This window comes from Amphibalanus amphitrite, unplaced genomic scaffold, assembly GCF_019059575.1.
Source record: "Amphibalanus amphitrite isolate SeventyFive unplaced genomic scaffold, NRLGWU_Aamphi_draft 001070F_arrow, whole genome shotgun sequence".
Taxonomy (NCBI): Eukaryota; Metazoa; Arthropoda; class Thecostraca; order Balanomorpha; family Balanidae; genus Amphibalanus; species Amphibalanus amphitrite.
This window is the reverse complement of record NW_024882564.1, coordinates 44,464-108,415: the sequence shown is the minus strand read 5'-3', so window position 1 is coordinate 108,415 and position 63,952 is coordinate 44,464. Positions and strand designations below refer to the sequence as shown.

The 63,952-nt window shown below is 49.6% G+C and overlaps 1 protein-coding gene across 1 annotated transcript; it reads left to right on the top strand.

Annotated features, from left to right (window-relative positions):
* The first annotated feature begins 4,677 nt into the window (after positions 1-4,677).
* LOC122369763 (H2.0-like homeobox protein) lies at positions 4,678-62,856 on the top strand. Its single transcript, XM_043344725.1, has 4 exons — positions 4,678-4,964; positions 56,820-57,119; positions 57,709-57,896; positions 61,365-62,856. The coding sequence occupies exons 1-4, from the start codon at positions 4,880-4,882 to the stop codon at positions 61,509-61,511; spliced, it is 720 nt and encodes a 239-aa protein (XP_043200660.1). The 5' UTR covers positions 4,678-4,879; the 3' UTR covers positions 61,512-62,856.
* Positions 62,857-63,952: the final 1,096 nt, after the last annotated feature.

Here is a 63,952-nt window from a genome sequence, read left to right as displayed (position 1 = left end):
TAGCCTACATTGTGTGCGAGTTTCAGCTTGATCGGAGGTGTCCCCAATCTGGGCTGAATCCGGGCTGCGACGTATTGAGTGACGTTTATTTGCACATTTTGACCTGCTGAGGTCAAACGGGGTCCCATATCGAAAAGAGGTTTTTAAGGAAAGTTACTACGGCCTATGGGCTACCCGATGATGTGCTTTGATTTGGAATTCGGTCAATCCATCTACTCGAAAACTGCTGTGTGAGTGTATTTTCGACATAGCCCACAAATGACCTTAGGTCATCGCATGACCTTGAGAGGTAACATGAGTGTTGGGAAAGTAAGATTAGATGCAGGCAAGTCGATTGGTGCCATTTTAGCGCTCTAGCTCTACTGGGTAGGCCACAATCTGCTGTGCAAATTTGGGCCACGTGACCTTTGCTGACCTCTGTAGGTCAAACGGCTGGGAGTGCCACCGAATGACTTGGACTGTGGATTAAGCATGTCATGGCCTACATTGCGTGCGAGTTTCAGCTTGATCGGAGGTGTCCCGAATCTGGGCTGAATCCGGGCTGAGACGTATTGAGTGACATTTATTTGCACATTTTGACCTGCCGAGGTCAAACGGGGTCACATATCGAAAAGCGGTTTTTAAGGAAAGTTACTACGGCCTTTGGGATACCCGATGATGTGCTTTGATTTGGAATTCGGTCAATCCATCTACTCGAAAACTGCTGTGCAAGTGTATTTTCGACATAGCCCACAAATGACCTTAGGTCATCGCATGACCTTGAGAGGTCAAATGAGTGTTAGGAAAGTAAGATTAGAGGCAGGCAAGTCGATTGGTGCCATTTTTAGCGCTCTAGCTCTACTGGGTGGGCCACAATCTGCTGTGCAAATTTGGGCCACGTGACCTTTGCTGACCTCTGTAGGTCAAACGGCTGGGAGTGCCACCTAATGACTCCGACTGTGGATTGGGCATGTCATGGCCTACATTGTGTGCGAGTTTCAGCTTGATCGGAGGTGTCCCGAATCTGGGCTGAATCCGGGCTGCGACGTATTGAGTGTCGTTTATTTGCACATTTTGACCTGCCGAGGTCAAACGGGGTCCCATATCGAAAAGAGGTTTTTAAGGAAAGTTACTACGGCCTATGGGATACCCGATGATGTGCTTTGATTTGGAATTCGGTCAATCCATCTACTCGAAAACTGCTGTGCAAGTGTATTTTCGACATAGCCCACAAATGACCTTAGGTCATCGCATGACCTTGAGAGGTCAAATGAGTGTTGGGAAAGTAAGATTAGAGGCAGGCAAGTCGATTGGTGCCATTTTTAGCGCTCTAGCTCTACTGGGTGGGCCACAATCTGCTGTGCAAATTTGGGCCACGTGACCTTTGCTGACCTCTCTAGGTCAAACGGCTGGGAGTGCCACCGAATGACTTGGACTGTGGATTGGGCATGTCATGGCCTACATTTTGTGCGAGTTTCAGCTTGATCGGAGGTGTCCCGAATCTGGGCTGAATCCGGGCTGAGACGTATTGAGTGACGTTTATTTGCACATTTTGACCTGCCGAGGTCAAACGGGGTCACATATCGAAAAGCGGTTTTTAAGGAAAGTTACTACGGCCTATGGGCTACCCGATGATGTGCTTTGATTTGGAATTCGGTCAATCCCTCTACTCGAAAACTGCTGTGCAAGTGTATTTTCGACATAGCCCACAAATCACCTTAGGTCATCGCATGACCTTGAGAGGTCAAATGAGTGTTGGGTAAGTAAGATTAGATGCAGGCGAGTCGATTGGTGCCATTTTTAGCGCTCTAGCTCTAATGGGTGGGCCACAATCTGCTGTGCAAATTTGGGCCACGTGACCTTTGCTGACCTCTGTAGGTCAAACGGCTGGGAGTGCCACCGAATGACTTGGACTGTAGATTGGGCATGTCATGGCCTACATTGTGTGCGAGTTTCAGCTTGATCGGAGGTGTCCCGAATCTGGGCTGAATCCGGGCTGAGACGTATTGAGTGACGTTTATTTGCACATTTTGACCTGCCGAGGTCAAACGGGGTCACATATCGAAAAGCGGTTTTTAAGGAAAGTTACTACGGCCTATGGGCTACCCGATGATGTGCTTTGATTTGGAATTCGGTAAATCCCTCTACTCGAAAACTGCTGTGCAAGTGTATTTTCGACTTAGCCCACAAATGACCTTAGGTCATTGCATGACCTTGATAGGTCAAATGAGTATTGGGAAAGGAAGATTAGATGCAGGCGAGTCGATTGGTGCCATTTTTAGCGCTCTAGCTCTACTGGGTGGGCCACAATCTGCTGTGCAAATTTGGGCCACGTGACCTTTGCTGACCTCTGTAGGTCAAACGGCTGGGAGTGCCACCAAATGACTTGGATTGTGGATTGGGCATGTCATGGCCTACATTGTGTGCGAGTTTCAGCTTGATCGGAGGTGTCCCGAATCTGGGCTGAATCCGGGCTGAGACGTATTGAGTGACGTTTATTTGCACATTTTGACCTGCCGAGGTCAAACGGGGTCACATATCGAAAAGCGGTTTTTAAGGAAAGTTACTACGGCCTATGGGATACCCGATGATGTGCTTTGATTTGGAATTCGGTCAATCCATCTACTCGAAAACTGCTGTGCAAGTGTATTTTCGACATAGCCCACAAATGACCTTAGGTCATCGCATGACCTTGAGAGGTCAAATGAGTGTTGGGAAAGTAAGATTAGAGACAGGCAAGTCGATTGGTGCCATTTTTAGCGCTCTAGCTCTACTGGGTGGGCCACAATCTGCTGTGCAAATTTGGGCCACGTGACCTTTGCTGACCTCTGTAGGTCAAACGGCTGGGAGTGCCACCGAATAACTTGGACTGTGGATTGGGCATGTCATGGCCTACATTTTGTGCGAGTTTCAGCTTGATCGGAGGTGTCCCGAATCTGGGCTGAATCCGGGCTGAGACGTATTGAGTGACGTTTATTTGCACATTTTGACCTGCCGAGGTCAAACGGGGTCACATATCGAAAAGCGGTTTTTAAGGAAAGTTACTACGGCCTATGGGCTACCCGATGATGTGCTTTGATTTGGAATTCGGTCAATCCCTCTACTCGAAAACTGCTGTGCAAGTATATTTTCGACATAGCCCACAAATCACCTTAGGTCATCGCATGACCTTGAGAGGTCAAATGAGTGTTGGGAAAGTAAGATTAGATGCAGGCGAGTCGATTGGTGCCATTGTTAGCGCTCTAGCTCTACTGGGTGGGCCACAATCTGCTGTGCAAATTTGGGCCACGTGACCTTTGCTGACCTCTGTAGGTCAACCGGCTGGGAGTGCCACCGAATGACTTGGACTGTGGATTGGGCATGTCATGGCCTACATTGTGTGCGAGTTTCAGCTTGATCGGAGGTGTCCCGAATCTGGGCTGAATCCGGGCTGAGACGTATTGAGTGACGTTTATTTGCACATTTTGACCTGCCGAGGTCAAACGGGGTCACATATCGAAAAGCGGTTTTTAAGGAAAGTTACTACGGCCTATGGGCTACCCGATGATGTGCTTTGATTTGGAATTCGGTAAATCCCTCTACTCGAAAACTGCTGTGCAAGTGTATTTTCGACTTAGCCCACAAATGACCTTAGGTCATCGCATGACCTTGAGAGGTCAAATGAGTGTTGGGAAAGTAAGATTAGATGCAGGCGAGTCGATTGGTGCCATTTTTAGCGCTCTAGCTCTACTGGGTGGGCCACAATCTGCTGTGCAAATTTGGGCCACGTGACCTTTGCTGACCTCTGTAGGTCAAACGGCTGGGAGTGCCACCAAATGACTTGGATTGTGGATTGGGCATGTCATGGCCTACATTGTGTGCGAGTTTCAGCTTGATCGGAGGTGTCCCGAATCTGGGCTGAATCCGGGCTGAGACGTATTGAGCGACGTTTATTTGCACATTTTGACCTGCCGAGGTCAAACGGGGTCACATATCGAAAAGCGGTTTTTAAGGAAAGTTACTACGGCCTATGGGATACCCGATGATGTGCTTTGATTTGGAATTCGGTCAATCCATCTACTCGAAAACTGCTGTGCAAGTGTATTTTCGACTTAGCCCACAAATGACCTTAGGTCATCGCATGACCTTGAGAGGTCAAATGAGTGTTGGGAAAGTAAGATTAGATGCAGGCGAGTCGATTGGTGCCATTGTTAGCGCTCTAGCTCTACTGGGTGGGCCACAATCTGCTGTGCAAATTTGGGCCACGTGACCTTTGCTGACCTCTGTAGGTCAAACGGCTGGGAGTGCCACCGAATGACTTGGACTGTGGATTGGGTATATCATGGCCTACATTGTGTGCGAGTTTCAGCTTGATCGGAGGTGTCCCGAATCTGGGCTGAATCCGGGCTGAATCTGGGCTGAATATGGGCTGTCTTGACGGACATGGGTATTCAGTACAGATGTGGAGCGAGATGTGTTCAGCAGCCACCTCCCCGGTTCCCAATGCCCCTGATTCAGCTTGCCAGTGTGTCAATGTAGCGTGGACGGCTTTTGACCGAGCTACTCTGACCCAGTGGGTCTGACTTGTTGATAGACACCGCCGCCAGCGCTGGCTCCGCCCTGACGGGCTGATTGGTCGTCTCCTCTCCGCTGATTGGTGGAGCGGGCTGGGGGCGGGGTCTGGCGGGCACGCGCAGAGCTCTCCAGCCCGCGGCTAGCACAGCTGACGGTGGCGGAAAGAGTGACTTGTGTTACCTCCGAATAGACCGGCACTTTCCGAGGGCGGCGGGATGCGTGCTGCCTGCGGGCACTGGTGGTGCGCCCCCTCGCCAGCCACGGCCGCGGGCGGAGGTGACTGACCCCTGCCGTTGTGTGACCTGACCTGACCCTGTGAGCCGCGAACCCCGCCGGAGGGACAGGGATGGCCACCGCCGGACAGCCCGAGGGCCTCAGTTTCGGCATGGAACGCATACTGCGACTGGACAGTCCGCCGTCAGCTCGGAAAGGTAGGGGGCAGCGGCAGCAGTGGCTCATATTATCGTCAGTGTCATTGTTTGTTTGTTTGTTTGTTTGTTTTTACAGGAAACAAGGTTTAAAATGTAGCTTAGCCCTCGCCGGTCCTATTGGTTTTCTACATACGTTTTTCTACGGCCGAAGGGGTACGACCCCTCCCTCGCCGTTTCGCCTCTGATGGAGCTAGAACGTCGCGGAAAAAAACGAGCACGTGCACCGTTACAAGACGCACTACGCAGCGAATGGTACCCTATTGTAAGGTCTCAGGTCAATCGATGACCTCTGAGGTCAGGTCAAGTGCCCCAAGGTACGGTTCCGTTGTTGGTGAATAACTTCGCAAAAAACGGCCGAAGAGCCGCGATTTTGGCAGCATCGTATTCGTCTCGCTCAGGTACGTCGAATGATATGCCTTTTGTTCGGATGAGGTCATCTTGGGGTGTTGAACTCGCCCCTCGGGTCACGGTCAGGTTCGGCCACGGTCGGGTCACGGCCGGCCTCCCCGTCACTCGAGTTATGAATTATGCGTCAGTCATGAGCGAGATACATCAAAAGTTAAGTCCATAGGAATCTATCATTTTACTGTTCATAACTTAACAACAGAGGTCATACCAACTAAATGCTTTCAGTAGATTTAGAAAAAAATATGAAAGTTTATTAACCCCGCTGGGGTGGGGTGGGGGGGGGGGCAAAATCTGTCCCTCCCGTGTTTCGCCAATAACTTCTTAAAGGGACCCTCCCACCTTCAAAAAAGTTTATGAATTGGCATGAAAGTGATGTCGCTCGGTTCAGAAAGAGCGAAAACGAATATCTACCAAATTTCACCGAAAAATATTCACCGGTTTTCAAGATATTAGACTTTTACTTTTGTTTACTTTTTTGGGATCTCCGCTGTTTCTAGCGACTTTATTTTAGAAGTGCGGCGTTTGCGGCAGATGTTGCGCGCAAATAGCATATAGGTACCACCGCGTGCTACAAAACGTTTTAGTCAAACATTTAAAAATCGTTAGATATTTGCGCTGACGTCACACATTCAGAGGGGTATTCCTAAGCATTAGCCCCTCTGAATCAAAATGCTGCAATTTTGAAATTCAATATTTCCGATTTAAGGCATTTCTCGATGTTGTGAGTGCCGAAACCGGTAATTGTGAGCCAGGGACCCCATTTTGGCTATCTCAACTCAAATCTAATGTTAAGGTGGGAGGGTCCCTTTAACGCGTTACACCAGCGACGTCAAACTCTCAGTGCCATATTATACATCAATTGAACACGTTCCCTGAAAATTTGAGCGGAATCCGTCGGATATTTGTTGAGAAAATAACGTTTAAGTTACGTCACACCATTTTCGCCTAAAAAAACGGCAAACAAACGCCGCTAACATCTTCATTTTTAAAAGAATCAAGACGCAACAAAAAGGTTACACGTGACTCTACTTTGTCTATCAAATGGCTATCTCGTTCTTTGAAAATTTTGGATTTTGGCCCAATTAAAAAAAACTGACTTTGGGGAAAATAAATATAAAATCCAAAATTTTAAGTGTATAAAAAATAGTGGTGTCAATCGGAACTTGAATCTTCGGAATTCCGATTTTGTCCAATGTCCAATTCGGAATTCGGTTGGACAATGACGGCAGGGCAGGCTTTGGACAACTTTGGACAATCGCTTGCTACACCTCAACATTTTTATAAAGAAATCGTGTTTAACATTGATTGGCTATTAGAAAGCTCAGCTTTCGATATGATTACCACTTTTGAGCTGGTAACGATACATTAAAAGCAAATTAAATAACGGTGTTGAGTGTAAACTATTGCGTAGATGTCGAACATCTTTGGACAAATGGGTGGCTTGGACATTTTTGGACGGACGGTCGACGTAAGTATTGGACATTGGACAGACATTGGACATATGTTTTCTGAAATTGACATCACTAGTGACGATACATATAAGCTACATTCAAAGTTTCATTGTAGTCTGGCTAATCGTTCCTAAGCTTCAGAAGATGTCCATAAAGTTAGCGTCGTATTCGTATTCGGATTCAAATTCGAGTAATGATTTCGCTCAAAATTGGCATACAGATAGCCCATGGCACGCTGAGTTCGAAAATGGTGACCTTTTTTTCCTAGGTCAAACCGTTTGACCTTGAGAGGTCAAAATACTGCGTACCCTGTAGAATTTTTGTTTATGGTCCGATTTGAAAAATTCGACCACCAGTGTGTTCTTCTCATCGAGAAGCAGTAGCACATTTAAAAAAATCCGAGGTCAAGGTCATAGGTCAAGGTCAAGGTCACTTTAAAAATCGCCGTACCCTATAAAATCTTCATTTTTGGAGCTATCGGAAAATTTCGGCCACCACTGTGTTCGTCTCATCGAGAAGCAGTAGCATATTTGAAAAAATCCGAGGTCAAGGTCATAGGTCAAGGTCAAGGTCACTTTAAACGTTAATTTTTGTCCCCGTACCCTGTAGAATCTTTGTTTATGGTTCGATTTGAAAATTTCGGCAACCACTGTGTTCGTCTCATCGAGAAGCAGTAGCACATTCGAAAACATCCGAGGTCAAGGTCATAAGTCAAGGTCAAGGTCACTTTAAACGTTAATTTTAGTCCCCGTACCCTGTAGAATCTTTGTTTATGGTCCGATTTGAAAATTTCGGCCACCACTGTGTTCGTCTCATCGAGAAGCAGTAGCACATTTGAAAAAATCCGAGGTTAAAGTCATAGGTCAAGGTCAGGGTCACTTTAAACGTTAATTTTAGTCCCCGTACCCTGTAGAATCTTTGTTTATGGTCCGATTTGAAAATTTCGGCCACCACTGTGTTCGTCTCATCGAGAAGCAGTAGCACATTTGAAAAAATCCGAGGTCAAGGTCATAGGTCAAGGTCAAGGTCACTTTAAAAGTTAATTTTAGTCCCCGTACCCTGTAGAATCTTTGTTTATGGTCTGATTTGAAAATTTCGGCCACCACTGTGTTCGTCTCATCGAGAAGCAGTAGCACATTCGAAAAAAAATCCGAGGTCAAGGTCATAGGTCAAGGTCAAGGTCACTTTAAACGTTAATTTTAGTCCCCGTACCCTGTAGAATCTTTATTTATGGTCCGATTTGAAAATTTCGGCCACCACTGTGTTCGTCTCATCGAGAAGCAGTAGCACATTTGAAAAAATCCGAGGTCAAGGTCATAGGTCAAGGTCAAGGTCACTTTAAACGTTAATTTGAAACCCCGTACCCTGTAGAATCTTTGTTTATGGTCCGATTTGAAAATTTCGGCCACCACTGTGTTCGTCTCATCGAGAAGCAGTAGCACATTTGAAAAAATCCGAGGTCAAGGTCATAGATCAAGGTCAAGGTCATTTTAAACGTTAATTTTAGTCCCCGTACCCTGTAGAATCTTTATTTATGGTCCGATTTGAAAATTTCAGCCACCACTGTGGTGGTGGCGAACACAGTGGTGGCCGAAATTTTCAAATCGGACCATAAACAAAGATTCTTTTTTTCAAATCGGACCATAAACAAAGATTCTACAGGGTACGGGGACTAAAATTAACGTTTAAAGTGACCTTGACCTTGACCTATGACCTTGACCTCGGATTTTTCGAATGTGCTACTGCTTCTCGATGAGACGAACACAGTGGTGGCCGAAATTTTCAAATCGGACCATAAACAAAGATTATACAGGGTACGGGGACTAAAATTAACGTTTAAAGTGACCTTGACCTTGACCTATGACCTTGACCTCGGATTTTTTCGAATGTGCTACTGCTTCTCGATGAGACGAACACAGTGGTGGCCGAAATTTTCAAATCGGACCATAAACAAAGATTCTACAGGGTACAGGGACTAAAATTAACGTTTAAAGTGACTTTGACCTTGACCTATGACCTTGACCTCGGATTTTTTCGAATGAGCTACTGCTTCTCGATGAGACGAACACAGTGGTGGCCGAAATTTTTAACTCGGACCATAAACAAAGATTATACAGGGGACGGGGACTAAAATTAACGTTTAAAGTGACCTTGACCTTGACATATGACCTTGACCTCGGATTTTTTCAAATGTGCTACTGCTTCTCGATGAGACGAACACAGTGGTGGCCGAAATTTTCAAATCGGACCATAAACAAAGATTCTACAGGGTACGGGGACTAAAATTAACGTTTAAAGTGACCTTGACCTTGACCTATGACCTTGACGTCGGATTTTTTCAAATGTGCTACTGCTTCTCGATGAGACGAACACAGTGGTGGCCGAAATTTTCCGATAGCTCCAAAAATGAAGATTTTATAGGGTACGGCGATTTTTAAAGTGACCTTGACCTTGACCTATGACCTTGACCTCGGATTTTTTCGAATGTGCTACTGCTTCTCGATGAGACGAACACAGTGGTGGCCGAAATTTTCAAATCAGACCATAAACAAAGATTCTACAGGGTACGGGGACTAAAATTAACGTTTAAAGTGACCTTGACCTTGACCTATGACCTTGACCTCGGATTTTTTCGAATGTACTACTGCTTCTCGATGAGACGAACACAGTGGTGGCCGAAATTTTCAAATCGGACCATAAACAAAGATTCTACAGGGTACGGGGACTAAAATCAACGTTTAAAGTGACCTTGACCTTGACCTATGACCTTGACCTCGGATTTTTTCGAATGTGCTACTGCTTCTCGATGAGACGAACACAGTGGTGGCCGAAATTTTTTAATCGGACCATAAACAAAGATTCTACAGGGTACGGGGACTAAAATTAACGTTTAAAGTGACCTTGACCTTGACCTATGACCTTGGCCTCGGATTTTTTCAAATGTGCTACTGCTTCTCGATGAGACGAACACAGTGGTGGCCGAAATTTTCAAATCGGACCATAAACAAAGATTCTACAGGGTACGGGGACTAAAATTAACGTTTAAAGTGACCTTGACCTTGACCTATGACGTTGACCTCGGATTTTTTCAAATGTGCTACTGCTTCTCGATGAGACGAACACAGTGGTGGCCGAAATTTTCAAATCGGACCATAAACAAAGATTCTACAGGGTACGGGGACTAAAATTAACGTTTAAAGTGACCTTGACCTTGACCTATGACCTTGACCTCGGATTTTTTCGAATGTGCTACTGCTTCTCGATGAGACGAACACATTGGTGGCCGAAATTTTTTAATCGGACAATAAACAAAGATTCTACAGGGTACGGGGACTAAAATTAACGTTTAAAGTGACCTTGACCTTGACCTATGACCTTGGCCTCGGATTTTTTCGAATGTGCTACTGCTTCTCGATGAGACGAACACAGTGGTGGCCGAAATTTTCAAATCGGACCATAAACAAAGATTCTACAGGGTACGGGGACTAAAATTAACGATTAAAGTGACCTTGACCTTGACCTATGACCTTGACCTCGGATTTTTTTCGAATGTGCTACTGCTTCTCGATGAGACGAACACAGTGGTGGCCGAAATTTTCAAATCGGACCATAAACAAAGATTCTACAGGGTACGGGGACAAAAGTTAACGTTTAAAGTGACCTTGACCTTGACCTATGACCTTGACCTCGGATTTTTTCGAATGTGCTACTGCTTCTCGATGAGACGAACACAGTGGTGGCCGAAATTTTTAACTCGGACCATAAACAAAGATTCCACAGGGTACGGGGACAAAAATTAACGTTTAAAGTGACCTTGACCTTGACCTATGACCTTGACCTCGGATTTTTTCAAATGTGCTACTGCTTCTCGATGAGACGAACACAGTGGTGGCCGAAATTTTCAAATCGGACCATAAACAAAGATTCTACAGGGTACGGGGACTAAAATTAACGTTTAAAGTGACCTTGACCTTGACCTATGACCTTGACGTCGGATTTTTTCAAATGTGCTACTGCTTCTCGATGAGACGAACACAGTGGTGGCCGAAATTTTCCGATAGCTCCAAAAATGAAGATTTTATAGGGTACGGCGATTTTTAAAGTGACCTTGACCTTGACCTATGACCTTGACCTCGGATTTTTTCGAATGTGCTACTGCTTCTCGATGAGACGAACACAGTGGTGGCCGAAATTTTCAAATCAGACCATAAACAAAGATTCTACAGGGTACGGGGACTAAAATTAACGTTTAAAGTGACCTTGACCTTGACCTATGACCTTGACCTCGGATTTTTTCGAATGTACTACTGCTTCTCGATGAGACGAACACAGTGGTGGCCGAAATTTTCAAATCGGACCATAAACAAAGATTCTACAGGGTACGGGGACTAAAATCAACGTTTAAAGTGACCTTGACCTTGACCTATGACCTTGACCTCGGATTTTTTCGAATGTGCTACTGCTTCTCGATGAGACGAACACAGTGGTGGCCGAAATTTTTTAATCGGACCATAAACAAAGATTCTACAGGGTACGGGGACTAAAATTAACGTTTAAAGTGACCTTGACCTTGACCTATGACCTTGGCCTCGGATTTTTTCAAATGTGCTACTGCTTCTCGATGAGACGAACACAGTGGTGGCCGAAATTTTCAAATCGGACCATAAACAAAGATTCTACAGGGTACGGGGACTAAAATTAACGTTTAAAGTGACCTTGACCTTGACCTATGACGTTGACCTCGGATTTTTTCAAATGTGCTACTGCTTCTCGATGAGACGAACACAGTGGTGGCCGAAATTTTCAAATCGGACCATAAACAAAGATTCTACAGGGTACGGGGACTAAAATTAACGTTTAAAGTGACCTTGACCTTGACCTATGACCTTGACCTCGGATTTTTTCGAATGTGCTACTGCTTCTCGATGAGACGAACACATTGGTGGCCGAAATTTTTTAATCGGACAATAAACAAAGATTCTACAGGGTACGGGGACTAAAATTAACGTTTAAAGTGACCTTGACCTTGACCTATGACCTTGGCCTCGGATTTTTTCGAATGTGCTACTGCTTCTCGATGAGACGAACACAGTGGTGGCCGAAATTTTCAAATCGGACCATAAACAAAGATTCTACAGGGTACGGGGACTAAAATTAACGATTAAAGTGACCTTGACCTTGACCTATGACCTTGACCTCGGATTTTTTCGAATGTGCTACTGCTTCTCGATGAGACGAACACAGTGGTGGCCGAAATTTTCAAATCGGACCATAAACAAAGATTCTACAGGGTACGGGGACAAAAGTTAACGTTTAAAGTGACCTTGACCTTGACCTATGACCTTGACCTCGGATTTTTTCGAATGTGCTACTGCTTCTCGATGAGACGAACACAGTGGTGGCCGAAATTTTTAACTCGGACCATAAACAAAGATTCCACAGGGTACGGGGACAAAAATTAACGTTTAAAGTGACCTTGACCTTGACCTATGACCTTGACCTCAGATTTTTTTCAAATGTGCTACTGCTTCTCGATGAGACAAACACAGTGGTGGCCAAAATTTTCAAATCGGACCATAAACAAAGATTCTACAGGGTACGGGGACTACAATTAACGTTTAAAGTGACCTTGACCTTGACCTATGACCTTGACCTCGGATTTTTTCGAATGTGCTACTGCTTCTCGATGAGACGAACACAGTGGTGGCCGAAATTTTCAAATCGGACCATAAACAAAGATTCTACAGGGTACGGGGACAAAAGTTAACGTTGAAAGTGACCTTGACCTTGACCTATGACCTTGACCTCGGATTTTTTCGAATGTGCTACTGCTTCTCGATGAGACGAACACAGTGGTGGCCGAAATTTTTAACTCGGACCATAAACAAAGATTCCACAGGGTACGGGGACAAAAATTAACGTTTAAAGTGACCTTGACCTTGACCTATGACCTTGACCTCAGATTTTTTTCGAATGTGCTACTGCTTCTCGATGAGACGAACACAGTGGTGGCCAAAATTTTCAAATCGGACCATAAACAAAGATTCTACAGGGTACGGGGACTACAATTAACGTTTAAAGTGACCTTGACCTTGACCTATGACCTTGACCTCGGATTTTTTCAAATGTGCTACTGCTTGTCGATGAGACGAACACAGTGGTGGCCGAAATTTTCAAATCGGACCATAAACAAAGATTATACAGGGTACGGGGACTAAAATTAACGTTTAAAGTGACCTTGACCTTGACCTATGACCTTGACCTCCGATTTTTTCAAATGTGCTACTGCTTCTCGATGAGACGAACACAGTGGTGGCCGAAATTTTCAAATCAGACCATAAACAAAGATTCTACAGGGTACGGGGACTAAAATTAACGTTTAAAGTGACCTTGACCTTGACCTATGACCTTGACCTCGGATTTTTTCGAATGTGCTACTGCTTCTCGATGAGACGAACACAGTGGTGGCCGAAATTTTCAAATCAGACCATAAACAAAGATTCTACAGGGTACGGGGACTAAAATTAACGTTTAAAGTGACCTTGAACTTGACCTATGACCTTGACCTCGGATTTTTTCGAATGTGCTACTGCTTCTCGATGAGACGAACACAGTGGTGGCCGAAATTTTCAAATCGGACCATAAACAAAGATTCTACAGGGTACGGGGACTAAAATTAACGTTTAAAGTGACCTTGACCTTGACCTATGACCTTGACCTCGGATTTTTTCAAATGTGCTACTGCTTCTCGATGAGACGAACACAGTGGTGGCCGAAATTTTCTGATAGCTCCAAAAATGAAGATTTTATAGGGTACGGGGACTAAAATTAACGTTTAAAGTGACCTTGAACTTGACCTATGACCTTGACCTCGGATTTTTTTTTTCAAATGTGCTACTGCTTCTCGATGAGACGAACACAGTGGTGGCCGAAATTCTCAAATCGGACCATAAACAAAGAATCTACAGGGTACGGGGACTAAAATTAACGTTTAAAGTGACCTTGACCTTGACCTATGACCTTGACCTCGGATTTTTTCGAATGTGCTACTGCTTCTCGATGAGACGAACACAGTGGTGGCCGAAATTTTCAAATCGGACCATAAACAAAGATTCTACAGGGTACGGGGACTAAAATTAACGTTTAAAGTGACCTTGACCTTGACCTATGACCTTGACCTCGGATTTTTTCAAATGTGCTACTGCTTCTCGATGAGACGAACACAGTGGTGGCCGAAATTTTCCGATAGCTCCAAAAATGAAGATTTTATAGTGTACGGCGATTTTTAAAGTGACCTTGACCTTGACCTATGACCTTGACCTCGGATTTTTTGAATGTGCTACTGCTTCTCGATGAGACAAACACACTGGTAGTCGAATTTTTCAAATCGGACCATAAACAAAGATTCTACAGGGTACGCAGTATTTTGACCTCTCAAGGTCAAACGGTTTGACCTAGGAAAAAAAGGTCACCATTTTCGAACTCAGCGTGCCATAGGCTATCTGTATGCCAATTTTGAGCGAAATCATTACTCGAATTTGAATCCGAATACGAATACGACGCTAACTTTATGGACATCTTCAGAAGCAGAACATACCCATGACTGAAACCCCACATTACTTCTGCTGTGGACTTTACTGTATGCCTGGCCTATTCAAATACATTAGCCTGAGGGGTGTGGTAATAACTGGTGTAAGCAAAGTGACCACGGTCGAAAACGAATTACCAAGTCAACATTTTGGGATGGCCTCGTTCAAAAAATGGCTAAGAGCTTCGGTCTAGACAATTATTTTATCGTTGGCATACAGTAAAATACATACCAAACTCGGCCGGTGATAAATTTTCAAGACCTCAGTCCTTACTGATTTTTGAACTCGGCCTTCGGCCTCGTTCAAAAATTCAGTAAGGACCTCGGTCTTGAAAATTTATTTACACCGGCCTCGTTCAGTATTGTATAGTACCACAGGCCTGCCAGGGTCCAGGGGCACCACAGGCCTAGCAAGGGCACCACGGGCCTGTCAGGGGCACCTCAGGCTCCCGTGCCCCCCTCCCCCCCCAGATCCGCCAGTGATGCCACACCACGCGAAACACCGCCAACTACCAGCTGCCGCGCCATAAACACGTACCAACAACGGTCTTTTTTTTAACCCTCGCCCGCACATGGGGGGGGGGGGTGGTTGCCCCCCCCCAGGTAGTCTTTCTGCTCTGCACACAACATTTTTAGAGCTAGAAGACTGATTTTTCGTATAGCTGCTCTTCTATCCTTTCTTGAGGTCCACTGAAAATTTCAAGTTTCTGTGATTTTCGGTTTCGGAGATATGACCATGTTTTTCAGGTCATGTCATGACCCAAATGGCCAATTCTCAACATCTTGCGCCTGCCATGGGCCTTGTGAGCTTTTGACACCCTGATTTCGGCCTTTTTTGCCAGTCTTACCTCCCACCTATCATGGAACATGTTGTTCGACGATGTACTATTGAGCGCAGAATCCGCGCTCATACCGGGACCGAAGCGGGACAGGTCTGGTGTATCAGAGAGTGTACCGATTAGTGTGCTGCGGAACAGTATCCCATCCAGGCGGCTGCTGTCTGGTGAACTTGGGTCAGCCGCCGCACGGAAGGCAGCCGCCCCGGCCTCCCTCCCCCCGAGTGGGGGGAGGGAGGCCGGGGAAGGGGAGCGATTCATGCAGTCGCAGCCCGCGCGGAGTTAGTGCGGCAGTGTGTACTGTGTATATTGGGATTATTTCTCCAGCAAAGTTTTGGGCTTGCTAGAAGTCCACTGATAACGGTGGCTGTTTGCGGGGAGCGGGCCCGGGCGGTGTCAGCAGATAGCTGTTCCCCTACACAGGCAGGCCACAGACATGGTGAAACGGTGTATTACTGTAATATGGCCGACCAGCCGGGGAAAGACCCCTTTCTGTAGGAATGCGATTAAAGAGGCTTCTGTGTTTTAAGGTGTGCCGTTACGTAGTTTCGGATCGTCCTTAAATTCCTCGCCCTCTTTGCTCTCACCGCAACGTTTTCTAGAAAAACTCCTGATGTTTTGGCATTGCTCCTTGCTCTTAACCTTGCTCTTCCAGACCATGAGCACACTTTTCATTAACTATAAATGGAAGTTTGCCATTGTTTCTCAAAAATGCTCATCTCACCTTAATAAAAAAAATCCGTTCCTATGAAATAAGTACCGGAAGCATAAATCTCACCGGAAGTCTGAGCCAAACTATAATCGAAAATGCCACAACTTCCCTGTGGCCACCGCCATTCTATCTGAACTAGACTTTTTGTTTCTCCAAGCTATATGGTAACATAACGTCAATGTGACATAACAATTCACATTTAGGTATTGGGCATGCGTCACGAATGCGTCCCCCTCGGTATTACCGTTATGAAAGTTGTCCGAATCGGCGCTTAAGAACTTTGCAATTTAAAAATTTAATCCTCGCCCGTGGACGGCATTTCGCCATCCTTTCCAGTGGGGGGGGGGGGGGGGGGGGGTACAACCCCTTCTGCCGTTTCGAAACGCGTCGTCGTAGAGCTTAGCGGAAAAACAGCGTATTGCTCTTGACGAGAGCTTGCAATTGCGCATATTACTTTTGACCATAGGTCAATATTTGACCTAGGTTTGGCAGGTTAAAGATCAAAGTTCGGGAAAATCGGCATTTTTAACTTTGCGCGCCTGTAGCGTCGCCGCTATGGCAGATATCGTCATGGAATTTTCACCATCGTATTTCTGGATGAATTTGGCGCATTTTGGTGTATAGTTTGTCACATTTTACGCGATAACTTCCGGGGCAGAGCGCCCGGAAGCCGGCGGGGTCGCGGTCGCACCCCGGGTGGTCGAAAATGCCGTCTGACAGTTGGGGTCGGAAATGTAATCTAACCTGTCGGCGACTTCTCCTTGACCCTGAGACGCTCAATAAACCAAGTGCCCGAGCTTTATTTGGCCGTCAGATTCGAATTCAGGGCCAAAAATTACCGCCGGAAAGTCAAACTTCAAGAGGTCACCAGAGGTCACTGACCTGAACTAGACCTGACCTGACCTTGACCCTACATAGGTCGATGGAGGGTGTGTCAGTGCCATGTCAGTCACTTTTGACCCAAACAATGCCAAAGTGTAACCGATATCATCGTTAAAAGCACGAAAAACTCCGATTTCGTGCAAAATCGGCCTGACCTTGTTACCTTTGTGACGTCATAGCTCTGTTACCTGACCTGACCCTGTCATTTTTTCGCCAAAAGTTGCGCAAAGGATGGTCCATAAGGTAGCCGGAAAGCTGGCGGCACTACGTGCCGCCTTTTTTCGCTATTCGTGAAAAACCTCAGGAGGGTGCGGCTGCGGCCCTTTCCACGGGCGACAATTAAAATAAATATCACATAGTGCACCAATCTTCCTTTTCATTTTTTGCACAACCGTTTTAGGAATCCTCAATGCAAAAGATGTCGAAGCCGGAACCGTAGTCGGTCGGAGTGAACAGTTTTATTAGTAGTCGGAGTCATTCAAAATTTGTCGAAGCCCTGGGTGCTGATAAAACTCGCGCTGTCAATGAATTAGAGTTGACTAATTCATTGTTAGATGAAATGACTGCAATAGAGGAATGACTGCATGCTAGTAGCACCTACGTCTAAAAACGAAGCTTAACAGTTTTTCAAATAATAAAACAAGACATGCCAGGAGTGTCAGCTATATATTTCTTCAAGTGAAGTCCTGCGGTTTCGGATAAAAGGTTGAGTAATCAAGTCTATTCTCCAGGGGCGTCGCCACGGGTCCCCAACTTGTACGGACATATTCTGTCAGCCGTAATACTCGTCAGATGCGTTAACCCACGCGGACCCAGGGAGGGTGTTTTTCGTCCTCCCCCCCCCCCCCCCCACATACACACCTCGGACGAATAGTTGCGATAGCCCCCGAATGCCTAGTGGTTTTGGGAAAAAATAGAAACACATTTTACATGCATTGCGTTAGGCGGCACGGGCGGACATCGATAGCAGCGCCTCTATCGGTCACTAGGGAAAGCTGGGCTGTAGGCGACGAAATACCGGCTGAGTTGTCACACGTTGAATAGGTTTATAGACATCCGTCTTGTGAAAAAGTTGAACTTTTGCCTTCAATATTTCTACAGGCAATTTTAGAAGTGTCTTCACATAGATTACAACACCGTTAAGATTATTGTATTCACTTCAAGCCTTCCCTATTGTTCTTGATGATGCGGGAACTATTTCTAATTAGTGTTTCTATTTTAAAAAAGAACATATTGTGCAAACGATGAAAAAAACATAGATGGAAGATTTTAAATGCAATTTTCTCTAGCAATTAATGGTAAATTATCTACTTGACTTTGGGGCGGCCTTGGATCGTAACTTTAACCACAAATAGGGGCCTGATAAACTTTAACCTGCTTCAAACATGTGCGAAGACTGCATTTGCGGTCGACGAAACTTGTACGGACATTCCGTACAAGTTTTGGGACCTTCCAAAACTTGTACGGACACTGTCCGCAGTGTCCGTAGTGGTGGCGACGCCCATGCTATTCTCACTGCACATAATCCAGCGATGCTATATACAAGTGCTGCTGAATGCTGATCATAGCACTCCTAGCTCGCACTAATAGTTCAGACGTCTCAAGCCCCCTGAATATCACATCACGAAAAAATCAAGCATCAGCTTCTTGTCACTGAGTCACATTTGTGCTAATATACATCTTGCACACTAATCACATGTAGGTAACATAAGTAAAATTTATAAACAAAACACTGTTTTTTAACATTAGATGACAAACAAACAGAACGGTTAAGTAGGAGGTGTGGCCGCCCGCTGCCTCGGAGCACTGCTCCAGCCGCTGCTTCATCGAGGCCACCAGGCTCCGGAAGTAGCCGGGGCGGCGGCGGAGCTCCTCCCATTTCGCCAAGACGGCGGCCCAGAGCTCGTCCTGGTTGAGCTGCCGGGCCGGCTGGCGCAGCTCCTCCTCCAGCTCATGAACCATTAGAGACCACACATTTTCGATAGGGTTCAGGTCTGGGCTCATTGAGGGCCAGGGGATGGCACGAACCTGCGAACAAAACCATGTTTGTTACTCACTGTAACGTGATATAGGTTGACACATCGGTCATGACTATGAAGCTGTATGGTGCAACGAATAACACCTGTTGGAAAGTGTTTGATCATTACTGAGCAATTTTGTAAGGCATCTTAAGAACTTTTTAAATAATTGTTTAAGTTATCTCAACAAGTTTATAACAGGCGGGGACGAGGCGACCAGGGGCAAAGCGGCCTCCCGCACATAGCCGTAGGCCCCGCCTCCTCTAATTGGGATGCATTGCTGTTGGGGTGAAAATGAATAAACAGATAAATAAATAAGCAGCATCTCAAGATTTTTTAAATAATGCCATCAGGTCACCGGTCACCTAGCTAAACCATACCACAACTTAAGGCCGCCCCACACTGGACCTCGCATGCGGGTTTTGAGTTTGCGGGCATAATTACGAGCGAGCTAAGCGAAGTCTTTTCAATATAAAGGAAAAACCTCAGTATGAGCGGCCCGGCCCGGCCGGCCTGTAACGCTTTTGAGAGGCTTATATCTCAGCAACCGCTGGACCGATTGGCTTGCGGTCTTTTTTGCTGGGTAGCCCCATCCCTTCTACCCCGTAATTGACTACCTACTTTTGATGCATCTCAGTGACCGTCGTGGCACGTGCCACGTGAATAGTCAGGGGTGTTCAAGTTGTTTTGCAAAAGCAGTGATTTTGAGAGGCTCATATCTCAGCAGCCGCTTGGGCGATTGTCTTGCGGTAATTTTTGTAGGGTAGCTGCATCCCTTCTACCAAAGGTCGGATACTCTTGATCTATGTGAGTGACCCCCACTGCACGTGCAAAATACAAAAAGAAGAGGTGCCACATTTGTTCCCATTTCAATAAATCGGTAATTAATAGGGCGATTTCGCTGAAGCTTGGCATACAGGTAGGCACCACCAGGCAATGCATTCCCATGTGTTGCGGTTAGGGTGATACTGCACGTGCGCACGTGCAGGGGGCGCTCCCAGATCTCGAGAACGGCTGGGCCGATTACGCTCAAATTTGGTACACGGTTGGGGACCGGTTAGTAGGGTGCTGTGCAAAAGTCAGTTTGGACCCCGTCTGCACGTGCGCACGTGCAGAATGCCGCTTCCAGATCTCAGGAACGGCTGCGCCGATTGCGTTCAAATTTGGCACACGGCTAGCGACCGGTTAGAAGGGTGCTTTGCACAAGCCCGTTGGAAGTACCCTCTCGCCCTTCCGCACGTGCAGGGCTCACTATCTCGCTCGCTCGTTCTTCGCCCAAAAGGCGTTTTTCTGGTACTAACTCATAGAGCAATTAGACCGTACCCTCATGGTCACTTCATGAATGCTGTGACGCCGGTATACCTTCAGAAAACTACATATAGTCGCAATACCAGCATGAACGAACCAAAATTCGACTCCAACGAAAAACCCGCAAACCTCGTACAGCTTGCAGACCTCGCAGCGAGGAAAATCGAAAGTTGACTCAAAATCAACTTTTGGAATGCGATGCAAGGTAGCTCGGAAGCTAAAAACATGCAGACTCGCTTGTTAGATAGTAGTGTGGGTCGCTCAAGTTGTATTATTTGATTTTGAAGAAACCCGAAAACCCAAAAACTCGCAACCCGCATGCGAGGTCCAGTGTGGGGCAGCCTTTAGAGTTAGCAGCCATGATAGGTTTATGATGCCACTTACTCAGAGGCGAATCCAGCTCAGAGTTTTTTTTTGGGGGGGGGGGGCAAACCATAACAATTTATCGATTCTTTCCATGCATCGTCCATAGGCGTAATGTTAAAATTATGCCGTTGGGGGGGGGGGGGGGGAAATGCCCATTTTGCCCCCCCCCCCCCTGGATCCGCCACTGCACTTACTGAGTCTGCGTGGTCTTCGAACCACTGCTTGACTGCCCTCGCTGTGTGGATAGGGGCGTTGTCTTTCATTAGAGTCCAGGGTCGCTCCTCGTCGGGGCGCATTTCCTCCACGGAGGGCAAAAACGACCTGCCGGAGTAGTAAAGACATACCTATTTAACAACAATGAAAAAATGCACATGTTCACAAGGGTATACAGTCAACTCAACCAGTGACAACTTAACCAACGTGGTTTGTGACAATAGAGCCAATGCATTTAGCACACTGGTTGAGTTGTCACTGGTCACTGGTTGTCACTGGTTGTCAATGGTTGAAATGTCACTGGTTGAGTTGTCACTGATTGAGTAGTTGTTACTGGTTTGACGTGCTTGAAATGTCACTGGTGGAATTGACATGGAACCGTTTGCAAGAGTGCGGGGAAGACGGCGTGCTGGGAAAAAACGATATCTACCTGGATATGACTTGTGCAATCGAACGTTTACTGGCAATTGACCTGTTACACAAAGACCATAAAACGTTTATCTTAGGTTTTGTCTCTTGGATACCCAGAGGGCAGGAAACCGCCAACCATTGTTCAGTTGGTTCGATTTTTTTATGTGCTCTGATTTTGTCTCACAAACGTTACAAGCATTCAACATGAACATAAAATGTTTGAGCTGTGGCTCTTGCGACATTAAGCGAGATCCGAAAAAAATACTCGCTATTATTATCAATCCTATCTTGAAGTAAATAGTTTGACACTTTTCTAATTTGAAAATGTTTGAAAAAGACCTAGGTATGGTCGAAATAAATATTACATTCTGTCAAGTAAAGTATATATTTGTACAGGATTAGTTTTGGTAATTATCGAGGAAAAAAGGTCATGTTTTTACATTTTCTACTATTTATAAACATGTTCCTCGTACAAGCACTAACTTTATTAAATAGTTTGACACGTTTAATCAATTAGACATGCTGTTTAATCGACATATTATCATTATATGCTGGCCCGATTAGTCATTATGGCCCGATATTATCATTATGCTGGCCTGATTAGTCATCTGATACTACACGCTCGTCTTGACCTAGAAATGCAGAGACAACAGCAACAAATAATAGAAGAAAAGTACGAACCTCCACCATGCGCCTGTCTTCCTCCTCCGTCGTCTTCCGTTTTCTTCCACACTTATCATAGCGCGCTTTCAAACCCCTTTCCCCTTCCTGCTCATAACGGTGTTTTCACCGTCTGGCAGTAGTTAGAGCTACACCGAGAATCTCTGCCGCCTGCTTAACAGAGTGACCTTGATCGAAAAGCAAGATGAGCCTGCCCTTGTCAAGATCACTGAGGTGTGCCATCACGCTCACGTTGACGTCTAGCCGCACACACTCCACGCGGGCTGCGGCCGCATACTGCGGCTCTCCTTCCCCGGCTTTCCGCCCCACTCGGAACAGAAACAGCCAGGTCATGTCATTCCGTGACCCTCAAAGGATACTGTGCCGCATCACACTAATCGGTACACTCTCTGACACACCAGGCCTGCCCCGCCGTGGCCCAGCCTCGGTCCCGGTATGAGCGCGGATTCTGCGCTCAATAGTACAGGGGTCAAGGTCAGGGTCAAGGTCAACCTAGGTCATCTAAGATAATTGCGTTTTAGGCAAGCTGAATTTACTTTTTGTGAAGTTTTTTGACTGCATTTTTGGTAAAAGCTTCTCAGATCATGATTTCATGTAATATGGACCCAAAAACAATCGGTGCACACATCAGTATACACACAGACACACACAGACATACAAACACATATAATTGACCTTGACCTAACTTGACCTGAAATGACCTCAGCAGCAAAATTCTGGTCGGGTAGTGTGACAAAGAGGTTCTAGCTGGCTTGGCACCAGAAAACAGCATCGTCATCGGTATTTGATAAGCAGCGCACTTGATATCCAACGGTGACCCAAAACAGCAACATTTTTTAGTTTGACCTGACCTGGACGGTCAATGACTGACCTGAGAAGGTGAAACTGGGTATCATTGGATTCGTCTCTTCCCAAAGAATCTTTTTGGTCTTTACCGCTAAGCTCTATCTCCAACAGGAACGAAATGGCGCGGGGTGGGGTGGCAACCACCCCCCCCCCATGTGCGTTCTAGGATGGGAAAATGGCATGTGCGGGCGAGGGTTAAGGTCGACTCCGCTCGCTTAACTTTTGACTGACCCTCACTGCTACTATATTGCTTTCATATTATGCTGTGGAAAGCTTTACTTCACCAAGTGGCTAAAAACCTCCATCAAGGTATATTTTCTTAGCAATTTTTCTGGCGTTTTTTTTTTTGGGCGGGGGGGGGCAAACAGGCCACTTTAGGCCTTTGGGGGAGGGGGCATGGCCCCCGTGGCCCCCCCCCTGGATCCGCCAGTGATCATAGTTCCTGAGACCTAACTGCATGTTTTCTGAAAAATATATGACATTTGGCAAATTTTGACCTTTGATGACCTCCAGTGACCCCAATATTGCTCTAAGATGAAAAATGACCGAAATACTTTCAAACGTACGCATCGAGAGCTATCGACTGCTTTTTACCGCGTCTTTCTAGCCCTCTTAGTTTTTGAGTCAGAGGTGGGTGGTAACATATGCCCTCCCCCCCCCCCCCTATGGTCTATGACTATGAACTCGAGCTCGAATTGACCAGAAATGTTTTCCCACTGCCATTCTGCTGTTTTCCTAGGAATGGATGTTTAACCCGCGCCCCGTTGGGCTCTGCCGAGCAACGCGCCCCGTTGGGGGGGGGGGGCATTTTGGCCCCCCCCTAAGATCTCAAGAACCACGCAACCTAGCGACAAGCGGCAAACGGTGTTGGATAGCCCTATCAGGGAACTACCTTGTGACCCAATTTTATTGACCTAGGTCAAACCGATGACGTCACAGGTCAGGTCAAAGGTCCAATTTTCACCGTTTGCAGGCATTTCAAGAAATGCGTTGTAAAATCGAGTAAAATGCATTTCATTGAAAATCATCGATGGGGAAATGTTCTTCAAACACATATTTTGCTAGTTGAGGTCACTGATACAAGGTCAGGTCACAGAGGTCAGGTCACTGGGGGGTCACAATATGAAAGTGTCGTGTGATACGTGTTTTATGGTCCATTTTATATGACAAATGCGATTATGTGGGTCAGGCAGCCTTTGGGGCCAGCTTAGGTAACGTTTTGGTCAAGGTCAGGTCAAGGTCAGGTCAAGGTCAGGTCAAATTAGGTCAAATTTCAAAGTTGTTATTTTTGCATAAAATGGGTATCGAATCGACGCAGCTCGTCACGGGGAGTTCAATGGTGGCCTTTGTTTTGCCGTACAAGGTCTAGAATCGCTAAAAATTGAGTTCAAAAAATTTGACGTCATCATTTTTGAACAGTTTTTTCGCTATAACTTGGCCAAAAAACAAGATATCGATATGAAATTTGGTATGTATATAGAAGAGGGCAGGGACTATCACTTATATTCCGGTTTTTTCGAAATTCGGAAAAATTTTGGATTTTTTTTTTAGTTTTTCTAAAAAAATCAATTTTTTGAATTTTTTGGGTCAAAAACCCAAAATTTCGGAAATCCGAGATGGCAGTTTTGTAGCGCCGCTTTTTGTCTACTAGACCATATAAAGAACTTTGAAATTGCTTGATAACTGTAGATTGGGTGAGCGTTTAAAGATTGCATGTTTTTTGCTCATTTTTGCTCGAACATGACCTCAGTTTGACCTCAATAACTCCTGACCTAAGGTGACCTAAGACTTGAAATTTGGTGTGAAGGTGTCAAATTGATGCCCGGGAAGGTACTGAAAATTTGGCGGCGCTGCGCGGCGCCGTTTTCTTGCTATTCAGGAAAAACCACAGGGGGGGCCAAAATGGCCCCCCCAACGGGGCGAGGGTTAAGTACCATCTACTAACCAATTATGCATGGTTGCATGAATGACTTCTTTCGTAGATGCATTTGAACAGTCATTCGCTAGCCGCTGCTTTCAGCAATGACTACTTTTGCTCTTTAATATTAACCTGTTGCCCGCACTTCTTTTGCTAGATTTTTTTCCTACTTTTCCTAGCTGGGAGTACCGCGAGTTATCCTTTTTATTTTTGTCTGGTGTTAACGCCTAAGGTGCTGTGAGTCGCTGGGCTGAGGGTGGGGGCAATCCTGGTCACCTATTAATGGGTGGCGGAGTAGTTCGGAAAAAACAGCTGTCTCATTATATGAATTTTTACATTTTTAGCTGTTTTTTTAGGACTAGCTTTCATTAATGTTCTCTTTTTTGCCAGCCAGGGTGCATAGCTCGATAGGCAAAACCAGAATACAATTTGTATCTGATTTTGTCGTGGTGAGATCATCTAATGACCTGTATTTTTAGATATCCGTTCACGTTGCCAATGGGTCTACTCATGTGTCTCATAACCCTGTAGGCAAGCTCATGCCACAAATCTACCATATCACACAGAAATCTACCATAATAGGTAGGTACATAGCATTTCCATGTAGCATATTTATCACCCGCCAAGTACGAGTAACCTTCAATATCAATTTGTGGGCGGAACTCATGGCCCGGCCCCTGATTCCCGTACAATATAATGCTTATTTTCATTAAACAAGGGTAGGTACTGCGGCACAGCATACCTGCAGGCGCTCTACTTCTGCCATCTATGGGCGAGAGGTAAACACAATGATCATTGCGGTACAGCATCGCTGCAGGCGGATCAAAGCAGCAGAGCATCAGTATCAAACAGCGCATGTCATGCGGCATCTTTGAACCTGACGTGAGCGAATTCTCGCCGTATTCCAAATCAGTTCAACTGACACTGTGCTATGATCCATTCTTATGGCACGTAAACCGTGTTTATAGCCCAGGGAAGGTCAGGTTTCGCTCTGAGAGGATCTTCAGAAAACTTTAATGTCATTTTGCATTCATTCCGGCATGTGGGAGCTAGGTATGTAGTTTTTGAGCCCACGTAACCCAGTGTGAAATTACCTGATGGTTATTGGCTACGATGACGACCCACGAACGATGACCGACGGCACGCCTGCTGGTTGATCTGACCTAACTATGGCCTGCACCCGACTAACCATAAATGGAAAGATGCATCATTGTTTAACCCTATTCCTGGCGGGCTCCGCCGGGACAAGAAACTGGCGGGGGGGGGGGGCGATTCGGCCCCCCCCCTGAGATCTCGAGAACGAAGCAAGATAGCGACAAGCGGTAAACGGCATCGGATACGCATGGGCAAGGTCTACAATTTTTACAAAGGTCATTTTCAGGTCAGGTCAAAGATGACGTCACAAGGGTCGAAAAAGTCCAAATGGCGGCGCTAGATATGGAGAGAGTTTTTCTCGAATAACTTTCGAATTAGTCAAGATAGGAACAAACTAAGGGCATCATCGTGATCCTCTCGTCAATCCGCATCGAATGATATATATGTTGACCTCAAAAGGTCAAGGTCAAAGGTTGACCTCAGGTCACGTGACCTCGAGGTCATCATGTATATCATTCGATGCGTCTTGACGAGCTGAACACAATGAGACCATCCACGCGTCTGTATCTTGTTCCTGTACGGAGTTATTGGCCAAAAACCTTTGGTGACCTTTGATGACGTCACATGACCTCACAGCTGCCCAACAGCAAAACAGACCTCAAGGTAGTGAAGGTTGATCGTATATGAAGTCATGTATGGTATATGGGGCCATTCCGACCCGTTTTAGTGGTAAAAACAGGGAGTTGATTTTTCCCCCATTGACTTATAATGGGGAGGTCGCGAAACTGACCTGACCTTAGGTCACCGATATCAAAATTCCGAGATATACAAATTGCACATACTGGTACCCTAGCTAAAGCCTGAAGAGAAGAAATTGATCGGTCAAAAACTCTAGCTCTGGCGTGATTGCAAACTTTTCTGAGGTAGGGTCACCAAACCGCCTCTGGTGACCTGACCTGAGGTCAGATCAACTCAAAATTTTCAGACATGTTGCGTAGAAGCCTTTTAGGAAAAGTCAGAAAATTTGAGCTTCCTAGCTCAACGCGTTTGGGAGAAATAACCAAAAAACCTCAGGGGGGCTCCTGAGGCCCCCCCCCCGCCAGGAATAGGGTTAAGATGCTCCATGACCATAAGTCTTAATAATCTATATATTCGAGTCGTTGACCTAGCCTGGAGGCCAACTCATGCCCAAAACCTTAGAATTGGATACCATCGGCTTCATCCTGCTGCAAACAACACGCTCTTCTCTTCTCTGCAACTTATACCTACATAAGTATTAGGTACGGAAGCCAAGTTGATCACACCTTATCCACCTTACGCACCTTATGTGGCAACTGGCAAGCTTATCAACGCTTTCTGAAGAATGTATTTGAGACCGCTTCTGGACTGTATGTCATGGAGTGTTCCCCGTCATCTTGTTCTGCATTGCATGCTAATTTTGAGATGCTGTCTTACTTACTTACTTCCTACTTCCTCGGCGGCAGCTTCGTGGACGAGCGGGACCCGAAGCACCGCGCCCATGCCGTCTCAGCATCCCTCGTCCCGCTGATGTCCGCCAGCGTTCTCCTGGAGATGGTCCCACACGCCAGCTGACACGCCAGCCTTCCAGTCGCTCCCGAGCGGCGGGAGCTTCGCGCCCATCCTCGCTCCAGCCCTCTTCCATGCATCCTTTCGACCTCTGTGCTTCCGTGGCTCTCGAGTTCATGGACCTTTCTGTGTCTTTGCATTAGCAGGTGTCTGACGTCACAAGCTGAGAGAGTGATTCGCCTTGTCCTTTCGCTTGCGCGCGCTGCCAGTCGATCCGCCGTTTCGTTCAGGTCGATGCCGGCGTGGCCGGGGCAGTAAACCCAGACCGTCTTGACCCCAGCCGTGCCCCACCATTCCAGGGTGGAAAAAACGAGCACGCACGCTCGTTTTTTCCACGAGGCTCTAGCTCTATTAGAAGCGAAACGGCGTGCTGGGGTCGTATCAACCCCTCCGAAACCCATTTTGTTTGCGGGAAAATTCCAGTCTACTCAGTAGCGATTGTGAGTCGGTAGCTATGACTAACAGGTCCGCGTCGCGTAGGAACTCCTGGGACTCGGTCAAACCGAGAATCACAGCCACCAGTTCGGCATGCATGCTTGAGAGGACGAGTCCGCAGGCACCGGATGAGCATCGAGTGTGCTCATCAGAGCATAGGCGGCGGAACGATTTGAGACAAGGGGGGGGGGGGGGCACCAGCTCAAGGAGCCAAACCTAGGGTACCCCCAAATCCTGTTTTCTCATCGGATTTAGGCCACTTATTTTTCGTCACAGCCCTGGCACGATGATTTTTTTATTTTTTATTTTTTTTCCTAAACAATAATGGCAGTTCACCCCCGTATGTGTGGTTAACTTTAAGCTGATCCTCAAGTACCTATGTGTTTGTCTCTTCCTTATTGTCCTTTGATAAATTCCATTTATCCTACATGTATCAAATTCCCAAGAAGCCATCGCAGTACTAATCAGTGGCGAATCCCAGGGGGGAGGTTACATGGGTCATGACTTAGGGCCTGGGGTCACCACATGCCTGCCAGGAGCACCACAGGCCTGACAGCCGACAGGGGCACCACAGGCCCGCCAGGGGTACCACGGGCCTGTCAGTGGCACCACAGGCCTGTCAGGAGCACCATCGGCCTAGCAAAAGCACTACAAAAGCATTACAGGTCTTCCAGGGGCACCACAGACCTTCCAGGGGCACCAGAGGCCTGCCAGGGGCACTATCGGCTTTGCAGGGGAGCCAGCGGCCTCGCAAGGGCACCATGGGCCTGTCAAGGGCACCACAAGCCTGTCGTTGGCACTTAAGGATTGTCAGGGGCACCACAAACCTGTCAAGGGCACCTGTGTTCTAACAGGGGCACCACAGGCTCGCCAGGGGCACCACAGACCTGCCAAGGCCCAGGGACACCACAGGCCTAGCAAGGACACCACAGGCCTGTCAGGGGCACCACGGGCCTGTCAGGGCCCATTGGCCCCTAAGTCATGTCAGGGCCCAACCGTAGGCTTGTCAGGGGACAGGGTAGGTAGGTACCACAGTCTTTCCTGGGGCACCAGCGGCCTAGCAGGGGCACCAGTCATCACAAGACTAACCAAAAATAAAGAAAATAAAAACTGAAAAATGGGCACCACCAAAATTAAGTGGCCGAAATCCGTTGAAGTTTTAATTTTGGGTATAGGTAGGCGGGCACCACTTCGATTCATGACCCTCCCCTTGGAGTTTTCCCGAATCCGCCCCTGGTACTAATACATCAAATTTAAGGGGGGGGGGGCACCTTGCTATTGGTGCCTCCTCTTGCAGAATTCAAGGGGGCACGGTGCCCCCCCGTTCCGCCGCCTATGCATCAGAGCGCAGGAAAGATCCCCAGCCTGTCCGGGCCGGTTCGCTGGTCACAGAGCCATCGGGTGCTGTCAAACTGAAAGTAAAGGTAGTGTGCCAGCTTTCCTGTTATACCATATGTTAATGACCCGGATAAGGAGAACCGGATTTTTAGAACTTATCTATACCTTCAAAACTCATGGAAACGCCTTAACCCTATTCCTGGCGGGGGGGGGGGGGGCCTCAGGAGCCCCCCCTGAGGTTTTTTGGTTATTTCTCCCAAACGCGTTGAGCTAGGAAGCTCAAAGTTTCTGACTTTTCCTAAAAGGCTTCTACGCAACATGTCTGAAAATTTTGAGTTGATCTGACCTCAGGTCAGGTCACCAGAGGCGGTTTGGTGACCCTACCTCAGAAAAGTTTGCAATCACGCCAGAGCTAGAGTTTTTGACCGATCAATTTCTTCTCTTCAGGCTTTAGTTAGGGTACCAGTATGTGCAATTTGTATATCTCGGAATTTTGATATCGGTGACCTAAGGTCAGGTCAGTTTCGCGACCTCCCCATTATAAGTCAATGGGGGAAAAATCAACTCCCTGTTTTTACCACTAAAACGGGTCGGAATGGCCCCATATACCATACATGACTTCATATACGATCAACCTTCACTACCTTGAGGTCTGTTTTGCTGTTGGGCAGCTGTGAGGTCATGTGACGTCATCAAAGGTCACCAAAGGTTTTTGGCCAATAACTCCGTACAGGAACAAGATACAGACGCGTGGATGGTCTCATTGTGTTCAGCTCGTCAAGACCATCGAATTATATACATGATGACCTCGAGGTCACGTGACCTGAGGTCAACCTTTGACCTTGACCTTGCGAGGTCAACATATATATCATTCGATGCGGATTGACGAGAGGATCACGATGATGCCCTTAGTTTGTTCCTATCTTGACTAATTCGAAAGTTATTCGAGAAAAACTCTCCATATCTAGCGCCGCCATTTTGACTTTTTCGACCCCTGTGACGTCATCTTTGACCTGACCTGAAAATGACCTTAGTAAAAATTGTAGATCTTGACCGTGCGTATCCGATGCCGTTTACCGTTTGTCGCTATCTTGCTTCGTTCTCGAGATCTCAGGGGGGGGGCCGAATCGGCCCCCCCGCCAGTTTCTTGTCCCGGCGGAGCCCGCCAGGAATAGGGTTAAATTCTTCAAATTTTGAGTACCCCAGTGCGAAATTCGCCCCGACGGATTGTCGGTCGTACCCGAACCACATTTCACACCACTATGAACAATAAATGCACACACTGAAATCGCTATTGCCGATAGGCTCATCCAATCAAGTTTCGATAAACCCGTTCATCATCATCTCCTGCGGTTTCGAACACGCCTGTTAGGTGCTTCGGCTCATACTTTGTAGTGCGGTGGTGGTGCGTCGGGCCGCGCGATCTGACTTCGGCCAAGAAAAATGCGTCAGCTGATCATTGTCATTTCTGCCACTTTCGTGTGGTGAGATGGGTCATAACTTAAGAGACAACTGTTTCATAGCAATCATTTTACATAAAATCATATTTCAAACCATAAATTAATGTTCGACAGCCAAATTAAAGAAACAACACCAATACAGGCTTACAGTTTAAGTTCGACATTGTGTTGTCTACGATTAGACAGCTGATAACTCATTTCCGTACGTCGCGTGTTAAACGTTGGTACCTATCTGCGTTTTCTAATTTTCTGTGCGGTTCTTTTCAGTGGGGGCTTATGCCATTTGGATTATTTGCGTTTGCTCATTTTAGCAATCAAGATTTTCGCGATCAAACATTTTCGCAATCCAAGGCGATAAATACCGCCGCAATATACCTACCTTTGCCACTGAACTCTATAATGACCTTTGCTTATTGTCACATGTGCGCCGTATTCGCGATTGTTGCCGACGCCTGTTTGCAAGTCAGCCCACTACAGTTGTTGTACATATCGAAAAACCGATAAACGTTTAGGCGAAAAAAGCACTATTCCAGGCCCATTTTTGATTTTTTGTTGCGATATCAGGTAAAAACAGAAGCTTCTTATCCTAGGAAAAATAAAATGAGAAATCATTGGAAGGTGGCACACTCCCTTTAAAGGGACCATCCCACCGCACTGGGTCACGAACTGTTGAAGCCCGTGCGGCCGTGCCTCGCTGGGGGGGGGGGGGAAGCTGCCCCTTTCCGTGTTTCGCTAATATCTTCTAAACGCTTAAAGGGACTATCCCACCTTTAACATGGGGTTTGAGTTGAGATAGCCAAGTTTGCGGCGAGGTTCAGAAACCACTATCTATCTAGGTTGCAACCCCCGCGGCCTCTTGGTGTTGAAGAAATTCGTTCCCTTCATTTGAAAATGGGCCTTGCGCAAGGCCCTATCTTCAACATGGAGCGACCGTTAGTGTGACGTCACCTCGTTTAGTCATTCTGATTTAAATGGGTTTGTTCGTTGAAAAATCGCTTAAAACTTGGTCTGAACTTTGTTGTGGTGCCTACAGAGTAAAAAGAATCAGCTTTATGACAGTAATGTGACCTGGGGAAGGAGGTAATTTTGGGCTGTGACGTCACATATTTGAAAGTTTGTGTTTGCAATATGGGAAGCCTAAGATGTTTAATGAAAAATAAATGCCAGAACCGTGTTCCTGGTCATCCAATCTATAAAGTCGGGCACAATTTAACTGGTTTCAACAACATTTTAGAAGGTAGGATAGTTCCTCTAAAGACAGCTACGTAAAGCTTTCAGCACCTTATCATGCATCAATTGATATATCGTCAATTAGGACTTCGGATATGGAGCAGCTCGTCCTTAGCATTCAGCACCCAGACACCAGAAACCAGGGATATGAGATCGGAGACAGTCATTCGGTAGCCGCCACTCGGAGCTGCAGATGGTCATCGGATCAGCTGCTGGTTGGATCAGCAGCTGCAGCTTAGGGGTGCCTAAACATAACCTCAGCACGATTGATCGCACCAGCGCGAGCAGCTAGTGGATCAGCAGATCCCGACGGGATCATCAGCTCCCAGCTGTATCAGATGGACCAGTGTTATGATGCGTGCTACTGAGCCGGCACGAGCTATGCCGGCGCAGTCAGCTGATAGCTGTTGCCAGCCGCCGCCGCGCCGGCCGGCGCCTGATGGTAGGCTGTGCCGCCCGGCAGCTTCCGGCGTCCTTAGGTAATGAGTATTGTTGTGCAGTCGTCAGCCGGACTCAATACAGTTCACATCGGGAGTGCGCGTGTGCGTCTGGGGCGGTGGAATCGCGACGATAATTAATTTGCTATCGAACCATTATTAACGTAGACTTAAATGTAAAACCCATAACATGGCGCGATCGGTATAATTTACTTTTTATCATTAAATGTAGCATTTTTTCGTCGGTTTTCGCGCGCGTTTCTCGCAATGACGGAGGAAGGCAAGCCGGTAGACCTGGGAGCCCTCACCCAACTCCTCGCCCAGCAACTGGAGCTGGCTCAAGAAGCTCAGCGGCAAAGCCAGCAGCGGGAGGAGCGTATGGTGACCGTAATGGAACGGATGTGGGCCGGGCCGGCGGCCGGGGCCGGCGCTGCAGCCGCGGCGGCTACTGCAGCGGCCACCCCAGCCGATACGAACGCAGCCGTCAATCTACCGCCCAGACTGCCGGCATCAGCGACTCCCGCTCCACAGCTGTCGTCATCGGCGTCACTGAAGGAGTTTGAATCCTGGCGACAGAAATTTCACGGCTACAGTCTGCTGACTGGCGTCAACAGGCTAGCCCAGCCCGAGCAGAAGGCAGCCCTACTCGCTCTGCTAGATGACGATTGGACCAGGGTGGTCAGGTACGGCCTGCCGATCCCCGAAGACGCTGATATGAACACCGTCATCACGGCGATGCAGACGCATCTGCGCCGCCAGCGTAACGTCATCATTGATCGGAGAGATTTTTACATGCGAGTACAGGAAGCGGGCGAAACAGTGGACGATTTTCTCTGTGGCTTGAAAGAGATTGCATCGTTCTGTGATTTCTGTCACCACTGCCAGGACAACAGGTTCAGAGATCGAGTCGTTGTCAGCACGCGAGACGAAGAAGCACGCCGCAGAATGTTGGAAGAGCCGGATCTCACGCTTCAGAAGGCAGTGGATATCGCCCGAGCGTCAGAGAATGCCGCCTCCAACAGCTCAGCCATCCGTGAACCAGCTGGCTCGACCCTGGCGAGGGTCTCTCAGTACCAGCGCAGCCGCGGTCGCCCGAGAGACCGGTCGACAGAGAAGACGTGCCCCCGCTGCGGTGGTGAAGTTCACCGTAGCGCCGGCGACTGCAGGGCCGTCAAGAGGACCTGCCGAGCCTGTGGCAAGGTAGGCCACTTCGCGTCTGTCTGCCGCGGTCGCAGCGCCAGTCGCTCGCGCGCTCCGGCGGCGAGCACGGACCGGACCCAGCGGAGGTCCGATGGAGGCAGACGTGTGTCGCTCGTCACAATGAAGACGCGAGCGGCATCTGCACCTGCCAGACAGACAGTGGACCAGCAGCACCGAGACTGCATGATCCAAGGCCTGCATACGACGCGTGCTCCGCAGATCCAGATTCTGCTGCATCGGAGTGACGGTCGCAGGCAACAAACGACATGGACGCCAGATACAGGCGCTGAGGTGTCTGTTATCTCCCAGGAGGCAGCGAAGCAGATGGGCATCAACGTCAAGAAGCTGACGCCGCCCTCTGGAAGCCTGTTCGCAGCAGACGGACGAGAACTGCCCTGCCTGGGAGCATGTCAAGTCACACTGCAGCTGGGAAGCATCAAGAGGACGATAGCCGTCTCTGTGGTGAATAAGCTGCACAGCTCGCTGCTGTCGTGGCACGACGCTGTTCGACTGGGAATACTGCACAAGGAGTTCCCACAGCAGATCCGTTCTGCCATCTCAGACGAGGAGGAGACCTCCAGACCAGCTCCAGCAGTCTGCTCCCTGAAGACCATGCCAGGGAAGAGCAAGATACCCCGCAGAGTGGTCAAACGAGGCTCTGCTCCTGCACTTGAAGACGCCGGGAAGGCGAAGAAGGTGCACCCGCTGAAGCCGACGTGGGATGCAAGCAAAGGTGTGCCATCGGCTGAAGAACGACGGAAGCACTTCTCAGCGATGAAGGAAGCCTTCCCACGAGTGTTTGACGTCACCTCGAAGCTGCGCAAGATGTCCGGAGGCTCAATGGCCATCGAGTTGACTGAAGACGCCACACCAGTTGCCGTCTCTACAGCTCGCAGTGTACCGTTCTGCTGGCGTGACGACATTCGGCGCCAGCTGGATGAGCTGCTGGAGAGTGACGTGATCGAGCCGGTGGAGCATCCGACCGAGTGGTGCCACCCCATCGTGCCGGTGGCGAAGCGGTCGCCGGACGGCACGGTCTCTGGCTGCCGTCTGACGGTCGACCTCACCAAGCTGAACCGATTCGTCAAGAGGCCAGCGTACCCAGTCAGGTCGCCGCACGACGCTGTGGCCTCGATCGGCAGCGGTGCAAACTTCTACACGAAGCTGGATAGCAAGTCTGGCTACCACCAGATCCCCATCCGCGAGGAGGACCCGGACAAAACGTGCTTCATCACGCCATGGGGCCGTTTCCGCTACAAACGTGCCGTCATGGGTCTGATCTCGTCAGGAGACGAGTACAACCGAAGAGGCGACGCTGCCCTCGGTGACATCCCTCAGACCTGCAAAGTCGTAGACGATATTCTGGCGTACGACTCGAGCTACTCAGCTCACCTGGAGCACGTGTGGAACATCCTGCAGAGGTGTGACGACCACGGGATAACCCTGAACCCAGACAAGTGTTCCTTCGCTGGGAATGAGGTGGAGTTCTGCGGATTCAAGATTGACCAGACAGGCTACACCGCAGACAACAAGAAGGTGCGAGCCATCGCGGAGTTTCCGCAGCCGGCGTGCCTCACGGACCTCAGATCGTTTCTCGGTCTCGTGAACCAGCTGGGTGACTTCTCACCAGACGTCTCGGCCGCCGCCGAGCCTCTGAGACACCTCCTGCGACCGAAGAACGAGTGGGTGTGGACGCCGCTGCACTCAAAAGCCTTCAGTGACGTGAAGAAGGCGCTGGTCTCGCCACCAGTCCTCGACTTCTTTGACCCGCGGCGCCGGACAGTCCTGGAGACCGACGCCGCACGCCTGCGAGGGCTGGGTTTCTGTCTGCGGCAACAGGATGCAGATGGACGATGGAAACTGATCCAGTGTGGGTCTCGTTTCCTGACCGATGTGGAGTCCCGCTACGCCGTCTGCGAGATTGAGATGCTGGCAGTTGCATGGGCTTGTCGGAAGTGCAGCATGTACCTCTCGGGCATGCAGCAGTTCGAGGTGGTCACAGACCACCGACCGCTCGTTCCAGTGCTGAACTCCAAGAGCCTCATCGACATCGACAACCCGCGACTGCAACGACTACGGCAACGTCTCACGCCGTTCAACTTCGTCGCTGTCTGGCGGCAAGGGAAACTGCACGCGATCCCGGATGCGCTCTCCCGGGCACCGGTGGATACTCCGACTCCAGACGACGAAGAGGCGGAGAAGGAGGAAGCCCACCAGATCGCAAGCAGTGTCAGAAAAGTGGCCCGTTTCTAAGTTTTCTTGAACTCGGAAGATTTGTTCTGCGAAAAGTCTTGACTAAAGTAAAGCAATTTTTGTTCTGTGAGCAAACGTTCCCTAAACAGATGGCCAATGATTTTTGTGTAACAATGTACCTCAGCCCATCTATGTCAGCACTTAGGCACTATCAGGCTTGATGGAGCATTTCACAATGGGTCACTCAACAAAAACCCAACTGCCTGCCCACTTTGACTGATTTTTCTTCTTCAGCAGATTTAGTCATCTCTCTCCAGTCTCCATGGCTACTGAATGAAGACCTGGACTCCTGAATAGAATGCAGTACAAACTACTGACCTACTCCCAAGAACCAGCACCGCCTGCTACTCTAAGTTCACCAGCTGACAGCTGTTGGCAAAACTTTCACTGGTAACCTTGTCCATGGGCGTAACCACCGCGCTGGAACGCTGGAAATTCCAGCCCATTTTTGGGATGCTGAAATGCCGCCCCCGGTAGAGGAAAACTGCAATTGCGGGACTCGCGGACTTCAAAACCAAGAAAAAAGAAACGGCACTGCTCGGTCCACTATACGCCTGACCTCAACGTGCCGCTCCTCACTAAAATAACTAGGTGCCCTCTACATGCCGCCCCTCCCAGATGTCCTTCCGCCCCTCCGTACCTCACTTCCCCTCAAGTTCCTCGGAGCTCTCATGTGCCGCCCCTCACAGAACCCCGCCGCACTCAATGTGCCGCCCCTCCGCATATAGCTCTATCGCCGTCTGTGCCGCCCTCCCCAGAGTACCTCGGCGCTCTCTATGTGCTGCCCTCGCCACAACTTCCCGCCGCCCTCAATAAGCCGCCCTATGCTCTATCGCCATATGTGCGCCCACCCCCCAAAGTGCCTTGGCGCCCTCTATGTGGCGCCCCTCACCACAAACCCCGCCGCCCCCAATGTGCCGCCCCTCCCCACAACGCTTTACCACCGTCTGTGCCGCCCTCCATAAACGCCTTGCCGCCCTCCCCAGAGTATCTTGGCGCCCACTATGTGCTGCCCCTCGCCACAACACCCCGCCGCCCTCAACAAGCCGCCACTCCCCACAATGCTCTATCGCAGTCGGCGCCACCCTCCAAAGGCACCTTGCCGCCGCTACGTGCCGCCCCTCCCCAGACGCCTTTCTGCCCTTACGCGCCTCCCCTTCCCAGAATGCGTCAAAAGGTTTAATGATTCGCCCCTCTCTATAACGCTCCATCGACGTCTGTGCTGCTCTCGTCAGGCGCTGTGCCACCTCTCCCCGGAATGCTAGCCCTCGCTGGCCCGGGGGGGGGCCGGGGGGGGACGTTTTTCGCCACTAACCCTGGCGAATATTTGCGATAGCTCAGTCAGGTGTGCTTAAATTGCTGCTGTTTACATATAATAGCTACGCATTGACTTGGCGAATTGTGCTGAAACGTCTCCGATAGGTGAACATCGTGCGGACCGGGGGATTCATAATTCCATGCCTAGGTATCACAGTTTGGTTGCTACTCTTAACGTGCGCAAATGAAGGACGTGCGCACGTTTTGGCGGGCTCTGTATGCTGCCCAACACAAAGTGTTACATTTTGGGCTCGATAAGTCTAAGTGGTCTAAGGGATTCGCCTATGCGAATTCAGCCCATGAGAGCGTCAGGTGAGACGCTCTGATCGCAAACAACCATCGAAGTCGCGAAAAGGCCCTATGTGAATGCTTGATGTAAACATTCCGAGCCAACGAGTAGTGCCCTGAACGCGCAGCAAGACTCAAGAGTAAAGCTGAGCACTTGAAAGAGTCCTCGGTCTACTGTGGGGCCCTTGAGTGGGCTAGGTCTTTGGCTGGATCCCGTCCTGCAGGCTCACGCCTGGAATGGGTCCTCTTTAGGCAGGCTCGAAAGCTTAGGGGCCATCAGAGGCCGGTATGGGGCTCTGAGAGTTAAGCGTGGCTGCTTAAAAGTTGCGTACTGCTTTCAGAAGGCCTGTGCGTTGGGCACCCAAAGACCAGCGTGGTTCCTTAAAATGCCAGTGTTACGCCCTCAGAGATGCACTGGTCAAGCCCTTTGAGGTTCTCAGAGGCGTCGGCGTGGTGCTCTCACAAGCGGGTGTGTGATCCGTTGAGGTTTTGGCGTGATATCCTCAGAGGCCGGCGTCGCGTGGTGCTCTTAGAAGCTGGTGGGGGCTTCCAGAGTCTTCAGTGTAGGACCCTCAGAGTCACCGGTGAGGACTCTCAGCATCACCGGTGAGTGGCCGGGCCGTGGGCAATGAGCCGGTATGGGACCCTCAGAGGAAGGCACCGGTGTGAGACTCAAGAGAGGTCAGTGTGAAGCCTTTACAGTTGCCCGTGTGGGGCAGTGAGTGCACTGGCGTGGTGCCTTCCGAAGGCCGGTATGGGATTGAAGCTTAGCGAGGTGATAAAGGACGTAAGTGATGCCTTCGGTAGGACCAGTTCGGGAGCATTATTGTGGGGTCCTCAGAGGTATTATTGCTGACTGAGGCCAAAGAGGTGCCGGTGTGGACCCTCAGAAGTGCTAGTGTGAGGCCCTGAGAGACGCGAGTGAGGTTCCTCACAAGCGCCGTTGTGGGCCCTCAGAGACACTGGTGTGGGGCCGTCACAGACGAATGTGGGGCCCATAGAGGCTAGAGCTGCTGGTCTGAACCCCTTACATGCCGGCAGGGGGCTCTCAGAGACCAGCAAGGGGCCCTCAGGCCAGCAAAGGGCTCCCATAGGCCGGCGATACCTTCAGAAGCTCTGTGGGGTCCTTAGAGACCGGCACAATACTTTCAGACGCCGGTGGGGCCCTCAGAGTCGCCGATGTAGGGCACTCAAAAGTCACCGGTGGGTGGCCGTCAGATGCGCTGGTGTGGGGCCCTCAGAGGCGCCGATGTTGGGTCCTCAGAGCCGCTGATAAAGGTCCTAAAGAGGCACGGTGTGGGGCCCTCAGGAATGCCAGCGTGGGGCCCTCAGAAGCACTGGTATGAGGCCCTCAGAGGTGGCAGTGTGGGGGCACTCAGAAGCGCCGGTGTAGGACCTGCACAGTCGCCGGTGAAGCCCTTCACAGGCGCCAATGTGGAGTCCCTCAGAGACACAGGGCCATCAGAGGCGCGAGCTGCTGTTGTGGACCCTTCATAAGCCGACAAGGGGATTTCAGAAGTCGGTGGTGCCTTGAGGAGCCCTGTGGGGTCCTTAAACACCGGCATGGTTTTCTCAGATGCTGCTGGTACCCTCCGAGTCACCAGTGTGAGGCCGTCAGAGCCACTGGTGTGGGGCCCTCAGGACCGCCGATACAGGGCCTTTAGAGACACTGGTGTAGGCCGTCAGAGTTGGGGGGGGGGACCCTCAGATACGCCGGTTTGGGACCTCATAGGTGCCGGTGAGGGCCCTCAGAGTCGCCGTTATGGGCCCTCAGAAATTTGTGTGGGGCTATCACAGGCGGGTTCGAGGCCACTAGAGGTGGCCCGTAATAGGCCGGTAAGGGCCCTCAGAAGCCAGCAAGGGACACTCAGAAGGTGGCGTATAGGGCCTTTATGGAGAACTTAGTGTGGCTACTCAGGGGCCCATGGGATGTCCTTACGAGCCCTGTGGGGCACTTCTGAGTCGAAATATGACAGAAATATGGTCAGTAAACCCTCAACGGCCAATTGGCGCCACAGAGCCCCTCGTGCCCGTGTGGGGGACCTTCGGGACCTGTTTAGGCCCTCAGAGGCGCCGGTGAGGGCTATCAGTCGCCATTACGGGGCCCTCAAAGAAATTGGTGTGGGACCGTCACAGACGGGTGTGGCCTGGGGCCCCTAGAGCTGGCCCCTAATGGACCGGTAAGGCCCCTCAGGCTGGTTAGGACGCTCTGGCCGGTAAGGGCCCTGAGGCTGGTAAGGGCCCTTAGAGACCGCTGAGGCCCCCCCCCCCCCGCTTTCGACGCCCATGGTCAGATCCCATTGCAATTGAACTCACCTGAATGAAGTGAACTATTGAAGAGTGTGCCTATCATTTATCAATCCGGTGCGTAGTAGCAAAGTCAAACTGCCAGCAGCGGGCTGACCACCCATCTTACGCATGCATATCTACCGCATAAAGTACCAGTATCTCGAACACCAGAGCTGTGGCGTGTTCTCTGCGTCTGCCCCTTATAACGTGTAGTCAGTTGACTGCTGATTATTGTTCGTAGTTCACAAAGCGCAAGAATTTGACACACAACAGCGACACAGTAAATGCCCTCAAGTACTCACCTCTGGCTCCCGAAACACAAGTGCCGCCCTTCCCTTGGCATTTGATGCCGCCCCCGGAGGCAGTTATTTCCAGCCCATTTTTTGAGGAGTGATTACGCCCCTGACCTTGTCCCTTACAATAACTGGTATTAGATTGGCAGCCTGAAGCCCATCAACTGTGATGTGTTATGAACAGGTGATCTGTGAATGGTGATCACACAGTGTGTGCATTAACAATTAATCCTGTATTTTTTTTTTTTAATACAAATGTTGAAAATTTTGTCACTCTTTCAACATCTGGTTCAACATGTATGATATGAATGAAGGACTACACAGCATGCAGGAGCTGGAAATGGGCAACGCCCCAATGAATATGCAGACTTAAAGTAATCAGGTGAGATAAACCTGAAAAGCTCGATTTCATATCCATATTAGCATGCAGTGCCTACAAAGTAGTGAATGCTTTAAAAAAAATTAGCTGACAGGCAACAGCAGTTCAAGTTAATAACGTAGTCAGGTGAGATAAACCTGAAAAGCTTGATTAATTTACACGTACACTGGTCTGGGAAACAACACTACCAAGCTAGTGAGTAGTGAGTAGTAAAATGGGCAATGGGCAATGCCATGGATATGCAAACTTAACGTAGTCAGGTGAGATAAACCTGAAAAGCTCAGCTTGATTAATTTACATGTACACTGTTCTGAAAAATGACACATATACCAAGCTAGAGAGTAGTAAATGCTATCAGAAAATTATGGCTACTGGATAAGCATATTACCCATAATATCAGCACAACCAATCCTACCTTTAAAATCACATTCTCACACAAATCAAACCAAGGCCCTACATCAATATAGGTACCAAATCACAAAAATAACACGCGAGTCATAGGAGACAAGTCATGAGCCTTGGCCTTTTGACGTCTAAAACACTGCCATCGCCGCACCAACAAGTTCGCTCCCCGCCCGGCTCCCTTCATAATGCAACCGGGCGCAAACTTGTTCTGGATTCTCGCAGACTATATTTGGTGTTTCCGTGGTGGCAGACTATCCCCTGGTAAAAGTTCCCAATTGCAGTAAAGTATGAAAAAATGATATCAGTAGATGTAAAAAAGATTTTTCTTTTCAAAAATGTCAAAATTTAGCAATTTTATAACGTGTGCTGCCCATATTTTACGATAGTCTGCGGGGTCGTTCCGGGCCTGCTAAGGTCAGCTTCACTTGGATCGTTTAAGACACCTAGACATCATTCATTGCAAAACAAGGTATTGCTAGAATGGAAATTAATTGCTGAAAGTTATAGAATAGTTTTTGTTTCGTAAAAATGAGCAAAAAATGCGTATGGGGATAATAAGTGACAGCGTCTTTTGAGGTATCACCTTTTTGGTGCCGGCATAAGAGAACTTGGACGAATTTATGGCAAAATCTTTGTGAATAATATTAAAATGAACAAAATAAACAGTTATTGTCCTTTTCATGCCTTTTTCCCATCTGAATTACACAAAAAATGATTTTTTGTTATTTTACTCGAACTCGTGGCAGTAAGATATCTTAACTTGTAATAAATCGACCGAAGGCATTATTTTGTGCTGCATATTATTCATTAAATTTGTATTAAAATAAATTGAACATCAAAATCGTTTTTGTCATTCGGCAATGAACTTAACCAGCAACAAATACATTTTTTAAAAATAAATATATTCTCAGACTAGGCAACGCTGTCTCGCGTATCTCGCGCGCTTTTACACGACCGCGCCGGGTTAGTCTCGAGATTTGCGTGAGTTATTGTAAATAAGTATAATTTCGTAGGGTAATTTAATAGTTAAATGTTTATGTGCAATTTTTCTCGTTTTTTTCATACTCAACAATATGATTTTTGTTTAAAGGCTGAGATACTGAGGCTCATTCGACTTCGACCATCTTCGTTCAAGGAATCTGAGGTGGGATTGTTCATGTCAATTTTTGTAACAAGCTCAGGTAATGGTAATACTTAATGTAAACCATGTGTTTTGTCTTAACTTCTCTCCTTCTTATAGTTCTTCTGAATGCTTGAGACGAGGTGTTAGTATCACTGATGTTAGTTGTCGGACTTTCGTCCCCGTCTTGAGTTGAGATGTTAGTTTCACAACGTTTCGGCCAGTTACTTCTCCGGCCGTCGTCAGGTGTTCTTTGGCCCTTAGAAGGACCTGGATGTTGGTGGCGTTGCGCCGTACGCGTCATACCGTTCGAAAGCTCCTGTAGTCAGCGGGAATCGAACTCGGGTTTCCCCGGTGATAGTCCACGGCTCTAACCACTCCACTATCGAGGCAGACATCGTTATGGAGCTGGAAACTTGGTGTCATTTATCCCCCAGATGTTTTTGTGATTTCCTTAGTAGTGGGAGCCATATTGGGCTGATGTCAACGCTTGGCTTGCTGATGGGGTTGCTAGCCAGCGCCATGTGTGCGGCTTCCTTGATTTTTCTGATTTTCCAGTGTGGCTCCTTGTCGATGATGGTGGTATCATCCCAAGCAGGTCTGTGATCTCCTTCAGACCATGCATGCTCCGCCACACCGGATTTCAGTGTTTCGCCTCGGATGGTGGCCTTCCTGTGTTCTTCGAGCCTGACCGCCAGTGGGCGGCCAGTCTCGCCCTTGTATGACCTGCCGCAGCTGCACGGGATGTCGTATATGCAGTTCTTTGTTTGCTCCTTGGTGGTTGGCGGTCTGACCTTTGTGAGTGACCTGCGGAGGGTGGTGGTACTTCTGAACACCGTCCTGATGTTGTATGCTCCGCAGATTCGCCTTAGCTTCTCTGACAGTCCTCTGTTGTATGGGAGGGATACTGTCGCGATTGGCTTATCCCTTGGTTGTTGTTGGGATGCTTCCTTGGGTTTGTGTTTCATGAAGCTCGTTGGGTATCCGTTTCTCCTGAAGGTGCTGGTAAGGCGTGACATTTCCATCTTTCTGGCTGCTTCGTCTCCACAGATGTTGGTGGCTCGGGTCTGCAGGCATCTTACGATACCTTTCTTGACTGTGTCTGGGTGGTGTGACTTGAAGTTGAGGTAGCGGTCGGTCGCTGTTGGTTTGCGGTAGACCGATGTTCTGAATGCTTCCTCAGATTTCTCCACTTGGACGTCAAGGAATGGTAGTTTGTTGTCGACTTCTGTTTCCATTGTGAATTGGATGGAGGGTCGGAGGCTGTTGAGGTGGTCTAGGAACGGTGTTATGTCCTCGCGATGGTCCCACAGGACGAATGTGTCGTCGACATATCGCAGCCACAGGGATGGTTTCAGTGGTGCTGTTTGTAAGGCCAGTTCCTCGAAGTGTTCCATGTAGATGTTGGCGATCACCGGTGACAGGGGTGAACCCATGGCCATTCCTTCAGTTTGTTGGTAGTAGTCATCGCCCAGTTGGAAGGCGGTGGTGGTGACACAGAATGTCAGGAGTTCCATGATGTCATCAGTCGGGATTGTCGTTCTTTCGGGCAGTGTATCGTCGCTCTCCAGTCTTGTCCTCACTATGCTCAGAGCTTCGGTAGTGGGCACATTGGTGAACAGACTCACCACATCGAAGCTTACCATTTGCATGTTCGGCGAAGGTCGCATGGCCTGAACCAGTGAGACGAAGTGGGCTGAGTTCTTGACATATGTAGGTGTTTTGCCACTCAGTGGGTTGATGATCTTGACGAGGAACTGGCTCAGAGGATGGCAGGCTGAGCCACGGCAGCTTACTATTGGTCTTAGCGGTACATTGGTCTTGTGTACCTTTGGCAGCCCGTACATGTGTGGAAGTTTGCTGTGATGTTGGCTCAGCTTTCTGTACTGGGCGTCCGTGAGTTGTTCCTTGTCCTTGTTCTTCTTAAGGAGCTTTGTTAGTTTGCGTTCGCAGGCCGGGGTTGGGTCTTTCTTCAGTTTGGTGTACGATCCATCTGTCACAATGCTGTTCATCTTGTGGTCGTATTCCTTCTTGTCCATGACAACGGTGGTGTTTCCTTTGTCTGCTGGAAGTATGATGATGCTGCCGTCTTGTTTGAGGTTGTTGATTGCTGCCAGTTCCTCTTTGGTGGTATTGGCCTTTGGCGGTTTGGCCCTTTCCAATGCATGCCTGACTTTCCAGCGTAGTTCTTCTGCATGTTCTCTGTTAATGTGGGATGTTGCTTCCTCGATTGGGGCCACGATGTCCATGTTGTTTATCCGCTTGGTGGATGTTGCGAAGTTGAGTCCCTTGTTGAGTATGGTCTCTTCAGATGCCGACAGTTGTCGCTTGCTGAGGTTCACTACAGCTCTGATGGGCTGTAACGGAGTCCTGGTAGGTGCGATCTTCTTCAGTTTTTCGAGTTTTGTCATATGCTGCTTCTTTGTGGCACGGTCCACGATGGTATGTGACCTGATGACTGATGATTTGATGCGGTTGAAGTCGTCCATCCCATCGTGGACCGTGCCACAAAGAAGCAGCATATGACAAAACTCGAAAAACTGAAGAAGATCGCACCTACCAGGACTCCGTTACAGCCCATCAGAGCTGTAGTGAACCTCAGCAAGCGACAACTGTCGGCATCTGAAGAGACCATACTCAACAAGGGACTCAACTTCGCAACATCCACCAAGCGGATAAACAACATGGACATCGTGGCCCCAATCGAGGAAGCAACATCCCACATTAACAGAGAACATGCAGAAGAACTACGCTGGAAAGTCAGGCATGCATTGGAAAGGGCCAAACCGCCAAAGGCCAATACCACCAAAGAGGAACTGGCAGCAATCAACAACCTCAAACAAGACGGCAGCATCATCATACTTCCAGCAGACAAAGGAAACACCACCGTTGTCATGGACAAGAAGGAATACGACCACAAGATGAACAGCATTGTGACAGATGGATCGTACACCAAACTGAAGAAAGACCCAACCCCGGCCTGCGAACGCAAACTAACAAAGCTCCTTAAGAAGAACAAGGACAAGGAACAACTCACGGACGCCCAGTACAGAAAGCTGAGCCAACATCACAGCAAACTTCCACACATGTACGGGCTGCCAAAGGTACACAAGACCAATGTACCGCTAAGACCAATAGTAAGCTGCCGTGGCTCAGCCTGCCATCCTCTGAGCCAGTTCCTCGTCAAGATCATCAACCCACTGAGTGGCAAAACACCTACATATGTCAAGAACTCAGCCCACTTCGTCTCACTGGTTCAGGCCATGCGACCTTCGCCGAACATGCAAATGGTAAGCTTCGATGTGGTGAGTCTGTTCACCAATGTGCCCACTACCGAAGCTCTGAGCATAGTGAGGACAAGACTGGAGAGCGACGATACACTGCCCGAAAGAACGACAATCCCGACTGATGACATCATGGAACTCCTGACATTCTGTGTCACCACCACCGCCTTCCAACTGGGCGATGACTACTACCAACAAACTGAAGGAATGGCCATGGGTTCACCCCTGTCACCGGTGATCGCCAACATCTACATGGAACACTTCGAGGAACTGGCCTTACAAACAGCACCACTGAAACCATCCCTGTGGCTGCGATATGTCGACGACACATTCGTCCTGTGGGACCATCGCGAGGACATAACACCGTTCCTAGACCACCTCAACAGCCTCCGACCCTCCATCCAATTCACAATGGAAACAGAAGTCGACAACAAACTACCATTCCTTGACGTCCAAGTGGAGAAATCTGAGGAAGCATTCAGAACATCGGTCTACCGCAAACCAACAGCGACCGACCGCTACCTCAACTTCAAGTCACACCACCCAGACACAGTCAAGAAAGGTATCGTAAGATGCCTGCAGACCCGAGCCACCAACATCTGTGGAGACGAAGCAGCCAGAAAGATGGAAATGTCACGCCTTACCAGCACCTTCAGGAGAAACGGATACCCAACGAGCTTCATGAAACACAAACCCAAGGAAGCATCCCAACAACAACCAAGGGATAAGCCAATCGCGACAGTATCCCTCCCATACAACAGAGGACTGTCAGAGAAGCTAAGGCGAATCTGCGGAGCATACAACATCAGGACGGTGTTCAGAAGTACCACCACCCTCCGCAGGTCACTCACAAAGGTCAGACCGCCAACCACCAAGGAGCAAACAAAGAACTGCATATACGACATCCCGTGCAGCTGCGGCAGGTCATACAAGGGCGAGACTGGCCGCCCACTGGCGGTCAGGCTCGAAGAACACAGGAAGGCCACCATCCGAGGCGAAACACTGAAATCCGGTGTGGCGGAGCATGCATGGTCTGAAGGAGATCACAGACCTGCTTGGGATGATACCACCATCATCGACAAGGAGCCACACTGGAAAATCAGAAAAATCAAGGAAGCCGCACACATGGCGCTGGCTAGCAACCCCATCAGCAAGCCAAGCGTTGACATCAGCCCAATATGGCTCCCACTACTAAGGAAATCACAAAAACATCTGGGGGATAAATGACACCAAGTTTCCAGCTCCATAACGATGTCTGCCTCGATAGTGGAGTGGTTAGAGCCGTGGACTATCACCGGGGAAACCCGAGTTCGATTCCCGCTGACTACAGGAGCTTTCGAACGGTATGACGCGTACGGCGCAACGCCACCAACATCCAGGTCCTTCTAAGGGCCAAAGAACACCTGACGACGGCCGGAGAAGTAACTGGCCGAAACGTTGTGAAACTAACATCTCAACTCAAGACGGGGACGAAAGTCCGACAACTAACATCAGTGATTCTCTCCTTCTTGATTATACCTTCACTTCTACCTAGGCTAAGAAACTGATTTTCAAGGGTAGCTGCTTTCACACTAGTAGCCTTCTGGTGGGTTCAGATTGTTTTCTTGCATTTAGTTATGATATGTTCTTGGATTTCCCTTGTTTAAATTAGGCAAATGTGAGTATTAATATTTATATAGGTATGTATCATTATACTTGAGCAATGGCAATGTAGCCTACCTGCTTATTAAGTAAATACGAGATGGCATGGGTATTCATTAAGCAGGCGTCTCACGAGATGCCAGATTTGAAACATAATCTAACCTGATCTAACCTTGCCTACTAACCTGCAACCTACAAGCCTAACACCTACAACCTACAACCTACAAACCTACAATCTACAAACCTACAACCTACAAACCTACAACCTACCTTGCTATTGTAGACAGATCTGGCATCTCGTGAGATGCCTGCTTTATGATTACCATTGCGTGTTGGTCATGTGCAAGTGTTTTACTTTGATACCTATATGCTGCATTTCAACAATGTCTGCCCATTATGCTAAAAAGAAACTGAATTAAGGTAGCTGCATTAAAAATTTGGAACCATCGTTGAGTTCCAACTTTGTTCTGCGACCTTTTCAAAATTTTAGTCTGCGAACTTAGATCCCCAAACCACTTTTCTGACACTGATCGCAAGCCTGATCGCCAGGATCGCCACGGCTGATCCGACCGAGGAAGACTCACTGTTCCCGGACGCTACTCTGCAGAGGGTCCGGGCGGCGTGTGAGCGTGATGCAGAGCTCAGCGCCCTCCGAGACGTGGTCTTGGCTGGCTTTCCAGACCACAAGTCGCAGCTGGAGCCGACGCTGCGGCCCTACTGGACAGCGAGACCGTCTCGCCGTGGACGGCAGCCTGTTGGTATGTGGGCAGCGACTCCTGATTCCTCAGAGTCTGCGTCGGGAGACGCTCGAGCGGCTTCACGCCAGCCATCAAGGTGTGGAGCGCACCAAGCGTCGGGCTAGACAAGTTGTCTACTGGCCCGGGCTTGACCATGACATCGCAAACTTCGTCGGAGCGTGCAAGTCCTGCCAGATCTATCTCCCAAGCCAGCAAAAGGAACCGCTAGTCTCCGAGGCGGTACCAACTCGAGTCTTCGAAGCCGTCTCAGCGGACTACTTTTCGTGGGCTGGTCGCACGTATCTTGTATACGTAGACCGCCTCTCTGGATGGCCGTTCGTCTTTCACTGCTCTGGAGAGACGTCGGCGAAGGACCTGGTGTCCAGCCTGAGGGTCGCCTTCGCGGCCACTGGGGCACCCCAGACTCTGCGAACGGACGGAGGGCCGCAGTTCGCAGCCCGTCACACCCGCGACTTTCTGCGACGGTGGGGAGTGACCCACGAGATATCCACTCCGCATTTTCCTCAGTCGAACGGACATGCGGAATCTGCAGTGAAGGCAGTGAAGAGGCTCGTGCAGAAGGTCAGCGACCGAGGTAACCTGGACAGCGACGCGTTCGCGCACGGCCTCTTGGAGCTGCGGAACGCGCCTCGGGCCGATGCACGGTCTTGCCGAATACCAGATTAGCGCGAATTTAATCAAAAACCCGACTTTCGATAAACTGTTATTTATACCTATCAATGGGTAGGAAATTGCCCAAAGTTATCGGATAGAACCTTATTTTTAAGCCACTTTATCATTTGAGGACTTATATCCCTGCCGAAAGTAGACCCACGCTCCGGTTCCTGAAATCGGGCTATGGTACTGAGAAATATGTCCAGTTTTCAATGTAAATTTTACGGAAGCTTCGAGAAGATATATGAGAAAATAGCATATCACCGGATAGCACAATTCATGATGAAGCTGTTTCTGCTATCATGGTAGCTTTTCAATGAATGGTTTATGAGTTTAATGAGTTAGAACAGGAGCCTTGCATGTGTATCGTTCTCACGATAGTATTTCATAAAGAAGTTGGAAAATGTCAAAATGGATAAAAATGGATATGACGAATAGGGCACGGCTGAACTCTCCGCACATTTCTGAACATGAGCGAGCAAGTTTCAGCTGCCACTTTTTGCCTATTTGCCGTCAATTCAGCTTTGAACATGTCTAGTCGGCCGCCCGGCGTGACCTGACCAAGGTCGGGGGCGGCGCGGCCGAACAGGCTCCAGCCTAATTAACTATCTCAAGCACACGGAATCGTGATTTCATGCACTCCTTGCAAGGTCCGATGCTTCACTTTTGCATTATTGGCCTTCCGTGACGTCATTTATGACGTCACTAGGGTAATAAAAGTTTTTCGTCAATAACTCCCGATCAAATTGAGCTAGCGAGTCGGGAAAGCCACCAATGGACTCAGGAAGACCTGCCGAATCGAATGATATGCAACATGACCTCCTTCGACCAACTTCGTGATCTGGGGGGCTCTAACTTGACCTTGACCCGAGGTCAACACCTGAAGTTGACTTAAGCCGAACAAAAAGTATACCATTCGACGCACCTGAGCGAGGCGAACACGATGATGCCAAAATTGCGGCTCTGCGGCATTTTTTTCGCGAAGTTATTAATAAAAAACGAACCCGTGCCTTGGGCCACTCTACCTGACCTCAGAGGTCACAGGTTAACCAGAGACCTTAAAATCGGATACCAGTTGCTGCGTCTCGTAACGGCACACACGCTAGTTTTTTTCCGCGAGGCTCTAGTTTCATCAGGGGCGAAACAGCGACAGGGGTCGTACCCCCCCCCCCCCCCTCCCTTCGGCCGGCGCGTATTTTGAAAACCAATAGGTCCGGCGAGGGGTAAATGTCAGTTTTGGAACCAGAGAACCATTTTCAGTGGATCCGAGCGGCGCTGGGATTAAATTCGCGCTAAACTGGTCTTCGGCCACACTGTGCGATGGCCGCTCGCCGGCCCAGATTCTGTACGGTCACCCGCTGCGCTCTACCGTGCCAGCTCACCACCGAGCGTTTGCCGAGGTGTGGCAGCGCGCGGCGGAGGAGTGTGATGAGAGAGCAGCCGCTCTGAAGTCCCAGACCGCAGAGCGCTACGACGCGAGCGCCCGCTCGCTGAGACCTCTGCGCATCGGTCAACAGGTTCTTCTGCAAGATCCGAAGACTGGTTTGTGGGACCGGACAGGCGTCGTCGTTGGCATCGGCAGCCGCCGAGACTACCTCGCTCGCCTGCCAAGCGGCCGCACCTACTGGCGGAATCGACGATACCTCCGCCCGCTGCGGCCGATGGTGACCACGTCACCCGATGGCAGCCGAGACGCCATCACCGAAGACGGCGACAGCGCCCGAACCAGGACCGCCGACAGCGGGACCCCAGCCGTTGACAAAGTCCCCCGCAGCCGCCCTGGCGGAGCGACCTCCGCGCCTGACGCCACTGTGAGGCGCAGCAAACGACTTCGTCGACAGCCTAAGAGGCTGACTGTGACTTGGTCGGACCCAGTGTACGAGTTCGTGTAGCCATCGTGCGCTGACACGCGTTGGTGCGTTTGTGTTTGTCGGAGGCACCGTTTTTGTTCTTGAGACGTGTTGTCTCCCCCACGTCTGGGGGGAGGTGTTGTGATGCGTGCTACTGAGCCGGCACGAGCTATGCCGGCGCAGTCAGCTGATAGCTGTTGCCAGCCGCCGCCGCGCCGGCCGGCGCCTGATGGTAGGCTGTGCCGCCCGGCAGCTTCCGGCGTCCTTAGGTAATGAGTATTGTTGTGCAGTCGTCAGCCGGACTCAATACAGTTCACATCGGGAGTGCGCGTGTGCGTCTGGGGCGGTGGAATCGCGACGATAATTAATTTGCTATCGAACCATTATTAACGTAGACTTAAATGTAAAACCCATAGCAGACCAGTACCTGCCGGTGGATGGAGTGGCTATCGTCAGTGTCAATTGTCCCCGCTGGGATCAGCGGCCGTCGGTGGCCCAATTGTCCCCGCTGGGATCAGCGGCCGACGGTCAGGTCCAATTGTCCCCGCTGGGATCAGCGGCTGCCGGGCCGAGTCGTCGCCAGTCGCCGCCGCCGCCGCCGGCCGTGGCAACTTTATGAGTGCGGCCGAGTTTACCATCGGCGTACACAGTTTACCGGCCGTCCAAACATGCTCTACGGTTGCAAGTGGCGCTGACGGAGCGGCGCCGGGGGAGCCGCTCCGGCTCTGAGGCGCGCCGCCCACCCGCGCTCCGTCACCGGCTAACGGCCGATGTTTTGTGAAACAATAATCAGCGCGCTGTCGACGAGAGCGGCGCAGTCCGGCGCGGCGGCCCGCAGTCGGCAGCGGCCGCCCGGAGTGTTTGTCAGCGTTTAGTCTGACGCCATTTATGTGTCGGTTGGCCTGAGGTGCGGCGGTTCCGGAATTCGCAGGATGTGCTGATTGCCCATAAAACTCTCTTATTTAGTCAGCCATCGGAGGCAACCCAGATGTAAACGGCCAGGTGATGGTAAACAAAGAGCCAGCCCAGCCGGCCGACTCGTTTACTCGAACTTCCCAAGTCAATACGGAATGGATCAGGGAAAACGAAAAATGGCCCTGAAAAATGTTGTGACATGAACAGGCTGTAAACTGACACACAGCAACGCTTCTTCGGGAGAAGTTTAAACAAAACCGATCATTGCAGATAAAAAATGGATGGAAAACTGCCGACAGACTGCAGTTATCTGGGTATGGTGCGTATCAGAAGATCAAGGGACGGGAGAGGCATATGAAGGTATGTGCCGGAAAACCTGGAACAAAGAGGGTGAAAATAGATGTCAAAGATGCCTATCAATCTTATTCACCAAAGTTATGCTCAGATGAGTTCGTCGCACTTGGTTACCATTTGATTTACTTCATTTGTCTGCTACCTACTCTGTAAATACACGACAGTTCTAAGCGCTGACTAGCCACCTGCACGCTTCGCAGTCCAAAGCTCTACGAGGCAGACCTGCCGGCTCCTTGTCTCGCGTTCTGTCTCCGCCGGGCGCCGCCCCTCCGAGCGCGGCCCGCTTGGCCACGGTCGGCCCGCTCTGCTCGGCGGTATCGGCGGCGCGTTTACGGCGCCGCGGGCCATCTGTTGGCCGCCGAAATTGGGTGGTCCCACCGGAGCTCTGTTTACGCCGTCGGCATTACGGCCGGCGGCGCCATCATTTAACAAGAATTTGCTAAACATTGTCAGACGGCAGGTGATTAATTCGGCCCCAGACCGCAGCGCGGCACCCGTCACAAAACAAAGATGGCCGCCGGAAGAAAGGCGGCATTGAATACCACTGTTTATTGACCGCAAAATGCATGCTATCGAGCCCATATGAGGTGCTTTGCTCGGGTCTTGTTGATCATAATTTTGCTCATCCCAAACTCGTTAGGTAAAACTAGCCAGTGATCAAATACATACGCTGCTGAAAATGAGGAAAGGCGGCGTAAATTTTTCACAATAGAAGTTGATACACATTTCAGAATGGGTTCACTGTGGTTTCAGGTTTGCATGTCATAAGCTGATTAAAAGGTGTAGGTGAGACCCGGGAGGTAGGTATGGGCCCCTGGAGGTATGGGCCATCGCAGTTTTGAAAAAGTGTTGCGTATTTTTACACATTTGACGGCATTAACTGGTAGCAGCCATTCCGTTATACAACCCACGTGATTTCCAAAATCTTCCTCAGTCTTCTTTGGCAATGAGCGGTGATAACACGTTTTTGCCCTCTATGAGTAAAATACGGTACCTATATAGTATATACAGAAAATTCATGATAAATTTGAGCCAGGCTCGTTTTATTATGTCAGACCATCGCTAACATAAAGTATAAAGCATGCAAATTAAGACTGGATAGACAATTTGAAGCTTTCTTGCAAGATTATGAGCTGAGATGCTACGCACATTCTGGCGTCCCAACCGGGAGGTTCGGGTCACCCACCCCTGTTGATCCTAAATCAATAAAATGATGCTTTCATTGAATGTCCTCTTCAATAAGTTTTATTTTTGTCGCGCAAGATCGAAAATTTAGCTACAAATTTCATTCGAACAGAACAATATTATTTATCTTATTTCGTGGAGCATGATTGAGTTTACCAAATACATATGTGCCCAAGTGATCTCATCTTCATGAAGTAAGCTGTTGGCCAGTTATGCGGTTCCTGGGATCTAAGAGACTGAGAGATCAAGGTAAATACGAGTACGAGTATTGTTCTCATTGTCGAGAAAAAATATGAAACATGGCACCGGCCCATTAGCGTCGCCACGGGGGGGCAAGCGGGGCAGCTTGCCCCCCCAACCTCAGACCGGGCACCCCCTGAGATCGATACAGATCCGATGAGATTTTGGAGTCGGGGAAAAAATGGGGATACCTTTCTGAGAATGCCTGTGAGGTCAGACTCGGTTAGAGCGTGCAATTCAAACCAGAGTCTGACTCGCAGTCGCCAAAATCTTCAAGGCTCCGTGTCCAGACTCGGAATTGTCAATGCTGTGATTCATTCCATGTTCCTAGTTCGTTCTTTATTACATTTTACAGCTGATTTTCATAAGTTTTGGATTGCTGACACAATTTTCGTTCACAGCGTGAAACGAAATCTTCGGCGCCTTTCTCAACTCTCGTCAAATGTCGGCGACAGGCTCAAGTACCGTACAAGTGTCGCAGGGCTCATGAGCTTGCTGTAAACAAAGGCTCCTAAGGAGCTCCACTGAGCTCTAAAGAAGCTTTCAGAGGGCCCAAACCGGCCTCTGAAAGTCCCACTGGTGTCCATGTTCTCTGAGGGCCCATACAGGGATCTTTGAGCTTTCGAACATTTCTGAGAACCTTAACTGGCCTCTGATAGTTCAGCCAAACTTTTGAGGCGACAGACTTTGCTAGCCCCAAACCGGCATCTGAGGGGTCACAGCTCACGTGTCCCTCTGAGGTCCGCAACACATGTTTATTATGTCCCTACGTAGCGTCCTTAGGGATTCGACACAGACCCCGAGGGCTCACACTGTTATTCGAGGGCTCCAGGCTCACCCTGGGCCTATAGTCTCTTAGCGCCCGCCGCCCACACTGGCTTCTGAGGGCCCCACCTTGGGCTCGGAAAGCCCTAAAGCACCACGTAGGCACACGTAAATATTTGAGGTGACCCACGCCGATCTCCGGGATCCTAAGCGTGCTTCTGAGAGTCAGCACTGACCCTGAGTGGCCTGAAATGGCCTGGAAGTCCCAAACCTATCTCTAAGTGATCCCTTGCCGCTATGCCGTGCGTAACTTTTGGTTCTGTTTAACAGTTTTTGTTCGCGTTTGCAGCGCTTCCCTTCACACGAAAAATAGAAACTTTTGTTCACACTCGAGAGAACAAAACACTTCCGATTCACTCTTCCGACATTCACTCTCCGCCGAATGCCCAACTTAGCTACGAGTCCTATGCATTTCACGTAAAACCTCTGCATGCATGCGTGAATGGAGGTTTTAGCAGGGTGATCCGATTAAATGGAGCGTTTTTCACCTTTTTCTGGGTAATGATCATGAGCGTCGAGCGTCTGCACAGGGGCCCTCTGCAGTGCGTCGGCAATCGCGGCCACTATATAGGTACTATAATTCTACCAGTCGTTTTTGTCATGAAATTTCAAAATTTCGATTTTTTCTGTAAAAAATTACATGTCATAGCTAGAAGGAAACCTTTGTCACCATCGGATTCCTAGCACCATTGCGCGTCGAATGATATGTAAAACGAGAGAGTTAAGACTGGGGAAAGGCAAGTTTTAACAAAAAGTTGATTTTGCCCCCCCAACCGAAAATCTCTGGCGACGCCTATGCACCGGCCCATTCCCGGGCCATGGCTCATATCTCCCGGCTCCCGTTGTGTTTTGATGGATCGGAAAAGCGCATGATTACGGAGCGAGCGAAGCGAGCGGAGTCACGTATGTAGAATAACGGAAATTTCTGAGTATGAGCGGCCGGCCGGCCGGCCGGCCGTGGTCACGATTCTGCGACGCTTATATCTTAACAACCACTTGACCGATTTACACGCGGTAATTTTTGTAGGGTAGCTTCATTCCTTCTACCAAGTATTGGACTATTACCGATGCATGTGGGTGACCCCTTATGCACGTGCCACGTGCAAAACGAAGAGGTATCACTTTTGAAATAGTTGCAATATCTCGGTAACTACTGGGCCGATTGCGCTGAAAGTTGGCATGTAGGTAGGCACCCACCAGGCAATGCATATCCATGTGCCACAGTTGGGGTGCTGCTGCACGTGCGCACGTGCAGGGGTCGATTCCAGATCTCGAGAACGGCTGGGCCGATTGCGCCCAAATTTGGTACATGGCTAGGGACCGGATAGTAGGGTGCCGTGCACAAGCCAGTTGCCAGTTGGGACCCATTTTGCACGTGCGCACGTGCAGGGTGCCGCTCCCAGATCTCGAGAACGGCTGGGCCGATTGTGCTCAAATTTGGCACATCGCTAGAGACCGGTTAGTAGGGTGCCGTGCACAAGTCAGTTGGAGGTAACGCCTCGCAATTTCGCACGTGCAAGGCCAAGGCCCACCCTCTCGCTCGCTCCGTTAGTCGCCCCAAAAGGCGTTATGCTGGTTTATTGAAAGTTAGCTCGAGACAAAATATTTGGTTCCAGATACCTAAAATCAGGCACACTTTGCAGGCGAAGAGAAATTTCACGTACACATAGTGAAAAATGGGTCTAGCCACTACCCACTGGAAGAAAATTGCCTTTTCACAAAACCGGCCCATACCTCCCGGGGCCGGGTCTCCCTCCCCTACCTAATGCATGCAGAGATGCATAACAAAAAGCAGCGGCAGCAGAGAAGTTTTACAACACATGAGAAGATGCTATAGCAAAGCGGAGAGAACATCCTTAAATGACAATATGCATTATCATTCAGATACGCACTGAATGGCTTCGTGCTCACCGAAGGCAGACGGCAGAATTGCAAGTCCATTGACACCGGTTCCCTACATTTCAGGGCTATGATTTACTTTCCTACTCGGGATGCGCGAAAAAAAACTGAACGCGACGCAGAGTCCATTAAACGGCTGTCACGAGCCGCCGCTGTAACATGATCTTGACCGACTCCTGAGTAGTAGCAGCATCAGCAGAGATGTGAGCTCAGACGAGCTGCTAATGACGGTGTTAGCATTAGCCGGCCGACTGTTTTATAGCCTGGTGTCGGGTTCGGCGGACGGGCGACACAGCGGCCACTCAGCGCTATCCGAACCACGCTCGTGAGTTGGCTGATGGCTGAGCTGGCCACCGCGCCGGTCTGGGCTGATCTGATGGCTGCAGGGCATCTTGCATGATGTACGTACGATGACCGAGCCCAGCTGACGGCCTGCGTCCTGCACCAGCTGAGACCGCCACTGCTGGTCCGGCGAGTAGTAACAAGCAAAGCAACTCTTCAATGTTGGATACCTGAAATACAGAAAGTAGCAAACACTTCCGAAGCGCTCTCCCAAACGACCCGGGCACGGCGGCCTGAATGCAGACCGGAGCCCGGAGCCGGAGCCAGTGGAGCCGGGGACGGGGACACCCTCAGAGACGTCCCCGGCCGCCGATCGTGGCGCGCTGTTCGCCAACAGCTCGGCACAACAGCTCCTCTCGGACTGTCAGCGCCCGTGTGTCCCGTAGGCGCCGGGCCGCTGCGGGATGACAGAGCTGTCGTCGGCCGGCGGCGCCGCGCCGGCTAGGGTTACCGGTCGGCGGCTCCACGGGGACCGGGAGCCGGCGGGTTCTCATGAGACTCCGAGAGCCGGTGGAACGGGGTGAGGGACACCTGCTGACGGCTACTGCTGTCTCAGCGGGGGGCGCGGGGAGGGGAGCAGGGAGCACGGGAGGCCGGTCATTACTCAGAAGAACCTCATCGGCGGGTGACTGATGACTAGTGAATTTGGGACGTAATTGGATTGCAAGAGTGTGCTGTGCGTTTAGTTATCACGAAACGTGCACGCTTATCGCTAACTTGTATTGAAGCCCTACCAGCTCTGGATTTTTCTGCCTTCCATCTTAGCCAATCAGGTACAATGAATATTTATGATTTTAAGATATTACTTTCCAAATGTTTGTTCAACCGATGTGTTTTCAAGCAGCATCGGTACCGAGGCATGCTCCTAGAGCGTGCTACTGCTGTGTACCTATATCTTTATCCATACCAACCATAATTCTGGGGAATAATCCATTATTAGTTTCGTTGCATCGTCAAACAAATTAGGAAATTACCTCTTCTTGTATTGGAGTACTTAACCACGGGACACACCAGGCACAATTACGTCAGCATCGGGCACCAACGAGGCTGTTGAGTTGGTGAGTTGGTGGGTCCGACCAGTGCTAACCTGGGCTCCCGGCTCGATTGCCCCTTCCTTAGTGACTCGGCTCGTTCTCCCCAGCAGATGCCGACTCGACCACGGGCGGCGGTTCTGCGGAGCGGTGGCCGCCGCCGACTGGTCCGCTGCTGCCGCTGCCCGGCGGGCTCCGGTCGCCGCTACCCGGCGGTGGCCGCTCGCCGCTGCACGCTGCCGGCCCCCTGCTGCCGCCGCTCCGACCTGCCCTGTACCCACTGTGCGCGCCGCCGCCGCCGCTGGTGCCGTACCTTCAGCTGGGGAGCCGGCCGGCCGAGCCGGCGCCGCGACTGTGCGCTACCTGCCCCGACCCGTGGCCGGTCACGTGCCATCACCTGATCCAGGCGGCCGGTACGTGCACTTCTGTGTTAAAGGCAGGACGCGCGATTATCTGTGACCCCACTGCCCAGAGTGTGACCCCACTGGAATGACATACGGCCCAGAGTTCGGCCCATTGAGGAGACTTATTGCAACGGAATTGAGTAAACCCGTCATTAGACCTATTGGTTTTCTTCATATGATCATGTCTCAAATCAACCGATCACGGTTCAGGTCAGACCAATTTACAGATCCACTTTTTTAAGATCGTTTATTTCAGCTAAAATGATCGCAGCATAACAATTTTGGTAGTTACTGCCGGCTTTGTGTTTCACAGCAGTGTGAAGTTATAACTCATAAGCATTGGTTGAAGAGGTAAATTGAACGTTGACCTAAGGTCAAGTTCAAAGTGATTCTGGTCATAAAAAACTTTGTCAAATTCTTGGCACCGAGACCGTTGCAACAGCGCGATATTTCTTGGTCTGTGAAGAGGTTCACATATCCGCTCGCCAGGGTTCGTTATTCTACATTATCTGTTGAACAGTACCCTGCCTTGTCTCTGTCCCAGACTGTCGGTACCACTCCCCTATAAGAGACTGTCGATACCCCTCCCCTGTAACAGACTGTCGGTACCCCTCCTCGCTGGTGGCTGGCCGGCGGCTGGGTGCGCGCCGCAAACGCACCTGGACACGGGCCGTGTTCACCAACCTCCAGCGCAAGGGGCTGGAGAAGCGGTTCACCGTGCAGCGCTACATCACCAAACCGGAGCGCAGGAAACTGGCAGAGACGCTCGGCCTCACCGACTCGCAGGTGAGGCTGACTGCGACTCTCACCGAGTCACAGGTGAGACCGTAAAACGCAGTTCACACATGTCAGTCTGCCGGTGTCGGGCCCGTCAACGTCGACATGACGGCCTGCAGCCTGTCAAAGGTTGAGCTTTGGTAACCCCCATCGATAACTCCCATTTGGTAACTCCGACACACCGACTTACAGGTGAGCTCCAAAGCACGGCGTCATCCAGTGAGCAGCGAGTGGTAACCGTCCAATGTGACAGTGACCGTGCATTGAAGTGGTGGCCAGCCAGTATCTTCATGACTGCCCAGCAGCGGCGTATTTAGAAAATCGCGAAGGTGGGGGGGGCCAAGGGTTTGGAGGGCGCCACCTCACCCAAGGAGGGCGCCATACGGTCGCGAGATAAAAAATCGCTCAGTGGGGGTTGGGGGGTTGGGAGGCGTTTTTTACCATGCCACCAGTTTTTTTTTGCGTAACCTCGTATAGGTCGTGCTGCATTGATTTTGCATCGTGTGTATTCTTTATAGGTACTCCAGGTCACAAAAGGTCAAGTGTTCTTGAAATGCTGCGCCGAAGGCGCGCGAAATTTTTGAAAACAACCTTTTCCTCCGCTTTTTAGGCACGCCTTTTATACGATCACTGTTCAAAGCTCCTCTCGCTCTTTTACCAAATTTGAAGGTGTAAAAAATACCTAAGATTTGGTCGGGCCGCTGCCACACAAGCTGTACAGAAAGCTTGGCTCATGGGTGTCGATGTATAAAAGTTTATTGGCGGTGGCATATCTACGCACCAGATCACCGTATCGGATTGATACCGGAGCGCGAGATGCGTAAACATCATCCAAATTACCTCAGACCAGCCTTCATAGCCTTCTCACAGATGCATACAGTGTACCCACATGACCAGTTTCAATCACCGAAACTTCAGATGCCTGCTGTTGCGCCCGAACCTGTTGACAATACTTAATCGTAATCCATATAGATGCCATGATGCACGTAAAGTAGGATCAATCCGTTAAGACCAAAGACGTGTTTTATGCATCGTAGAGCGTAGATAGTTTTGGTAGGTATAGATACTTCATTCATTGTGCTGAATGCACGTTCATTTGTGGCAGTTTTCACAGGCAAGACATCAACTATGTGCAATAGAACGACTAAGTTGAAAAACATGCCAAAGGAGTAAATAAATGATAGGAGGGCAGCGATCAACGGATGTTGCCAATAGGTAGAATGGCTGCGATCCACAGGAGGGCACTAATAGGTAGAAGAGCCCCGATCAACATCCCGAGTTTCGACAGTAGGGCACCGATAGGTAGGAAGTTGGCGAGCAGCAGGAGGGCGCCAATGGATAGAAGAAGGGCAGCGATCAACAGGAGGGCACCAATAGGTAGGAGGGCGCCGATCAACAATCAACAGGAGGGCGCCACCAGGTAAGAGGGTGGCGAGGAACAGGAGAGCACCAATAGGAGGGTGGCGATCAACAAGAGGTCGCCAATAGGTGGGAGGGCGGTCATCAACTGGAAGTCGCCAATGAGCGGAAGGGTGACGATTAAAATGGGGGTGGCAATGGTGAGGAGGGCGCCTTTGCTCAAGAGGATGACACGAACAGGAGGGCGTCTGTGCGGAGGGCGCTGGTCAACAGGAAGGTGCCAGTGGATAGGAGGGCGGTGATCAACAGGAGGGTGCCAGTGGTTAGGAGGGCGGCGATCTACACGAGGGCGCCAATAGGAGAAGGGCCCCGATTAACATTCAACAGGAAGGACTAGGGAACCAATAGGTAGGAGGGCGGCACTGAACAAGAGGGTGCCAAAAGGGAGAAAGGCGGCCTTCAAAATTTCACATGAGGGCTCAATAGGTAGGAGAGCGCAGCGCCAATAATTATGAGGACGCCGATCAGCAGAAGGGCGGCAATGTGTAGCAGGGTGGCGACCTACAGGAGGGCGCCTTCGGGTGAGAGGGCGCTTATTTACAGGACAGCGGCTTACATAGGCGACCACCGTTACGCTTAGAGAGCTACAGCCTATACAAATGTGGTTGGAGGGCGCCCGAGGGAGCCCTCCAACCGTATTTGGAGGGCGTATTTGGAATGGGCGTCCTCCGAGGGCGCCCTCCATCCGTATTTTCCCTGTAAACACATTCGCGATTGGAGGGCGCCCTCCAGTCGCGATTGTTTTTCGATTCGATTATATCACAATTGCATTTGCGATTGGAGGGCGCCTTCGGCGCCCTCCAATCGCAAAGGGCGCCTTCGGGCCCAAGGGGGGGGGGCCATGGCCCAGTGGCCCCCCCTGCCTACGCCCCTGCTGCCCAGTGTCCATTGTAGTGACAGGTCCAGCGTTGGTGATTGGTGACCGCCGAGTGTGTTGACCGTCCAGTGGCGGTGACCGACTACATAGTGTGGTGGTACCGGTCCAGTATCATGGTGACCGTCCCATGGGGAACCCGCCACATGACCCAGCCACCCTCGGTTGGCATTCCCCGGCCGTTGGCTCTCATCCCTCTCCGATGACGGATGTGCTCGTAACTCAGGTCTCCCGCGAGGCTGCGTCACAGCCAATTAGCGCCGGAGACTGCCGTGGCGGCGGAGCGACCCCTGCTGACCAGCCAGGGGCGCGCTCAGACCCCGTGACCGACAGCGGGACACGTGGAACGCGCTTAGCGGGCGTCATTACTAACGATGGTGTTCATGCCCGACCTTACAGTTCATGTCCGACCTTTCCCATACAGTACACACCTACACATGCAAAGCGTGGGATAAAATTGCATACCAATATAGACGTCATATTTGGGATTAGAGTACCAGCGAGCTGATTCATTTCATTTCGAATGTGTTTGTAGTCAGCCTAACCGCACACATTTATCCTGTTATAATGTAGCGCGTGTCGGTCACGGCTCCTCGGAGCACTGATCCGTACCCGCCTCTGGAGTCGGGCGCTCCGTGTCCACCCTCAGTGTCCCCAGCGTGATACGGGTCACGTGGGCGCTGTCGGAGCCGCGCCCCGACAGGCCGGTCATCGGCACGACTTACGGCCCAGTTCGTTCCACATCAGCCGTGACGTGCATACCGAGCGGTGTTTTATACTGGGGGCGGGGCTCAGTGGGTTGAATGGGGTGCTTGGGTATCTGTTTAACAGGAGATCTGCCGATAGAGCCACTTCATTGGTCTTTTTGGTGTTCTGACACCAGGGGTGACGAAAATGGGGTGAGGGAAGGGGTTGGAGCGGAACGGTGCATTCCATTGCAATCGTGGGGCCAACGTCTACGCTTCTAAAAACTGTCTGTCGATGGAGCTGTAGTATTTAATGTAAAACAAGCTTCACATGAAGGCAAGCACAATTTTTCTTGAAGGTCGTTCTACATCGGTTATGCGACGTCGTGGCTTGTCTTCAATGATAACAGGCCCACAAGGTCCGCGGCACGATAATCACCGCGCCCGGTCCTCGGTGTTATTTTAGCTGAACATATACTGTATCTGTTGGTTCCACAGGTGAAGGTGTGGTTCCAGAACCGGCGTATGAAGTGGCGCAACTCGCGGCAGGCCGCCGAGCGGGCGGCCGAGGAGACGCCGGTGGTAGACTCCACCCAGCCCTCGGCCGAGGACGAGTCGGCGCAGCCCATCAACGTCGAGGACTAGTGCCATCACAAAAACCAGAGGACTAGCGCGATCAGAGGACTACACGACTAGTGTACCCAGAATGCTGGGTGACCGGAGCTCAGAGCACTAGCGCGCCCAGAGGGCTAAAAGACTAGTCGTCTGGCCGGCCTGCAGCAGCCTTATATGCCGAGTGTTACTGTAGTTACCTACCACTTGCCCGAGTGGAACATGTCGGGCGGGCTAAGGATCGAGACAATGTTTGATTTGAGCGCCGAGGTTATCTGGACAGTGTTCACAGTCAGTGTTGGGTTTTGCCGCTAGTTTAGCGAAAAGTGACCTTTTTTTTAGAAAAGTGTAATATATGTGGTGAAATGTTGCGAACAGTGCCTTGTGTGATTGTGTTGAATCGTGCACCGTAACACTGAGTCTGGATTTTACCATTGTAGTAGCAATAGAAACATACATCATATTGGTACTGATTGTCCTGTCATGGTGATGACCTTTTATAACTTGATAGTTGTTTGGACCGATTCTAATATAAAAAAAAATCAAGTCACCCTACCCTCATTAACAACTTTAGTCATTGGCTTCAAGAAGCTACGCTCCTTCCAGCGGGGCCTATATGCAGAGCGCTGATGTAGAGTGCATGTGAGTCAGCTGCGTAGGCACGGAGCTCGTCTCAGCGCGGGGTAGGTATTGTTTTTCAACAAAACCGAGAATGAAACAAAGGCTATGTTATCGATCACTTGGAAATCGTAACACCTAGACGCGCGAGGCTCCATAGATCGGGGCTCGGGCTCATCGTTGTGTATCTTTTATCCAACTTGGCGGCAATAGACAGACGTTTGTAATTTGTATTAGGCCAAAAGACAAACATTTGCCTTTTGTTACCACACAGGGCAGATAATTCGCTAAATGGTAAATCTCATCGAATGTGTGCAGCATCGCGCGTCTGTGCTATGATTTCCGATCAACTGAGAACATAGTCTTCGGGCTATTATCAGTTTGGTGGAAAGACATTATTTCGCATGGCTAGAGACCGAGACCACTCAGTGAGACGAAGACTGTCCGTGAGATCGGGTACTTCGATACTCAGTTGGGTGAACTGCTTGCCGTTTACATCATTCAAAAACCAATGAATAACATTGTCTTCGATAAGGTCCATTGTCTTGTAATGTTGCATTTTCTTTCTTTTATTGTGCCATGCGTGTTAGCAGTAATGGAAACAGCATTAGCGTGTTTTAGGTTCGTTGCAGACTGTGAGACGTAAGTCGTTATAATATAAATGCCTATATCGCAAGGCTGTTTGTGAGCTTCTTGAGTGTTTATAAAGGTCAACTGGTTCCGAAATACGTCGAAGATAAATACAAGTTCAGCATGAATACATGGCACTGCTACTATCATGGTCATTCTCAAAGGCTTTACACACAGCAGTCGAGAAATGTGTCTCGGCTGCCACGCCGTGACATCAAGACCGATACAATCCTTGAAGGCAGATGAGATAAAAACAATGATCGAATGCTGCTTGCTTCTACACTCGGCACTCCTTCTTTTAATAACCGGCAACCGCCAATGCTGCGTCCGTAATGCAGCCAGCCGTTCATTGTTATGGAGCTTTGCGGCGCAGTCTAAGTTCAGGCGCCTACTACTAGTGCCATCTAGTGGTGCTATTTTACCGAAAGCTTCCACCACCCAACTCGCTGGCGCTGCTCGTCAGCCGTTTGGGGACATTACCAGTCAAGCTGCAGATTTTTACGGCTGATTGGACAGCAGCACAGCAGCTGGAACAGAACAGGCTGGAGGGCTGCGTACCGCCGCTCCTATACAGATATTTCCAACAGGCGGATGCGCTCTACCCTCTGGACAAAAGGCGCCCGTTGACATTTGCTGTCTACGAATGTAGATAGAATAGGGAGAGTGGTGCACGAGCCCCCCTAATTCAGTTGCAATTTTTAGACAACTGATGAACAGCCAACGTGCATGCGCTGTGAACATAAGTAACTTCATCATATATTTGCATTCAAAATGAATCTAGGGGACACACTAAACATTAACTTTAACATTTTGCAGTGTCAAAAAGGGTCTCTTACACAACGGGTATGATAAGAATTAAGACCCCCGCCCTGGTTGTTTTACAAGTCGATCGTAAGCCAAAGACGCTTTGCGACCACAACTGCAAGGCCTTTTACTTCGAAAAGCTAGGCAAATAAAGCGTTATTGAAACCAAAAACACTTCCGTGGTGGCGTAGTGCTCGAACAATGCCAAAATTAGCACAAAAACGATGACCAACGAATGACTATAGCGAAAGTAATCGAACGAATCGATGTCAGCTATAACCTATCACCACCTCTGCTTGCCCAACAGAACGAAACGAACTCAACAGGTGTTCGCAAACTGTATTAACTCGTTATTGGCCTATCACCAACATATCATAGCTACTTAACCCTATTAGTGGCAGGGGGGGTTGTTTTTATCCACC

Excerpts from the sequence above, each read along its gene's own strand:
- LOC122369763 (XM_043344725.1), top strand. The coding sequence starts at position 4,880 with ATGGCCACCGCCGGACAGCCCGAGGGCCTCAGTTTCGGCATGGAACGC. Across the intron at positions 4,965-56,819 it reads TCCGCCGTCAGCTCGGAAAG|ATGCCGACTCGACCACGGGC; the intron begins GTAGGGGGCAGC and ends TCTCCCCAGCAG. Across the intron at positions 57,120-57,708 it reads TCACCTGATCCAGGCGGCCG|ACTGTCGGTACCCCTCCTCG; the intron begins GTACGTGCACTT and ends CCCCTGTAACAG.